The sequence below is a fragment of the Haemaphysalis longicornis genome, unplaced genomic scaffold, assembly GCF_048455015.1.
Source record: "Haemaphysalis longicornis isolate Haplotype H1 unplaced genomic scaffold, Haemaphysalis longicornis Haplotype H1 scaffold_15, whole genome shotgun sequence".
Classification (NCBI taxonomy): Eukaryota; Metazoa; Arthropoda; class Arachnida; order Ixodida; family Ixodidae; genus Haemaphysalis; species Haemaphysalis longicornis.
The window spans coordinates 6900927-6973015 of NW_027526257.1; the positions used below are offsets into that span (position 1 = coordinate 6900927).

The 72089-nt window shown below is 48.2% G+C and overlaps 2 protein-coding genes across 2 annotated transcripts; both read left to right on the forward strand.

Moving 5' to 3' along the window:
- The first annotated feature begins 36093 nt into the window (after window positions 1–36093).
- Window positions 36094–37363, forward strand: LOC144165836 (G-protein coupled receptor moody-like). The gene has a single exon (XM_077695609.1). It carries the CDS (start codon window positions 36094–36096, stop codon window positions 37249–37251), a length of 1158 nt encoding a protein of 385 aa, XP_077551735.1. The 3' UTR covers window positions 37252–37363.
- Window positions 37364–40314: 2951 nt separating this feature from the next.
- Window positions 40315–47431, forward strand: LOC144165787 (uncharacterized). The gene is made up of 4 exons (XM_077695561.1): window positions 40315–43985; window positions 44091–44153; window positions 44237–44347; window positions 44507–47431. The coding sequence occupies exon 4, from the start codon at window positions 46252–46254 to the stop codon at window positions 46768–46770; it is 519 nt and encodes a 172-aa protein (XP_077551687.1). The 5' UTR covers window positions 40315–43985; window positions 44091–44153; window positions 44237–44347; window positions 44507–46251; the 3' UTR covers window positions 46771–47431.
- The last annotated feature ends 24658 nt before the right edge of the window (window positions 47432–72089 follow it).

Sequence of the window (72089 nt, forward strand, 5' to 3'; positions counted from 1 at the left end):
ACCTTTTATGCCGCTGTGGCCAGGTATCCACTGCATTTTAATGTTGTGTCCAGCATACCAGGCAAGATGGTGAAGGTATGATATATCAGTGGCTGCGATGTGGTGGGGGGGAAATCTACTTCTCCTACATAAAATTTGCAGAGCTGCCTTGGAGTCCGCGAAGATACTCCATTGGTGCGGCTCATGGCGCAGGATGTAAACTATTGCCTCCTTCAGAGCGTAAGCTCAGCCGCTGTCGAAGATGTTTGTCGCTTCAAACGAAATGAGAGCATTTCACCAGTTTGTGGGATGTATAGACCTGAAGAAGAGCTTTGCATGGTTGATGAAGCATCGGTGAATATGAATGTTCGTGCTGAATGCTCTCTATACATGTAGTCTAAAACAATGTCTAGGATTTCTGACTGAGGCATAGTCTTCTTGGGGCCAATTCCTAGGATACAACATTCAATTTGTAGGGGAGCAAGGTTCCACGGAGGGAAATGCGGCGGAATTATTGGTGAGGGCTGGGTTGGAACAGACAGTGGTATGCTGTGAATGGTCTGGGCGAATCCGGAGCTGCTGCACTTGGAGGGGACACGACTTATAAAATGAGTTCTTGCGTATAGACGATGCCTCAAGTGCACTCGAAGGGTCTCCTGTTGTTTAATAACTTTAAAAGGCCAACAACGTGCCCCTGCCACGGTTGCAACGGTCGAAGATCCCTTCGGAAGTCAAAGACAGGTGCGTAGGTTGTTGTTTCTGGCTGCCTCAAGGCTTTTCTTGCTTGTCTCAGATATTTTATGCAGGATAGGGAGGCTGTAACGCAGCACTCCATCCACATAGCTCTTGTGCAACATAATCATTGAATGGCAATCAATGCGGACCTGCAAGACGTTTGAAGACCTGAGCGGCCGAAGAAATGCGGCTACGTATCCGTTTGACTTCGGGTGACCAGATCAAGTTGCGGTCTATTAAACCTCCTAGAAATTTTTTAACTCGTGCTTACGAAAGCGTGCACCCACCCAGTATCAACGAATAGCGATCCACATTTTTTCTTGTGAAGGCCATGGCCACACTCTTATCTGGAGAAAGTTGAAGGCCGCGGGCTGCGAGGTAGTTATAAATGTTGTACAGGGCTCTCTGTAATCGCTGCTGTGTACATCGTCGTGAACGAGAAGCACACCGCACATAGATATCATCTGCGTACAGCGTAATCTTCACTCCACGCGGAAGGATTCTTTTGATTGAAATGAGGATCAGGTTGAACAGCAACGGACTTAGTACGGCACCTTGTGGTACACCTTTTTCCACGGCGTAATGCGAAGTTGAGCCTTCCGGAGTGGTCATGAAAAGGTGTCGGCCATCAAGGTAGTCCGCTATCCATGCGTATAACTTGCCCCCAAATCCATGATCTTCAAGAGCCGCAAGAATTGCTTTGTGTAGGAATGAATCAAACGCGGCCTTTATGTCCAGGAAAATTGCGGTTGGTGTGCATCCAGAACTACGTGATTCTTCGAGTGAGGACACTAGAGCAATGATATTGTCTATCGCTGATCTGTTTTGACGAAAACCATTCATTTCCTGGGGATAAGCCTTCCTGCTCTCGATAAACCATGTCATCCTGGTATGTATCATCTTTTCCATTAGCTTTCCGATACAGCTCAGCAAGGCGATAGGTCGGAACGATGCATAACTGGCTGGCGCTTTCCCAGGTTTTAAAAGCGGCACAATTTTTGCAATCTTCCACTCGGCGGGTACTTTACCTTTTTGCCATGTTGAATTGTAGAATTCCAGTAAGCGGAGTTTAAAGGGCCGAGATAAATGGGCTATGGCTTCGTAGCTGACGCCGTCATGGCCTGGTGTGGAGCGCTTGTTCGCTTCAAAGATAGCCGAATAGAGCTATTCTATAGTGAAGGGAAGATCAAGGGCTGGCTCCGACACTTTCGAGGTAATGGAGAAGGAGGCACGTACAAATCGTTGGGGAGGCATTGTTGATGATGAAAGAAACTTACAATACTCTTCGGCCACTTCTTTCAACGATGCGCGCTCGTGCAGGGAGAGGGCAATGAACGGGTGCAGCTGCTGGGTGCATTTTCGCATTCCATTCACAATTCGCCATATGCGTGTCAGAGGCTGTCTGACGTTCGGCGTAGCGCAGAAGCTCCTCCAACGTTGCTGGCGTAGCTTGTTCAGGTGCCGTCTGACATGCCTTTGCGCCCGCCGAGAAGATCGCAGGTCCTCTATGGTTTTGGTACGCAACGCCTTCCTCTCCGCCGGCCTTCATATGGCGCATAACCTGTGGTACTCTGGATCATTTTTTGGTATGTCATGGCGATTGGTTACGCAGCGCGTGGTGTCCCGCAAACAAGATGCAATCGAGTCAACAAGTTCGTCATCCCCAGTCAAAGCTGTCACACGTCTACTCGAAGCACTCGTAAATGCATCCCAGTTCGTACATTTCACTTTCATAGAGCGAGAGGACTCCGAGACGTCGAGGGCGGTTATCAAAATAGGGTAATGGTCACTTCCCCTCGTTTCCACGCCAGTGGTCCATGTAAATCGTCGAGAAAATGGAGCGGAGACGAATGATAGATCGATGCAGCTGGTGAAGGTGGGAGACTTGAGGTAAGTGATGCTGCCATAATTTAGTGGTTCAATGTCGTAACTAATTAGAAAGTCAGCAAGCTTCTGCCCTCTTGCGCTCGTGTGCGTACTCCCCCACATGGCATTGTGTGCATTGAAATCCCCACAAATAATGTAGGTTGAGGACGTAATGTTTATAAGATTTTCCAGCCGCGGCACGTCGAAGGCTGCACCTGGCTCGAGGTAAGCGGACATTAAAGTGAAGCGTTGACGGCCGATTACAATAGCCCTACATACATACTCATTTGTGTCGTGTGGCGTGACGTCAACTTCAACAAAGGGCATGTCATCACGAAAAGAGACAAATAGCCTGCTTGGCCCATTACGTCGCCGCGAGTGCAATAGTTGATAACCGTTCATACGAAATTCATCCCCCACACGAGACTGAGATGACAATGAAAGGGAAGCGGTAGGTGGTAATAAGGTAACGAAAGTCTGCAAGCTTAGACCGCAAGCCACGAGCATTCCACTGAAAAATTGCTGATTTCCTGTAATTGGCTTGAAGTGACTGTCCAGTGACTGTAGCTTGCGTTGTTATGGCGTGCTTCCAGACGAACAGCGCTGCACTGAGAAGGAGGCGTTCACCAACTGCTCCAATGCCAACACAGCTTCGACTTCGGGGAGGCTTCCGGAAGACGGAAGTGAACGGACGATAGCCTTGATAGCAGCGAACAACATTGGTATTAGACCCTGCCCGAGGTCAGTAGTGGGAGGGCTGACTGTCGTCAGGTTTCGATGGTCGTTCCGTGTCTGCAGGGTCCTGGAGGGGCTGGAAAAAGTAATGGGCCTAATACGCTACCTTGAGGGACCCCTGATGTTACTTGAGCGAAAGCGGATGCATGATTGTTGACAAATTTAAACTGAAGTCTAGAAGTGAGGAAATCTTTAATCTAAGCCTGAACGTCACGATGCAGATTACATTTAGATAGCTTGAGGAGTAGTCTATGGTGAGGAGTGCGATCGAAGGCTTTAGAGAAATCAAGGAAGCTTGCATCGACGTCCAACCCGGAGTCTACTGAAGTATATAAATCGTTAGTAAATCCGAACAATTGGGTCTCACACGAGTAAACTTTACGGAAACCGGGGTGGAATTTAAAGATGGTGGTATGATCTTATAGGTACTTAATAACTTGAGAATGTATGATATGCTCAATAATTTTACAAATGGCGCTAGTCAGAGAGATGGGTCGGTAGTTCAGTGGTGAAGAACCATTCCCGGATTTGAAGAAGGGTGCAATTTTTCCAATAGCCAGTCTTGAGGGACTGAACCTTCAGATAAGGACTGAGTGAAAAGTGCTGCTAGTACTGGAGCAATGCTTAAGGAAGTATTTTGTAGAATTGTATTGTTAATGCCCATATGATCACATGTTGATAACATTTTGAGTTTATTGAGTAAAGATAAGATTCCCCCCACCAGTGACGATTTCAGGCATCATGCCCTTTATGAAACCAGTTGTGATCGCTAATGAAGATACGTCTTCGCAAGTAAAAACCGACGCAAATGAGTTGTTAAGTATCGGCGCACGGTCAGATTCCGGAGCAGTTTCGCCGTTATGATCTACAATAGATATGTCAGGGTAGCTTTTAGGGTTGATTACGCGCCAGAATTTCCCAGGGTTGTTAATTATTATGGATTTAAGTCGTGAGTGTAAAAATTTCGACAAGTAGATTTAGGAAGGTATTGGTACTCCTTGTCACACTCTTTATAGCGCAGCCAAGAAACCGAGTCTCTATTTTTATCTGCTTGCCTGTAAAGGCGCTTTTTTTTCTTATTGTTTAAGCAGCGAAGTGCGCGGGTGAACCAAGGCACTGCACAACTGTTTTTAATGGTTAAGACCGGAAAAACGTTTACATCACTGTGATTGATGATTGTAGGGTTTAACGCGCCGACGCAACGCAGGCGATGAGGCCCGCCGTAGTGGAGGGCTCCGGATTAATTTTGACCACCTGGGGATCTTTACCGTGCGCCGAAATCTCGTACACACGGGCGTTTTTGCTTTTCGCCTCCATCAGAAAAGTGGCCGCCGCGGCCGGGAATCGAACCCGCGACCTCGTGCTCAGCAGCGCAACGCCTTAGCCACTCAGCCACCGCGGCGGGTACATCACTGTGAACTAATAGCCACAAGTACATTAATTTCGCTCTTATGATAGAGTCGACTTAGGGGCCAATCGTTATATGGTTTGTTTGTTTCAATGAAAGAGTTACAGCCGTTTCCTGTAACCATACCTCTTGCAGGCTATACCTTCACTGTGAACTAATTAATTGTGTCACGTATAAACAAAACTCGGCGTAAGCATCGATTTATCTTAGCAGCCAATCTTCGTATCCTTTGTATTGGGGCAGTTTGCATAAAACAAGGGTTATAGCCGTTTTCTGTATACCCATACTCCACTTGTAGACGGACAGCAGACGGGAATTCTATAACGTTTCCAACTTCACTGTGAACTCATTGTGACAACTAAATGAAACTGGGCTTTATGATAGAGTTGTCTTAGCGGAAGATTTCAGTATTTCTTTCCAAGATACTCATTCGAGAACGAGCAGCCGAGCAGCTCTCGAACGCGCGCGATTCCTTGCCGATGCGATCCGGCAGACACGCGCCATTTTTCTCGAAACCTATAGCGCGAGGTAGCTTCGGTTTAATAAACGCAAAATAAGGCAATTTTCAGCCGCATTTTCCCACTCAAATACATAAGAAAAATTACTCCCACCTCCCCTCGCCGGAACCCCTGTGTAGATGCGACGCATAGGAGGTTCCGTTGTTGTTTCCGTTAGGTTCATTCTCCCATCGCGTGAAACGTGCCGTGAACCCCCATCCGCGGCTATGACGCAACGTGGCGCGGCTATGACGCAACACAATCCAACACAATTTACTTTAATCAAATCCAATCCAAGCCAAGCCAATCAATCCAATCCAATGCCCCTCGCGAGAGAGTGTTCGCTATCGGAGAGGAGATGGGGTGTGCGGCGGAGAGCGCAGCTCGCGCGGCGAGGAGAATGGGGGAGGGGTGTGGACGGACAACAACGCCGTATGGAGAGACAAGGCGAGTGAATGAGATACAGTCGCATCTAAAACGTAAAACCGGAATACATGGGCACCGGAATACCTTCCCACCCCTGCATTGAGGCATCCAATGCAGCAGCTCGAAATATCACTGCCCGAAAGGCCCATCTGTTACCCCTAACCACAGAGCGCAGTCCATTACGTGCACGCTTCACTCTAATTAATGACACGACCCAGTTAACTCGCCGCTCCACGTCTACCCGTATGCCTCCACGTTCCCCAGACCTGGCTTGGTGGCTTGGCCCATCGGCCGTTACTTGGCGGCGGGAGCCAGACTGCTGGGGTAGCGACCATCATCCCATTTACCTCGACATTTTATCTTCGCCGTCTCGTCGCCTACGTCGTAAATGCCATATTATCAAGTGGGACGAGTTTCGGAAGTCGGTTAGGCAGGCATCATCATTCAAAGACGACCCTTTATCATCCATACAAAGGGCTCTTGAAGATTCTACAGCTTTAAACTGGGTTGACGAGAGCCGCCCTAACCCTGATTTGCGCCTCCTTCAGCTGTGGGCGCAGCACCGCCAGGCAGAAATGTTTGCTTGTCGCAACCCTGCTCTCCGACTTGCCACATCCGCCTTAAACAGCTCACAGCCGCGGTTTGTCGCCATGAACGCCGGCTGTCCCGCCAGCGCTGGCTTGACATGTGCGCTTCGTTATGGCCTCAGTCTGGACTACGCTCCATATGGCGCATTTTTCATTCTTTGGAGCGATCACCACGATCCCCAGATCCTGCTGCGTCAGCGTTCCTAACGTCCAACCAGGCTTCGTTGCAATTTGCAGATACGCTGGCTGATACTTTATACCCCGATTTTGACTTGGACCCAGCCATCATGCCCCCTCCGTTCACTCTTCCTTCCGGTGCTGGTACGCCGCCATCGGAAGCAGCAACCGAGGGTATACTCTCACCATTCACAATTGCGGAACTAACCGTGGCCATTGACACGGCTGCACTCCGCAAAGCTCCAGGCCCTGACGGAGTAACATTTCAATCCTTCAAGAACCTCGACGATTCTTCTCTGGAGAGACTCCTAGAGGTGTTCAACCGGGTTTGGCTCACTTGAACGATTCCCCCGGCCTGGCTTCAAGCGGATGTTATCACTATCCCGAAACCCGGTAAACCAAGTACAGATATCCGCAACCTCCGACCAATAGCACTTATGGCGACCATCTGGAAGCTGTTGGAACGGATGATTGCCACACGCCTTCAGTGGTGGCTCGACGAGCACCATCTATACCACCCATGCCAAATTGGATTTCGTCCCCACCTTGGTGCAGAGGATGGTCTGGGCCACCTCTCCGAGATGATCCTTATTGGCGACCGTTCCCACCGTGTTCGCTCTGTGCTGGGCATGAACGTTCCCAAAGCGTACGATCACCTTGGCCATGCCGACGTCATTGCGGTACTTCCTCTCCTTCACCTGCCATCCCGCCTATGTCATTTCCTACTATCTACGAAACCGCGCCTTCTCCATACGTCTCAACGGATCTCCCATAGGTTCCTTCCAGCCCCGCCGTGGTGTGCCTCAGGGATCCGTCCTGGCACCCTTGCTTTTTAACATGGCTACGATACCTCTTGCCTGGCGACTTGGTGCTGTTCCACACATCAAGAGTATCATCTATGCAGACGATATCACGGTATGGTCTGTTCACCAGGACCTTCACGTCCAAAGTGTCCGCCTACAACAAGCTCTAGATGAAACCAATTCTTGGTGCAGGTATCTTGGCCTCACGCTCGCTCCTAACAAAACATCCCTTCTCACCGTGGCCAACGCATGGGGCCGTCGGCGCTTGGCAACCTCCCCTATCCGTCTTTCGGTCCAAGGCACGCCTATACCAACAGCATCTACCCTACGGGTGTTGGGCTTGGATATTACGGCCACCGGTTCTTCAAAACCTTGGATTCGCTCTGCAAAGCATCAAGCTTCACAATCGCTGCATCTCTTCCGTCGCATGTCTCAAAAGCCGGTGGTGTGGCCTCCAAGATGGCCCGCATGCTTGTCCGAGCCATTCTTCAGCCTCGCATAGTTTATCAAGCGCAATTCCACTTTCATACAAAGTCAGACTGGGCACTACTCGAATCAATAAACAATTCGGCTATGCGAGCTATAACTGGTCTTCCAGCCCTCACCCCCGTCCCTATTCTGCAACAGGAAGCGCAGCTCAACACGTTTGATGAGCTAGTGCATCAGCGTCGACAAGCCCGCCTCCAAAAACAAGCCCTTGACTCAGATTCCGCCGCTCTTGCAGCGTACATGACCGGTTCACCAGCCCCACCACTATCAAACACCAGTATACGGCCCCCATGGAAGTTCCACCAATTAACGGATATGCGACCTGTTGCCCGTATTCTTCCCCGGACAGTTGGCGCTCCGATTCTGCCTTCTATGGACATTGATAGTACTTCCTCTACGCTGATGTTTGTCGACGCCAGTGCTTCCGATACCTTACTTCATACCGCTCTACTTTGCCGGACTATGGCTCCCGACCCAGTGACCTGCATTTACATAACAACGGAAAAGTGGCCATCAACGCAGGCAGAACTCCTTGCAGTGCGGGATGCTCTGCTACACACATCGTTAATCAACCACGCTTCACCTCAGTGTACAATTTACACTGATTCGTCGGCAGCTGTACGAGAGCTTCAAAAAACTCTCACGTCCAACGAACTTCTGCTAGAAATCCAGGACATAGTGGACACTTATCCATGTCGTGTGCGCGTGTCAAGGCGCCAACGGAATAGCCACCCCGCAATGCAGGCTGCAGATTCCGGAACACACCCCGGGCGTGTGCAATATCCAGCTCCTCTTGCACCTTCGTCAAACGCTGTTCGCCTTGCCAGTGAAAAAGAACGTCTACGGCGCACCGCCCGCGCTCTTATACCCCCGCGCGGTACGGATCTCCCTGGCGTCTCGCCAAGATGAGGTCCTGCTCAGACGTCTTCGCCTGGGAGTCGCCCTCACGCCAGCTGTGACGAGGTCCTGGCCACCTCAATACCACGCCCCGTTCAACTCCACGTGCCCCTTTTTACCCCGCTCCAGTTGACCAGGCTACAGCAGAGCACCTGGTGTGGAGTTGCCCTGCTCTGCGAAGCCTACGCGCTGTGCACATCGCCACCTGCGGCCCGCGCGCCCCGGACGTCCGCCAGATTTCATGGCGTGGATACAAGGTCCACATCATGGCCCCCTGCTCCGATTCCTTCGGAAATCCGGAGTGTATCTGTACATTTAATTTCCCCCTATGCTGAATAGCAAACTTTCGCAATAAAAAAAAAGTTAACAGAGCGCACTGCCGCACCCTACGCCAAAAATAACCCCTGCAGCTCACCCCTTACTGGAGGTACACGCGTGTCGGCTCCTTTGAACTAACACCCTTCCATGTCGCGAACACCTTCATCGCATATATCCTGATCAGTACCCATCACCCCTGTGCCCCCTCTGCGTATATGACGACACCATCTGCCGCACTATGTGGGCGTGCCCCCCAAACCCATTACCCTAAGCCCCCATCAATAAGTACCATCCCACCGCTGACAAACCGTTGTTACATTCGGGAAGGCGTCCCCGAGCCGAGCTCCGTCGCCGCCGTCATGCGTGCGGTAGCGTGCGCGTGGAGTGCGGCCAGCAAACGTTGCTGCCTTGGTGACGACGACAAGAAGCGGAAGGCACATTTAACTGGTTTGCTGCTTGGCAACCGATGAGCTGAAGCAAGACCAGAACAATTGCCCTTACGGGCGGGGTTACAGTACAGGACTCGAGCGGAGCGACAGCATTGATTCGCTGGTCTGCGCTTGGGAACCCGTTTATACCCGAAGCGCTAACGGTCAAACAACCTTTCCCCCTGCTCTCTGTACTCGGCGTGAATATAGTACCGAGACATGCAACACTCTGTCCAGAGTTCGTGAGGATTCGGTAGTAGCGGCGACCGCTGAGACTGATAAGAGTTAAGATCTCACCGGCCAGGCGGCCAGGTCTCAAATTGCGGCGTCTGCAGACGCCGAAGTTTGAATCCCGCCGTTGTCGAGTCGCCCGCGATCCGGCCATTCGCAGGCACCTTGAGCCCTGTCGAGCAGCTTTCTTAACTTTTCACATCCTGCGAAGTCTGCAAAATTTTGCAGGACACGCGAGCACGGCTGCGGCGCCCAGAATCGTAACACCCGCTATTCATCAATGGGGCGCGGCGTTGGGTGTCTCTGACCCCAGTCTTTTCCTTGATAGAGTGAGCTGCCGAAGTTCACTGGGCTGCAGGCAGTGGTCGATACCCACCCTAAATTGCATACTGCAAATGAAGTTTATCCCTTCTCCTTCGGCTCCGTCTTTTTTCACCGATGACTGTGTGATTCATAGAACAATATCTACTCCGGCTGACGTGGTCAACTTACTGTCCGATCTAACAAAGTTAACAGACTGGTGTCACACATGGCAAATGGGAATTTATACAGATAAGACTAAATATGTAAACTTTACTAAAAGTATAGTGATCAGTCTTCTAATTGATATATAATTAACCACAAGTTATCTGAACCCGTCCCTTCATTCAAAGTAATCCCTTCATAAAGGGATTACTTTAATTTTAATACAGCCCTCGCTTGCAACTCTGATATCGAACTTATAACTAGCGAAGCACTGAAAAAACTTATACTCCAAAGCACCGTTTACGGCATGCTCACTCTATTGCCAGATTTCATGCTCATGTTTCAATAATTAGGCCTGCATTAGAGTATGCGTCGATAAATGGCGCCCGGGCCATCATCTTAATCTCAAGAACTTACTGGAGCCCGTTCAAAATAAAGCTGCAAGATTGTTTTTGTCATCATGCTCTCGGCTCATCTCGGAGAGGTGGCCCAGACCATCCTCTGCACCAAGGTGGGGACGAAATCTAATTTGGCATTTGTGGTATAGATGGTGCTCGTCGAGCCACCACTGAAGGCGTGTGGCAATCATCCGTTCCAACAGCTTCCAGATGGTCGCCGTAAGTGCTATTGGTCGGAGGTTGCGGATATCTGTACTTGGTTTACCGGGTTTCGGGATAGTGATAACATCCGCTTGAAGCCAGGCCGGGGGAATCGTACAAGTGAGCCAAACCCGGTTGAACACCTCTAGGAGTCCCTCCAGAGAAGGATCGTCGAGGTTCTTGAAGGCTTCAAATGTTACTCCGTCAGGGCCTGGAGCTTTGCGGAGTGCAGCCGTGTCAATGGCCACGGTTAGTTCCGCAATTGTGAATGGTGAGAGTATACCCTCGGTTGCTGCTTCCGATGGCGGCGTTCCAGCACCGGACGGAAGAGTGAACGGAGGGGGCATGATGGCTGGGTCCAAGTCAAAATCGGGGTATAAAGTATGGGCCAGCGTATCTGAAAATTGCAACGAAGTCTGGTTGGACGTTAGGAACGCTGACGCAGCAGGATCTGGGGATCGTGGTGATCGCTCCAAAGAATGAAAAATGCGCCATGTGGAGCGTAGTCCAGACTGAGGCCCTAACGAAGCGCACATGTCAAGCCAGCGCTGGGGGGACAGCCGGCGTTCATGGCGACGAGCCGCGGCTGTGAGCTGTTTAAGGCGGATGTGGCAATTCGGAGAGCAGGGTTGCGACAAGCAAACATTTCTGCCTGGCGGTGCTGCGCCCATAGCTGAAGGAGGTGCAAATCAGGGTTAGGGCGGCTCTCGTCAACCCAGTTTACAGCTGATCTTCAAGAGCCCTTTGTATGGATGATAAAGGGTCCTCTTTGAATGATGATGCCTGCCTAATCGACTTCCGAAACTCGTCCCACTTGATAATATGGCCTTTACGACGTAGGCGACGAGACGGCGAAGATGAAATGTCGAGGTAAATGGGATGATGGTCGCTACCCCAGCAGTCTGGCTCCCGCCGCCAAGTAACGGCCGATGGGCTAAGCCACCAAGCCAGGTCTGGGGAACGTGGAGGCATACGGATAGACGTGGAGCGGCGAGTTGACTGGGTCGTGTCATTAAGTAGAGTGAAGCGTGCACGTAATGGACTGCGCTCTGTGGTTAGGGGTAACAGATGGGCCTTTCGGGCAGTGATATTTCGAGCTGCTGCATCGGATTCCTCAATGCAGGGGTGGGAAGGTGCCCACACGAGCTACCAGGGCTGTGTAGAAAGAGAGCAAATAAAATTATATATATATATATATCTAACATCCAGCTCATTGCGCGCAAAAACTCATGTATTCCGGTTTTACGTTTTAGATGCGACTGCATCTCATTCACTCGCCTTGTCTCTCCATACGGCGTTGTTGTCCGTCCACACCCCTCCCCCATTCTCCTCGCCGTGCGAGCTGCGCTCTCCACCGCTCACCCCCTCTCCTCTCCGATAGCGAACACTCTCTCGCGAGGGGCATTGGATTGGATTGATTGGCTTGGCTTGGCTTGGCTTGGCTTGGATTGGATTTGATTAAAGTGGATTGTGTTGGATTGTGTTGCGTCATAGCCGCGCCACGTTGCGTCATAGCCGCGGCAGGGGGTTCACGGCACGTTTCACGCGATGGGAGAATGAACCTAACGGAAACAACAACGGAACCTCCTATGCGTCGCATCTACACAGGGGTTCCGGCGAGGGGAGGTGGGAGTAATTTTTCTTATGTATTTGAGTGGGAAAATGCGGCTGAAAATTGCCTTATTTTGCGTTTATTAAACCGAAGCTACCTTGCGCTATAGGTTTCGAGAAAAATGGCGTGTGTCTGCCGGATCGCATCGGCAAGGAATCGCACGCGTTCGAGAGCTGCTCGGCTGCTCTTTCTCGAATGAGTATCTTGGAAAGAAATACTGAAATCTTCCGCTAAGACAACTCTATCATAAAGCCCAGTTTCATTTAGTTGTCACAATGAGTTCACAGTGAAGTTGGAAGCGTTATAGAATTCCCGTCTGCTGTCCGTCTACAAGTGGAGTATGGGTATACAGAAAACGGCTATTTATTTTATTTATTTATTTGTAATATACTGCCAGCCACCTGTTGGCAGCCAAGGCGGGAGTGGTTACATATTGATACAGTCAGCACTGTGGTGCAGCGGAGAACTCGCGTTCGATGCTTACGCCGAGTTTTGTTTATACGTGTCTCAATTAATTAGTTCACAGTAAAGTTGCAAACGTTAACAAATTCTAGCCTGCTATCAATACATATAAGAGGTATGGTTACAGGAAACGGCTGTAACTCTCATTGAAACAAACAAATCATATAACAATTGGCCCCTAAGTCGACTCTATCATAAGAGCGAAATTAATGTACTTGTCGCTATTAGTTCACAGTGATGTACCCTCCGCGGTGGCTGAGTGGCTAAGGCGTTGCGCTGCTGAGCACGAGGTCGCGGGTTCGATTCCCGGCCGCGGCGGCCACTTTTCTGATGGAGGCGAAAAGCAAAAACGCCCGTGTGTACGAGATTTCGGCGCACGGTAAAGATCCCCAGGTGGTCAAAATTAATCCGGAGCCCTCCACTACGGCGCGCCTCATCGCCTGCGTTGCGTCGGCGCGTTAAACCCTACAATCATCAATCACAGTGATGTATACGTTTTTCCGGTCTTAACCATTAAAAACAGTTGTTCAGTGCCTTGGTTCACCCGCGCACTTCGCCGCTTAAACAATAAGAAAAAAAGCGCCTTTACAGGCAAGCAGATAAAAATAGAGACTCGGTTTCTTGGCTGCGCTATAAAGAGTGTGACAAGCAGTACCAATCCCTTCTTGAATCTACTTGTCGAAATTTTTACACTCATGACTTAAATCCATGATAAGTAACAACCCTCGGAAATTCTGGCGCGTAATCAACCCTAAAAGCTACCCTGACATATCTATTGTAGATCATAACGGCGAAACTGCTCCGGAATCTGAATGTGCACAGATACTTAACAACTCATTTGCGTCGGTTTTTACTTGCGAAGACGCATCTTCATTACCGATCACAACTGGTTTCATAAAGGGCATGATGCCTGAAATCGTCACTAGTGGGGGGAATCTTATCTTTACTCAATAAACTCAAAATGTTATCAACATGTGATCATATGGGCATTAACAATACAATTCTACAAAATACTTCCTTAAGCATTGCTCCAGTACTAGCAGCACTTTTCACTCAGTCCTTATCTGAGGGTTCAGTCCCGCATGACTGGCTATTGTAAAAATTGCACCCTTCTTCAAATCCGGGAATCGTTCTTCACCACTGAACTACCGACCCATCTCTCTGACTAGCACCATTTGTAAAATTATTGAGCATATCATACATTCTCAAGTTATTAGTACCTATAAGATCATACCACCATCTTTAAATTCCACCCCGGTTTCCGTAAAGTTTACTCGTGTGAGACCCAATTGTTCGGATTTACTAACGATTTATATACTTCAGTGGACTCCGGGTTGCACGTCGATGCAGTCTTCCTTGATTTCTCTAAAGCCTTCGATCGCACTCCTCACCATAGACTACTCCTCAAGCTATCTAAATGTAATCTGCATCGTGACGTTCAGGCTTAGATTAAAGATTCCTCACTTCTAGACTTCAGTTTACATTTGTCAACAATCATGCATCCGCTTTCGCTCAAGTAACATCAGGGGTCCCTCAAGGTAGCGTATTAGGCCCATTACTTTTTCCAGCCCCTCCAGGACCCTGCGGACACGGAACGACCATCGAAACCTGACGACAGTCAGCCCTTCCACTACTGACCTCGGGTAGGGTCTAATACCAATGTTGTTCGCTGCTATCAAGGCTATCGTCCGTTCACTTCCGTCTTCCGGAAGCCTCCCCGAAGTCGAAGCTGTGTTGGCATTGGAGCAGTTGGTGAACGCCTCCTTCTCAGTGCAGCGCTGTTCGTCTGGAAGCACGCCATAACAACGCAAGCTACACGCACTGGACAGTCACTTCAAGCCAATTACAGGAAGTCAACAATTTTTCAGTGGAATGCTCCTGGCTTGCGGTCTAAGCTTGCAGACTTTCGTTACCTTATTACCACCTACCGCTTTCCTTTCATTGTCATCTCAGAGTCTCGTGTGAGGGATGAATTTCGTATGAACGGTTATCAACTATTGCACTCGCGGCGATTTAATGGGCCGAGCAGGCTATTTGTCGCTTTTCGTGATGACATGCCCTTTGTTGAAGTTGACGTCACGCCACACGACACGAATTAGTATGTATGTGGGGCGATTGTAATCGGCCGTCAACGCTTCACTTTAATATCCGCCTACCTCAAGCCAGGTGCAGCCTTCGACGTGCCGCGGCTGGAAAATCTTGTAAACATTACGTCCCCAACCTACATTATTTGTGAGGATTTCAATGCACACAGTGCCATGTGGGGGAGCACGCACACGAGCGCAAGAGGGCAGAAGCTTGCTGACTTTCTAATTAGTTACGACATTGAACCACTAAATTATGGCAGCATCACTTACCTCAAGTCTCCCACCGTCACCAGCTGCATCGATCTATCGTTCGTCTCCGCCCCATTTTCTCGACGATTTACATGGACCACTGACGTGGAAACGAGGGGAAATGACCATTACCCTATTTTGATAACCGCCCTCGACGGCTAGGAGTCCTCTCGCTCTATGAAAGTGAAATGTACAAACTGGGATGCATTTACGAGTGCTTCGAGTAGACGTGTGACAGTTTTGACTGGGGATGACGCACTTGTTGACTCGATTGCATCTTGTTTGCGGGACACCACGCGCTGCGTAACCGATCGCCATGACATACCAAAAAATGATCCAGAGTACCACAGGTTCTGCGCCATGCGAAGGCGGGCGGAGAGGAAGGCGTTGCGTACCAAAACCATAGAGGACCTGCGATCTTCTCGGCGGGCGCAAAGGCATGTCAGACGGCACCTGAACAAGCTACGCCAGCAACGTTGGAGGAGCATCTGCGCTACGCTGAACGTCAGACAGCCTTTGACACGCATATGGCGAAGTGTGAATGGAATGCGAAAATGCACCCAGCAGCTGCACCCGTTCATTGCCCTCTCCCTGCACGAGCGCGCACCGTTGAAAGAAGTGGCCGAAGAGTTTCTTTCATCATCAACAATGCCTCCCCAACGATTTGTACGTGCCTCCTTCTCCATTACCTCTAAAGTGTCGGAGCCAGCCCTTGATCTTCCCTTCACTAGAGAAGAACTCTATTCGTCTATCTTTGAAGCGAACAAGCGCTCCACACCAGGCCATGACGGCGTCAGCTACGAAGCCATAGCCCATCTATCTCGGCCCTTTAAACTCCGTCTACTGGAATTCTACAATTCAACATGGCAAAAAGGTAAAGTACCCGTCGAGTGGAAGCTTGCAAAAAATTGTGCCGCTTTTAAAACCTGGGAAAGCGCCAGCCAGTTATGCATCGTTCCGACCTATCGCCTTGCTGAGCTGTATCGGAAAGCTAATGGAAAAGATGTTACATACCAGGATGACATGGTTTCTCGAGAGCAGGAAGGCTTATCCCCAGGAAATGAATGGTTTTCGTCAAAATAGATCAGCGATAGACAATATTACTGCGCTAGTGTCCTCACTCGAAGAATCACTTAGTTCTGGATGCACACCAACCGCAATTTTCCTGGACATAAAGGCCGTGTTTGATTCAGTCCTACACAAAGCAATTCTTGCCGCTCTTGAAGATCATGGATTTGGGGGCAAGTTATACGCATGGATAGCGGACTACCTTGATGGCCGACACCTTTTCATGACCCCTCCGGAAGGCTCAACTTCGCATTACGCCGTGGAAAAAGGTGTACCACAAGGTGCCGTACTAAGTCCGTTGCTGTTCAACCTGACCCTCATTTCACTCAAAAGAATTTTTCCGCGTGGAGTGAAGATTACGCTGTACGCAGATATCTGTGTGTGGTGTGCTTCTCGTTCACGACGATTTACACAGCAGCGATTACAGATAGCCCTGTACAACATTTATAACTACCTCGCAGCCCGCAGCCTTCAACTTTCTCCAGATAAGAGTGTGGCCATGGCCTTCACAACAAAAAATATGGATCGCTATCCATGGATACTTGGCGGGCGCACGCTTTCGTAAGCACGAGTTAAAAATTTTCTAGGAGTTTTAATAGACCGCAACTTGACCTGGTCACCCGAAGTCAAACGGATACGTAGCCGCATTTCTTCGGCCGTTCAGGTCTTTAAACGTCTTGCAGGTCCGCGGTGGAGCAGTGATTGCCATTCAATGATTATGTTGCACAAGAGCTATGTGGAAGGAGTGCTGCTTTACAGCCTCCCTATCCTGCATAAAATATCTGAGACAAGCAAGAAAAGCCTTGAGGCAGCCAGAAACAACAACCTACGCACCTGTCTTGGACTTCCGAAGGGATCTTCGAGCGTTGGAACCGTGGCAGAGGCACGTTGTTGGCCTTTTGAAGTTATTAAACAACAGGAGACCCTTCGAGTGCACTTGAGGCATCGTCTACACGCAAGAAATCATTTTCTAAGTCGTATCCCCTCCAAGTGCAGCAGCTCCGGATTCACCCAGACCATTCAGAGCATACCACTGTCTGTTCCAACCCAGCCCTCACCAATACTTCCGCCGCATTTCTCTCCGTGGAACTTTGCTCCCCTACAAATTGAATGTGGTATCCCAGGAATTGGCCCCAAGAAGACTATGCCTCAGTCAGAAATCCTAGACATTGTTTTAGACTACATGTATAGAGCGCATTCAGCAAGAACATTCATATTCACCGATGCTTCATCAACCATGCAAAGCTCTTCTTCAGGTCTATACATCCCACAAACTGGTGAAATGCTTTCATTTCGTTTGGAGCGACAAACATCTTCGACAGCGGCTGAGCTTTACGCTCTGAAGGAGGCAATAGTTTACATCCTGCGCCATGAGCCGCACCAATGGAGTATCTTCGCGGACTCCAAGGCAGCTCTGCAAATTTTATGTAGGAGAAGTAGATTCCCCCCACATCGCAGCCACTGATATATCATACCTTCACCATCTTGCCTGGTATGCTGGACACAACATTAAAGGGACACTGAAGTGATATGTAAACATTGCGGGATTACTAGCGCAAATTGTAGTCCGGAGTCCCCAGGCCATGTTTCGACCACTCTAGGCGCGTTTCCGCGATTTTATTTAGTAGAAAAACTAATTCGAAAACGCTGTCCTCCTCTCTTTACGCTCGCCCATTTTCTGTGGCGTTTTCGTGTGACGTCAGGAGGGGATGAGCTGGCAATTGGCTGCGCCACGGCTGAGCTACTGCACGGCTCCCCGGCCGACAGAGTCAGTCGGCCCAGCGTTTCGTCCGCCGGCCGCCGGCGGGTCGTCGCAATCAAGGAGGTTAAAAAAAAATTGCTTGGTCGCAATTCGTTCGCTTATTTGAAACGAAGCCAGGACACGTTTGTGAATGGAAGAATGTGCCTTTCTTTACTTGGTTTGTTTGTACACTGTATCTAGCTCCAAGTCAAGGTCGCTTCACACAAGCGCTGCACATGCGACGCTTCGGTGACTGGTACGCCAGTAGGAAAACATAAGGCCTCTTGAAGGCGGGAGAAGAGTCAGCGAAGTCAATATAGGTACTAAGCAAATAAAATCAACTGATATTTTTACCGTACAGCGTAAAACTAGGGCGCGGGAAGCACTTTTTTGCGCTGGGCGAACAAGCACAGCGGTCAGCAGCACGACTACGCATCTGCGAACGCTTTTCCGTCTACGAAATGCAATTGCTAGACGTGAGCTACTGTGGAAACTCGGGCGACGCTTACTGCACGATCGCAGTACAACAAATAGTCACCTAAGCGGCTTGAAATGCCAAAACTAAATAAAAGTGTAAACCGGTTGTACAATATATACCCTATATTAGCACGGCATTCGCGTCCCGCTCCGTGGCCTAGCAGTCTGGGGCGCTAGGAATTCACCGCAGATGTTTTGCGAGTCACGAGTTCGAATCCCCGCGGGTACGTGCTTTTTTTTTGTAAGTTAACTTTTTTGTTTTCCGCCGATGTTTTCTATATTAAGTTCACCTTTTTTGGGGCCGCAACGTTCATGGCTACACGAACTAGTTCACAAAACGCGCGCAGGCTGGCACTGGCGCGCTAGCGAGTTCTCGTTGGCGTGCTGTTGCCATAAGCACCGACTGCTTGCAGGCAGTGGGCACAGGCCAGAATGAACAGACCCTTGGCTTGGTGCGAACACGCTTTTTACGATACAGGCATGAGGGAGGCAAGCTCCAAATATGGGGGAAAAGCGCATGACATTTGGGCGTCTGCGGGTACGCGGAGGGCGTTCATGCACTGCATGGGTCTCGGCTAGTGAATGCTACGACTACAAGCCGTCCTGGGAGGCTTATCTTGTGCATTTTACAGCCGACAACATGGCAGAAGCGCGGTACGATGATTACTGAGATATTGAGAATGCCCATTCAACAAAGCCATTGGTTATGTTTTACAGAACCGAAACCGAAACTTGTGTGATTGCTAACCTTGGGCATCGTCCAATCACGGCGCCCCTCCTCTCAACGTCACAGCCGTAGTTGGTGCGGCCGCCGCAAACCGCGCATGGTAGTTTTTCTTCTTTCGCGCTTTGTAAAATAATTACCGATTTGTCAACCGGATAAACGATGAAAAGTGTGCTAATTTGAGCCAGTCTACGCAGTGCAAGCAAAAACGGGAGCTTGACAAATTCACTTCAGTGTCCCTTTAAAATGCAGTGGATACCTGGCCACAGCGGCATCAAAGGTAACCAAAAAGCCGGCGAAGCGGCCCGTAAAGGCCTTCTTTACCGAAAATACCGCAAGGTGTATTTCACGAAAACAGAAGCTTCTGCCATGGCTCACTACGTTGCGGTGACTAAAAGAAGCCGTCTATGGAGCAACTCACAAAATACTCGCTGCTTTTTGCACACTATTGATCCAGAATTAAAGTCGAGACTCCCGATACAGCTTCCTCGTAACCTGGAAACGTTGTACCATCGTCTACGGCTAAACTGTGCCTACACAAATAGCTACGTATTTCGCCTTGGAGCGACGCCAAATCCGCACTGCGACAATTGTGCTTGAGTCAAAACAATAGAACACATTTTATTAGAATGTCCGGATTACATGGAACCGAGATCCCACTTCCTTGAAAGCATCGAACATCTGGAACAGGGACCAATTACTCTCAGAATTATTTTAGGACCATGGATCCGTCCGTCAAACCAGCGCCAAGGTCTACAGAGCTTGTTCTCTTATTTGGATGAAATTGGCCTAATTTCAAAATCGTAAATTATGTGGCCCAAGCTCTGAACAAAAATACGCATGCAAGTCCGCTACCGAGCCAGGTCCACGACCGTTTTTTTTTTTTTAAACAAAGCTTTTTACCTGTACCCCCCCCCCCCAAGGGTTCTTTCGCGACCGTTGGTGTCACCAGAAAACTCCAGTGAACAAATAAAAGAATTTACTGGCACCGCCTGGAATCGAACCTGGAACTAAAAGGCGAGAGCCCGTTATCTAACCGATTTAGCTACGAGCCCACGCGAGGACGGTGAGTACAGGTGGTGTACTCACCAAGCACATCTACGGGTTTACCCCCTGCGTTCTCGCTGAATGCCACGTGAAAGCGTCACGTGACCACTCACGCCCATTTAGCGGCCCTATGCGCACCTTGCGCATGTGCTAAGAGTTACAAAAATTAAAGGACGCTCACAAAAATGCATGGCATCTCACTTCTAGTACGCCAACCGGTGGCCTCCAGTGTTCACATAAAAAATTACAGCTCCTTGTCGTCCGCCCTCACGCCAAATCAAGGAATACATTCAAATACTCCTTGATGGCCAGGCCATCGCTCCAAGCCCCAGCATCAAGATCATGGGCCTACATTTTGAGGCTAACACCAAGAGTGACGTCTCCTTGCAGCGCCTCAAAAACAGTAATAATCAAATCATACACATGATCAGGCGAGTTGCCACCAAAAAGCGAGTCCTAAAGGAATCCGGTACGTTTCAATTAATTGAAGCTGTTGTCCTCTCGAGAGTCTCTTACGTCAACCCCCTGTCTTCTTCTCGACAAGGAAGACATAGAGATGCTCTATATAATGATTAGAAAGGCGGTCGAGCAGGCCATTGGTCTTCTCATGAGTGCGTCCACACAGAGGCTGCTTAGCACGGGGCTCCACAACACGATGGAAGAGTTGATAGAAGACCATCTTTCTAACCAGAAGCTCCGACTCAGGACTGCGATGGGTAACAGCATGCTTCACCAGATTGGCTGGGCAGCCCAGAATGTCACTCCGCTTGACGTACTCCCAGACTCTTGGCGACTAAAACTAAAGATCCTCCCTTTGCATAGAAATATGAATGCCTCCCATGACGAGGGTCACCGAAAAGCACGGGCTCAAGCGCTAAACACCACCCTCGGGGGGGATCATGCAGTTAACTACACAGACGCCTCCAAACATCGAGGGCAGCAATACGCCATCATCGTGGCTACCTCCAGAACCAACCTCCTTACGTGTACCTCGCTTAGGACCCAAGAAATGACGGCAGCAGAAGAGGCATCCATCACCTTGGCTCTCACTCAACCATGATTCGGAGGGTGGTCACCGATTCTTAGCAAGCCTACAGGAATTACCAGTCGGGTTGGGTGTCCTTACCTACACTGCGCGTGCTAAAAAACCACTCCCCAAACGGTTCCATTCAGCTCATCTGGACACCCCCCCAACCCTTAAATGGAGGGCAACAAATACGCCCACCCAACAAGCCTGCGCTTTTACCTCCCGTGCTATGGAGCTGCACGAGGACAGTCACCCGCTTGTCACGTTCAGGGAGATAACCCAGCATTATCGCCTTCTGAGACAGACCGTACCTTCGCCTTACCCTGACCTTTGCAGAGAACAACAAACTACCCTAAGGCTCATACAATCCGGGCTCCTTCCCACAGCCTACGCTTCTTCACTTAATGTATCCGAATCGCTACGACGCTGAATGTAAATGTTGCTCAGAAGTAGGAACACTCTGCCCCGTAATCGGGGTGTGCGACTTTAGCCCTGAGCATCCTCCTCTCTTTCCGTCAACTACCCAACTAGAGCAATGGGAGATGCTGCTATCCAGGCCCTCTCTACCTACCCCGCTTCAGCGGGTGGACAGAACACAGGCCGCGCGGACTGCATATGGGCCCCACAGAAGAAGGAATCACTCCCCAGGGCGGCACTCTGGGCCGTTCAGAAATCTGAACAGAAGTATTTCTTCAAATCTCGTCGCCTCTATCAGCGGCGCAGAGACGGAGAAGTTAGATCGCCTAGCACCGGTTTGGAGCTTACTTTAATTTTATAAAAAATGTTTTCACTCTTGTGCTACACCAATACAACTCAACCAAACACCGTTCATGCATCACGCATTGATTTAAAATTACCAAGAATATCTCTTTGAAGTAATAAATGGTGTGGTTAAGTGCATTTCACTTCTCTGGTTTTACTATTTGTAGAGCAATGTGAGTGAATTTAGGTGACGTGGCATGGGTAATCGTTTACAGCTTTGCTTTCCAACCACATTCACGGGGTGGATTGGCGCGATTTTTTTCTTTTCTGCCCAGCTCTTCCTTGGGCCTTTTCTTCCCACATCCCCAACCCACAGCAGAGAAGCATGTAGGCGTCTGTAAATGCCGGCAAACCTCTCTGCGTTTCCAATAAAGAGCCTTCTCTCTCTAGTCTACATTAACGACCTTCTTTCTTGTGTATCATCCCGTGTTCGCCTATTTGCCGATGACCTTGTAATTTACCGTAACATTTCTTTTGATACCGACCGTTCCAGTCTCTAATCTGACCTAGATACTATTACGCTTGGTGCTTAAGATGGTTGATGCCCCTTAATTTATCTAAAACAACGCAAATGTCATTTTCAGGTGGCACCCCCCAATTTACAACTTATACTATAAGTCATAATGCAATAGAGGTAACGAACACGTACAAATATCTTGGTCTTCATTTCAGAAATGATTTAACATGGCACCACCATATTAACGTCATCCTTGCCTCAGCAAACCGCTCTTTAGGACTACTCAGGCGTAATCTGAAACAAGCCCCATCTCATGTAAAAAGACTTGCCTACGTCACCCCTATTCGTCCAAAAATAGAATATGCCTCTGCAATCTGGGATCCTCGTCAAGCATATCTCACAAATAACCTCGAGTCATTGCAGAATCGTGCTGTTCTCTTCATCTTTTCTAATTATTCTACATTTTTAAGCGTCACAGCAATAAAACAGCGTGCTGAACCAGATAAGTTATGTGTTCGTCGCGCACATGCTCGCCTGTCCCTTTTCCATAAAATCTACTTCCACCCAAAACTTCACAGAGATTTCTTTCAGCCTCCATCAGCCATTTTTCCATGCAGGGATCATCCCAACAAAGTTCAGCGCCCACTATGTCACTCGTCCCTGTACGCAAACTCATTCCTACCCCACATCATATCTGACTGGAACGACCTACCCTCACATATAGCAACTAAAACTGACATAACCAAATTTCAACAGTTACTTCGCCAGTTGTGATGATTTTATCTGTGTTGTTCACTGAAATGTATTATTATGCACCCACCACTCTTCTCTTTTTTGCCCTTCAATGTGTACTTCAATGTATTGATCTGGTTCCGTAGACTAATTTCCTTGTCATCTGTAAGTGCCTTCTTGCGCAAGCGCAATCCGTTTATTTGTCGATTATTTTTTCTAAAACACATTGCATTCCTGCCACATTTTGTAGTACTTAAATTTTCTTTTTCGTTATTTCTATCTGTCCTCTTTTTTATTGCACCGAAACGTTCTTGTTTCGTTCTTCACTATATCTTTTCCCCTTTTTTCTATTTTTATAATACATCTTTCAACATGTGTATTTTCATTGCCTGTATGCCCCCCCCCCCTTATGTAATACCCTCCATTGAGGGCCTTTAGGGGTACTGTGAAATAAATAAATAAATAAATAAGTAAATAAATCTAATTCTCGTCTTCTATCACTATGTATAATCGTCTACAGGTGGTATACTTCTACAAAAACGGATGCATCTCTTGCTTTACCGACAATATCTGGAAACGAATCATATGATAATTGGTTGAGAATAATTTCAATGAAAGTATGTGCATTACGTGTCTTTATTCGATCAATATATTAGGTTACCATACATTCTTATCCACCAATCAAGTTTCGTTGGCTTTAAACCAACACAGGGTTCTAAATGTTCTATTGGTTCCGATTTAGCAATTAAAACGGTGAAAAACGCAATTTAAAGCCCATATCTATGACACAGAACAGCAACGAAACTGGACTCATCAACGTAAACTTACAGCCTATCGATGCACCTTACCACTTTTAAACGGCGCCAGCACATTTTGGTGCGCGCTTATAATAATGTTGTGTTGGCGTGGACTCCAGAAAAAAAATTCATTAGGATAAACATTACTCGAGGTTGACGGACTGATCGAGAGGTCACGCCTCCAAATTCCTTGAAAATGGAGGCAGTTAAAGCTGGAGCGTTTTCACGGACGACGCCCTCAAGAGGCAAAATGAAGATACCAGCAATGCACCGAAACTACCGATACAATTTGTTTCGTGTGTGCATAGCCCGGACACAAAAAAAACTCGGGAGCTAGTGTACCCCAAAACCCATTTCAACTCGACTAGTATTTGATTCAATTACTTTCGGTCACACAAGGCAGCCATTTCAATTTTCTTGCTGTTCATTTAAAAGGTCAAGTGTGAGCAAACACCAATAATTTTACGGAAAATGTGCGCGCTTGCGCGACTTCCGTTCCGAAAACTAGCGGGGTCGTGAAATTTCGGGCGCACAGCCACGCTATTTTCCTGTGCTTGATAGGAGTAAACATGACGTGGTAATTTTTTGCGCGCATCTATGCGTTCTCTCCGTGAACGCGTTTCGTTCTTCCCTTGATGCAGTAACCCAACAAAAATTGCAGCGACCATGCGAGCCCCGCCTTTCCCGCTGCACTGACCTACCAACAGATCTGTTGAGGCTTGAGGCTGACTCGATATCTCCTGGGAAGGAAGCTAGGCGAAAGAAACACCCGCACAGAACGGAAAATGGGCTAGGCCGACAGGAGGTGCCGACGTGGGGCTGCCTGTTACTGTTGGTAGCCGGGTAGGCAGCGGGAAACGCGCGCGGAGTTCTATGGTTTTAAGGCTGGAGCAGAGAACGACTCTGGCTGGAGTTTTCACCGGGGGAACACGTAGCCAGCCCTCCCTCGCTAGGAGGTAGAACCCAGCGACGAAGATTCGTGGGGTGGCTGGTTCGTTGACAGCATGTAGAGCGGCAGGTTGAAAACATTTGTAGCGTAAGGTACACTGGCTGAGGTTGAGCAGTTTCCCGTGGGCCGTGAAGGGCCGTTCTGCGCAAGCGCGAAGAGCATTGGATTGGTTCGGATCGGATAGGATCGGATTGGATTGGCTTCGCTTGTACTGGAGCGTGTTGGCTTGGATTGGATAGGATTACATTGGATTGTGTTGGATTGAAATCCAATCCAATTGGAGTCATCACCATCATCATCATCATAACCAGCCTATCTACGCCCACTGCAGGGCAAAGGCCTCTCCCATTATTCTCCAATTACCCCGGTCCTGTACCAACTGTGACCAATTTATCCCCGCAGTTTTCTTGATCGCATCTGCCCATCTAACGTCCTGCCGCCCCCTTCAACGCTTGCCTTCTTTAGGGATCCACTCGGTTACCTTTAATGACCAGCGGTTATCTTGCCTTCGCATTGCATGGCCTGCCCACGTCCATTTCCTCTGCTTCATCTCTACTAATATGTCGTTAACACGCGTTTGTTCCCGGACCCACTCCGCTCTCTTCTTGTCCCTTAATGTTACACCTATCATTTACCGCTCCATTGCCCGCTGAGTCATTCTCAATTTAAGTTGAACCCTCTTAGTGAGCCTCCAAGTTTCTGCCCCGTAGGTGAGTACCGGTAAGATGCAGCTGTCATACACTTTCTTCTTCAGCGACAATGGTAGGTTGCTATTCATTAACTGAGATTGTCTGCCGTATGCACTCCACCCCATTCTGACCCTTCTAATTATCTCTGCGTCATGGTTGGGATCCAGGGTCACAACTTGGCCTAAGTAGACATATTCACTTACCACTTCCACTACCTCGCCCCCTATCCCAACTGCTTTGCTGTCCCGAGGTTATTGATCATTACTTTGGTTTTTTGCATATTCATTTTCAGGCCCACGGTTCTACTCTGTTCGTCCAGTGCGGAAATCATGCTTTGCAATTCGTCCCCCGAGTTACTTAGCAAGGCAACGTCATCAGCAAATCTGAGGTTACTGAGGTGTTCTCCATTAACCCTTTCTCCCACCTGTTCCCAATCCAACGTTCAGAATGCTTCTTGTAGAGATGCTGTGAATAACATTGGAGAGATTGTGTCTCCTTGTCTGACGCCCTTCCTTATAGGTATTTTACGGCTCTCCTTATGGAGGATGATGGTAGCTGTGGACCCATTGTAGATATCCTCTAGTATTCTTACATAATGCTCATCTGCCCCCTGATTCCGTAATGGCTGAATGACTGCTAGGGTTTCGACCGAGTCAAATGCTTTATCATAATCTATGAAGGCTATATATAGGGGTTCAGTATACTCAGCGCCCTTCTCTATCACCTGATTGATCGTGTGAATATGGTTCATTGTTGAATAACCTTTACGGAACCCCGCTTGTTCTTTAGGTTGACTGAAATCTAAGATTGCAGAAATTCGGTTAGCGATTACCTTGGTAAGTAGCTTTTAGACGACGGACAGTAAGCTGATAGGCCTGTAATTTTTCAAGTTCTTCAAGTCACCTTTCTTATGGATTTGGATTATGTTCGCGTTCTTCCAAGATTCCGGTACACTTGCGGTAATTAGGCATTGCGTATACAGGTTTGCCAGTTGTTCAAGTACAATTTCTCCGCCATCCTTCAAGAGATCTGCTGTTATCTGATCCTCACCAGGTGCTTTGCCCCCTTTCATTTCTTTCAAAGCCTTCCTTACTTCTTCGATAGTTACTGGTAGGATGTCTATCTTCTCTGAACTACTTTCTCGTTCGGCATTATCCTGGATGTCCCGGCTACTGTACAGATCCCTATAGAACTCCTCGGGCACTTTGTGATGGCATTGCCTTGCTTATCTTTAACTGCATACAGCTGATTTTTCCCCACGCCAAGACGCCTCCTGCACTACTTCCGTTCTTTTCAACGTATTCGATCCTCTCCATATTGTACTTCCGTATGTCAGCTGTCTTACGCTTATTGATTAACTTCGAAACTCCGCTAGTTATATTCTGTCAGCTGGGGTGGAGATTGTCATGGTTTGCCGTTTCCTAATTAGATATTTCGTCTCCTGTGAAAGTTTACCACTACCCTGCCTAGCCATCGTGCCCCCGACTTCTACTGCACACACCGTGATAATGTGTGTAAGGTTGTCGCTGGCTTCATGTGTCGTAAGCTTGGCTTCCTCGGTAAGAGCTTAATATCGGTTCTGCAGCTCGATCCTTAATTCTTCTACTTTACGTCTTACTGTTAGCTCATTAATCGGCTTCTTTCGTACTTGCTTGTTACGGTCCCTCCTCAACTCAAGACTAATTCTGTCTAATTGGGCACTAATCCCCTAGCGACTCTGAGACTAATTGGAGTACCGGTGTGTAGAGATTTGGGTGTGCACATTGGCCGGTCTGCGCATTCCAGAAGAGTGACGTCATTGCCGCGGCAGATGCACAGGCACCGGCGCCTGCCTAGCTGTGCGCCTCCGTTGCGCAGTAGCTAAGTCTGACGCTACGCAGGAGCCGCTTGATAGATGTTTTGCGTGGCTCCTGGAGAGCCGCGCAGCGCATGCGCGAGGAGCAGTGACTGGACTGGACTGAATTGGATTGACTGGATTGAATTGGATTGGATTGGAAATCGTTTTAGCAGCAGTAAGCATAATCAGCTTCTTCTAGACAACCCAGAAAGCTAGGAATAGCCAGCTGAACCTTAGCTAACGCTACGTATACCCTGGCATAGCCCAGCTAAGCCACTGCTATTTTTTTTCTATACCAAGAACTGGAGTTTTGCTTGTGCACCAGATTATGTAGTAGTGTCAGTTGATCGACGACACAGACGGAAATATCGACGCCGACACATCGCTACTACACACCTCAAAACTGCCACGAAAGCTTTCCAAGCACGGACGTTTCAAGTCGCTTCCCCGCCTTCTGCCAGGCCTTCCGCTCCATTCGTTCGCGCACCCGTTTCCCTCTCCCGCAGACGACGCCGGCGGCAGCTGTGGCGGTCCTTCTCCTCCTCCTTCTCGTCTCGCGCGCGTCCGCACTCGCGGTGGTGGCTAGAAGGAGGAGGCACCTGTGGAGAGAACTGCAAACGTTCGGTGCGCTCGAACCGTCGCTTTCGTCGTTCGGCTTGGCATATCAGGGAGGGCCCGGGACAGCGGCCAATGCGGAATAATCACTGACATTGTGCTCTAACTAAATAAAGTCGCTTCCTCTCTTTGGCTGCACCATGCACGGTCCGCACATCACCGATCGGCTTCAGTTCAAGAACCCACTCGCCCTTCTGCATTGACAATTATGATAATTACCATCATAGTATAATGTGGATCCTTTGGCAACAATCTCTGTTCAAAATATTTCTCATCGGCTGTTGTGATGCTACCCACGAAATGAAAGGGAAATTTGACGCGCGGAGCATGAGTTGGGACTTTTTTGGGTAGACGCTGTTTAATTCATCTACAGCAGTACTCCTCTCCGGAACGAGTAGCAGTAGAAGTAGTGTAGCGAGTTGGGCAGTCAGTACAAGTGCACGTTCGAAAAAAAAAGCAAATGTGAAAGAGACAAAACTGCAGAACAAGCAGAAAAGGTGATCGAGGGGCGAATGGGGCAGGGTGGAGTATCGGCCCGCCTTCTGCAAGTGTCATTTGCTTTATTACTGTTTCTGCTTCCAAGACAAGGTCGACGGCTGCAGTTTCTTGCCAAAGGATTAAGGGTGCACCATCTAGTGACGCTAGTGTGCACCTTAACAGTTTCCCCCGACATATCTGTTGTTATTCGTATCTGTAAAAAAATGAAACTTCTCCACTGTACCGTCCTTAAAAACTGACCACGGAACGCACTTCATTCGTATTGATGACACGTTTGGTTGTGAAAGGCAGGGCAAAGAAAAGTATAGAGCAATATTCCCGTTTTGGTGCTTTTTTACGGATTCCGTTTTACTTACTTTTTGAATAATATTTTAAAACAACGTGATTCACCTTTTCTTTTTGTTGTTTCTCGTGTAAAGACATTAAAAACAAAAACTGGCGCATTTAGAGCCCCGTGCTATATATCTGACCCGAGGCGCAGCTTATATTGCAGGCCGGCAGAATTATTTTAACCAGCTGGTGATATTAAACGTGGACCAAAATCTCGATACACGGACGTTCTCGATTTCCATCTACTTCAGAAGAATGGTCGTGGGGAAGGGAGATCGAGGCCACTTGTGGTCAGGAGCAAGTGACTTAGCCACTGAGCAGCTGCTGCGATCACACTTGTCAAGTATTAACAATTTGCAGGTGTTGGACCTTTTAAACAAATTATGAAATGCCAAAAAGTTTAGAACATTGCGTGCGGGCTTTCTCTGTTGCGCAGTGGAAGACTCCTGCATCCTGATTGCTCCAATAAAGTCGCAGCTAGGGAAGGGAAAACTCGTTTTATATCCCCTGCAAGCTGCCGAGAATGACATATCGCTTGGTCCGCTTGCACTACGCTCGCGCTTCCAGTGGCAATAGACCATTGCTACATTGGTGCTCATTCATTACCCCTGCTGTTACATTGAACATGATAGTGTTCAATTGTCTCGAGGGGAAAGTGCGCGAGCGGGCACGAGGTTGATGGTACGTGAAAGAAAAAAAGGCCTGAATTTTCTTGACTGTGCAATATCAACAACGGAGAGTGGAACCATTTCGGCAGGAACCGGTAACCGTTATTTCCGTTTTCGGTTCAGTTCCGGTTCGGGTTCAGCGTGCTCAAAAAGTAACGGTTCGGGTTTGGGTTCAGTTCCGGCAAAAATACCAGTTAAGTTCCGGTTTTTGGTTCGGTTCCGGTTCGACACCCTGGGAAGAAGTGTCTATGACAATGTGGGCGTGGCGTTGAGGGCGCAAAGCAAGCCGCTATTCCTGGACTACACCTTTGTAGTTTCCCTCTGTGTAGATGTGAATTTTTAAGTGCGAATGCACTTCTTAAGCGAGCCTAAAGCGTCCGCCGCCGTCCGCATTCCGCCGCCGTCCGCATAGCAACAGCTGCGGGTGCGCGCGCTCCTCGTCTTCCTTGGCAACGGGGGGAGATGGGCGCGCGCTGCCTGGCCGCTGACATGGCACATACCCACGTGGGGGATTGGCCAGGAATCTCCTCGTCTTCCTTGGCAACGGGGGGAGATGGGCGCGCGCTGCCTGGCCGCTGACATGGCACATACCCACGTGGGGGATTGGCCAGGAATCGGGCGTGAGAAGGGCTAATGCACCCGCTTAAAGGAGTACTGAGCTAATGCACCCGCTTAAAGGAGTACTGACACGAAATTTCAAAGCTGAGATCCGCTCTAGCAATCAAGTACGACAACACAAATAGGTGTCTGTGAATAAATGCATCTTTCTTTCTTTGTAGTTGTGTGTGTGTGTGTGATCTCTCTTTCGCGAACATTACCGAACCGCGCAAATTCAACTCGTGCATTCGCACTTTCACATTCTTCCCCTCGGGGAAATGCGGGGAATTTTTTGTTTTCTTCTTGTTCTTTTTTTGCCAGGCCGTCGCTGTAGTGCCACCCGCTTCAAAGTGGAAGGCACCACTGCATCATTACCATCATCATCATCATCATCATCATCATCATCATCATCGGTTTTCTGCAGTACATGTAGAATGACATTTGCTATCGAGAAACCAAGCATCCATGAATGTTTTAATAAAGGAACACTGTAAATACCCCTTGTGTACTAATTTCCTGTCTTATGTTTGCGTAATGTCTTGTTCTTGTTCAACAAAGTTGACAAGTATGAACATATAAACCGGGCTTAGACGTTTGCGTTCGGCTCTGAGTATATAAGAGTATTCCGCAATATCTATTTTGCTTTGGCCGGGTGGCTGAATCGAGTCACAGACAGACAGACAGACCAAAATTTCTGGGTTTAAGTAGCACAAGAAAGACTATCGTCTTTAAAAGATGCGAGCTTTCCCAGGAAATGTTGCGCGTGCACTGCGAAGGCGGGAAAATTGAATTTCACTGAACAAGCCTCTGTTCATTTTATCAAAAGAGGAAGACGTGAATGGGTAGTAGCAAATAGCAAAGAACGGTGCCACAGCCCGTATGGCGAATCACTGCCCTGCACTACCCACAGCTTTCACGTCGAGTAGAACTGCTGCAATTTCTTTAACCGCCACCGCCCCCAATTCAGCATCGATTCGTTTTAGGTTGGGCAGCTTAGGGACTTGGCTTGTCGTGGTATAGCTCGTCGGGGTATGTAAGTACAGAAATAATATTAACTAAAAAAGATTTAATTGCGCATTAATTCCTACTTAATGAAAACTCAACCTTTTGAAAGCTCAACCTAGGCCTCTTCAGGGGCTGTGGCGCCCTCTCTCGACCACTTTTGGTGGTAGCTCTAGGCTGATACGGAAACTAGTAAACAGAGGGCGCCACAGCCCCTCAGGCGAATCACTGCTCCGCACTTCGACAGCCTTCACGTTCAGTGGGACTGCTTCATTTTTTGTTCTGCTGGCACCTGGTGTACAAATATTCTGATTCAATTACAGCTTACATTGCAACGCTTAATTACCATCAGATTTTGAAAATGGTTCTGTGTAATCGATTTGACATAGCGGGCTGGGAATTTCGGAGGAACTTCCAGGAAAGGCGGAAATTACGCGTAGAGAAAGTGTAAATTCAGTGCGTGGCTTTGAATTTATTTTCTTGAATCTGTGCAGGCCGATTTCCATACATTTCCACGAGACTACGGATGGAGCATTTATTTCTTGAACCCTTGGCCATCAGTGATCTGATTCATCTTTAGGGAACGAAAATTTTGCGGCGTTTTGTTGGGCCTCTGGCCTCTATATATTTCTTAAACTGTACGCGTGACTAAATCTATAACCGTTCGCGTTGTCATGTGAATGTTCTTTGTTCGTTTGCCGTACTGTACTTCCCCGGAACCGCCTAATCTTTACTTTTCTATTCAGTTTTTCCTTTAGAGTTTCCACTTCTCATTTTGTTTCTAGCAATTTCAGGCGTCTAATCTTGATATTTTATCTTTGTTTATCCTCTCACCGGTACCCCCAATCTCCCACATTTACCCCACATCACTACTACCATCTCCATCTGGCGTAGCGAGCCCTGCCGCCATAGCAGGGCTGATCCCCGTTCCCATTGACGAACTCTGTCTCTCTCTTGCTCTTACATGGAACGCATGCTTACCACATCGTCTTAGACATATGCTCGGCTTTAAAATTAACAGCATGTTCATAGCGTTACGAACAGACAGGGTAACAAGCAACAGCGTGCGTCTCGTGCGTACGCGTCCGCCTTCTTGCTGGATGATGGAGGCGAAAAGCAAGAACGCCCGTGTGTACGAGATTTCGGCGTGCTTTAAGGACCACCAGGTGGTCAAAATTAATCCGGAGCGCTCCACTAGAGCGCTCCTTATCGCCTGCGTTGCGACGGCGCAAAAACCTTACAATCAACCAATCGCCTTCTTGTTAGACTGACCTCCTCTAGCTCCTTGAAACACGTGTCCGGGCCTGGCACGTGCGTTCACACAGAACGTGAGACGCCCTCTTCCCCTATGGAGTCCCAATACCTAAACGTCCCGCCCTCGTGGCACAGAGTTGAAACCCTCGCTTCTTGTCGGAAAACCCATTCCGAAGGAATCTAACGGGACAGCGCGCCGCGTCAACTTCCTGCACACCCCAGACTAAAATAGACTGCACATTCTAGCTGCAAATGAGGATTTCCAGCCACATTTCCAGAGCAATTTGTTTCCCGCGCCAGCTGGGAATTTCAGTTTCCCGCTGGAAACGTGACCTTCGCAGCTGAAAATATTCAATTCCAGCGAGAACACAATTTTTTATCACTCGAAATTTGTGACCCGGTCGGAAAGATTTCCAGCTGGAGGTGGGATTAGTAATTCTGGCTGGAAAAGATATTTCGACCATTTCCAACCACAGCCGGAGGTGTTCCTGGAAATGAACATTGTAGCATTGTGAGCTTTAAAATGCATAGCAACATAAAAGAAGTGTGCTAACCGTTTTACAACGTAAGCAAAGCCCTTCAACAATAACCGACTTCAAGCTAAAAAGCAAAAGCTCATCAAAATTTTGTTAAATGTGCACGGACTACATTTTCATGCGCCTGTGCCCGGCGGGAATTCACACATTTAAATTATGTTCGACCACTCCCGTTGGCGTACGCGCAGGGGCCCGAAGGTGCCTGTCGCGGTTTTTACGTCCTCTTTTGAAGTGAACTTTTGACAGTGTATTCAATTCTTTTCACTATGGCGGTTTTGTGTGCGCTCGTGCTGTTTGTGGAGGACGTCGACAGGATCGCCTTCGCGTTATTCGCGTGGCTTGTCGATAACAAAGTGAAATGCTCGGAAAAAGATGTGGTTGCAACAAAGGCAACGATAGACTGCGTGCCGTTCAAATTTATTAATGCGCTGATACTACCATATATAGGGAAGTGCACATTCATATTGATTTCCTCAAATGTATGAGCTTGTGTATTTCTTCGGTGTTTTGCTTCTGTGGGAAGCGGAATCAAAACTCTTGCACGCCTAGCACTAACGCAGTCTTGATCATTGCAGCAACTTAGCACCGTGTGTAGTGGGCGCTCTCGTAAGAACATAGTGCAGTGGACCTCGCGAAAGTGGGACAGGGTCATTTGTTATTGTATTCCGGTGGCCTGTGCACAGTGAGAGAGTGGCGGTCGAAGGTCTTAGTGCGTTCCAGACCTCGGCGTCTATCTTAAAGGGGTACTGAACTTAATTTTTGGTGCTTATATTCTTACACAGTTCGCTTCCGTTACTCGACAGAATACCCTGGCTGAAATATGAGCGGCCTGCAACGCGTGGAATATTTTCAATTCTCATTTATCGCTCCGACGGAACAGCACGCGGAGCTGCGCGCAGCAAATGGACATCAGCGTGACATCACTCTCTAACAGGGAAAAGAAGTGACGTGGCCGTCTGCCTCCGACGCTCGTCAGAATCTCGTGACGTCTCTTCACGCGTGGGACCCAGCGAGCAGCGATTGGGCGCTGGCGCATTCACGAAGTGATACACGTAGCCAGAGCTACAGGCATAACCGCTGCCCAGAAAGGCACTCTTGCAAAAATAAAGATCCACACGCGGTAAAGGAGCCTATAAAAATCCCATAATCGCAACAGAAGCCGGCACCCAGTCTAAAACCACAACAGGAATACCGCAAAAACCTAACAGGAATTCCTGTCGTACAACAGAAAACTTTGTTGTGACAACAGAAGTCCTGTTGTTATGACATACCCATCTGTTGTTACGACACACATTACTGTCGTAACGACAAAAGTCAATTTTCGCAACGACAAGCATTCCTGTAGTTACAACAGAACTGCCATTTACGCTATTCTTCACAATGGGCAATAACAATCAAAACATGTGCAACTACCTATGGAACATCAGGATCACGACAAGACACGAATTCGGCACGACGGAACATTAAAATCAAGACAGGAATACTCACGACAGAACACCAGAGTCCCGACACGCCAAGACTACGACAACACGACAGTACGACACGCGAAAATACGACAACACTACAGAAATTTTTTCTGTCGTCTTTTTCGACTGGGCATCGGGTCTTTTATTGAAAGCGGTCGTGAAATTTCCGCCGCACTGCAAGGCCTAACTTTTTTAGGCAACTCACCCGCTCGTGCCGGTGGTGGGGCAGTCAAAACAATGCCTCCTGCGGCCTTTGTGGTGTTTTGACATCCGCACAAAACGATGAGGTCATTACGGGATTTCGTCACACGCGCCCTCCGGGATGGAAGCTTGGTAAACGACAACGGACAATTTTCAGATCGTTCAATGTAATTATTTATCGCGCGCTCAAGTATTCAAAGTGTTCTTTCGGGATCGCTGGCCCATTCAGCATTGATAAAACCAATAAAAAAGGAACAGAAATTTCGGTGTCAGTGCCCCTTAATAAACACGCCATAATTAATGCATGAACCATGCGCCGCCGTCAACAATTGAAATGCTGGAGACAGCCCCATGTTATATTATGTTACAAGGTTACCAATCTATAATGAATCCCTTTTCTTCGGATTTTTATTTAGTACCTGTGAGGCAACGACTACATGGCAGAACGTGGTACACGAGGCGTGCAACCCAGAAGTCTGCCGGTGGAAGGGCCAAAAAGTGACATCGAGAAATTTGGTAAGCACATAAAGAGATGGAAATTGTTTGATCGGTAGTTTTTGCAAAGCTCACAAAACCACATGGCATAGCGGTTACTAATGATGCCTTATTTTTCATAGGCTAGATGAATTACTGGGCTAGATGAATTACTGGGAGGACCATTTACACGAAGAAGAAGGAAATTCCCCTGCAGATGTTCTGGGTGTGATAAGGCTGAAAATATGTGATATATCGCACGACGATATAATTTTAAATTTATAATCTGGCCACTGTGGATGCTTTAGGGCACAAAAGCCCACACAGAAGAGTTCTCTTATTCAAAGATGCTGATGGTGTGTTTGTGCCTGCTGTAAATGACTTCAGGTGAGAATGGTGTACATAAAAATTCCATTTGGTAATGTCCGCTACTGCAAAACTTTGCAAAAAAAGTGATTACTGGCTGGCATCGAGAGGAATCCATTATGAAAAAAGAGATTTCTGGCTGGAAAGTAGTACGAAACCCATGAAGAAAAAACCATTTATGGCTGGGAATGGTGCAGAATCCAGCAAGAAACAATCTTTTTCCCGCTAGAAAGTGGTGTAACACCAACAAGAATAAAGCAATTTCCACCTGGTAAGGTACACCATTCTGGCTGGAATAGTAGTGTTTCTAGAAAGAAAAGAGGTATTTCCAGTTGTAAGTGCCCATTGGTCCAGCTGAGAATGGTGCGATTTCCAACCAGAAGACTTGTCGCTCCCGTCAGGAGACAAGACTCAAAATTTCGATTTCTAGCCACTGCTTCCGGTTGACACCTGACTCCAGGCTGAGAATGATTTTAGGCTGCAAAACTGTATCGTAACACAGCAGGAACTGGAAATTATTTCAATATGTGACTTGTAGAGACCGGTAGTAGGCCTTCCGTTATCGTCGCTTTCCGGGCCATCCGGAGTGGCGACAGCCCGGGTATCCCGGGGAGTGGCTCGTCTGGCGCGAAGACGGCGTGCGATTCGGCAGAGGTTTTTACAAAGCGTCATTTGAATCCTGCTCAGTCGCTGCAAAGCAACTAGGGAACGAACCACAGCAGTAGGAAGATGAATGCCACCGTGACGGCCTTTTCGCGTTCTTTCGGCACCACTGTGACGACCCAGTTGCCTTCTTTGGACACCGAAGTTGTTCAGATTACCACAGAAGTTCAGCCTACAGTAGGAATCCACGTCGGCACAGGGAGCGCGAACGATAACACCTCCGCGGTGCTACGCTTCGAGGACTACCCGCGTCCGGTGCTGACCGGCGGCTTCGTTGTCCTCGTCATCATGGCCTTCTTCGGCGTGATCTCTAACGCCGTGTCCATCGCCGCGCTGCTCCGGTCCTCGAAGCTGCTGAGGAACGCCACCACGGCGCTCGTGATCAACCTGTGTTTAACCGACCTGCTCTTCTCCGCGCTGAACACCCCGCTGACCGCTAGTATGTTCTGGCACGCCGGCTGGGTGCACAGCGACGGCCTGTGCGTCGCGCACGGTGTGAGCCGCTACTTCAACACTGGCGCCTCCGTCAGCACCGTCATGGCCATCAGCATCAACAGGTACGTAGCGATTGTCAAGCCGGGTCTGTACGCTCGGGCCTTCACCGAGGGCAACAACCTGCTGGTGGTGACCGGTACGTGGCTTCTGACTCTGTCGCTGCTCTTCTTGCCTACGGCGGGCTTGTGGGGTCAGTTCGGCTGGGACGGCGACATCGGCACGTGCGGCGTGGTGCCCAAGAACGGGCGCAGCAGCAAGGCGTTCCTCTTCATGGTGGCCTACATCCTGCCGGCCACGTCGTTCGTGATCTGCTACAGCCGCATCTACTGGATCGTGCGCAAGACGCAGCGCAACATGCACCAGCACATCTCCAACCACAAGTCCGCCGCCTTCATGGCGCGCTTCTTTGCCCAGCGCCAGGACGGCGGCGCCGTGTCCGGGGAGAAGGTTCAGTGCCTGCAGCGGCGCATCGCCGAGGACTGGCGCCTGCTGAATACGGTGTTCGTCATCTTCGCCGTCTTCACGCTCTGCTACCTGCCGGTGGTCGTGCTCGACTCCTTCCGCCTTCTGGACGGCTACCCGGGTGTCCAGGTGTCCGCGTGCCTCACCTACTACTTATCGGCATGCGTGAACCCGGTCATCTACATCTGCATGAGCCGGGAGTACCGGCAGGCCTACAAGGAGCTCTGGCTCTGTGCCAAGAGCGCCGCGCTGTCCGAGAGCATGTGAACCCAAGAGACGCCGGTGTGATGATCCTTTTTTTCGGTGTTGCTCGGCATTATCGCAACTACTTGCCAAGGACCCCAGGGTGTGTGAGCCATGCAGAACATGTCCATTTCTATTACTCTCTCTCTCTCGCTCGCTCTCTCTCTCTCTCGCTCTCTCCCTATTACTTATCCCGCACATTGAAATTGAAGCTACTCCCCAAGTAGCACCAAAACATCAGAACGTTATTTTTTGTTTGGTGTTAATGTTAGAACAATGTTCTTAAAGCATTTTTTTTAAATTATGGTATAAAAACTGTTACATTAACGTTTTGGAAACCGGTATTTAAACGTCCAGAAAACACTTCCACAATATATTACTAATTTTGTGCTACATTTCACGAACGTTGCTGGGAACAAGCCAATACGAACAAAGCAACATTTAAAAGCAAAGGAAAATGTTACATGACATTCTGTGAAAGATTATACGAACAGTAATAAAGCATTTCTACACCACATCAATAGTGTTGGAATTAGGTTTACATAGCATTGCAGAAACACGCGGACCCCTTGCAAAAAGGCGTCAACCGTGTGCAGCGCTTGCAACACTGTGCGCGGCGGCCATGGTGAAGTTTCGAAAGTCTGAAAGTCTTTTTTCGATAGCTCGCTCTCCATGAGGTAGTATGACAAGTTCACGTGAGATTGTTTTCCAAATAACCGGGTGAGAGAACATTTTATCTCGCCTACCTCCAGGGACGCCGGAACCGGGGGGGCAAGGGGGGCCAGAGCCCCCCCAAGCATTTTTATGTCAGGGCTCGGCCCCCCCTACTTCCTGCCTCATTGACATTTTTTTGCGCAACTTACGGTCTCCAAGTTTCTATAAATTTGGCTCCATCACTGACGTGAGAGTAGCCAATTTTGCGTTGATAATACTCGCAAAACGTGACAGCTGCAGCCACGGATTACCGAACCGACACGCTGACACTGGTCTGCGTGGCTGCAACTTGCGCTGAGGTAAAAAAAAGCGGGAGCTGTTTTCTCGTCTCCCTAGGCCTGCAGTCTCAGACGTTTCTTGTGCGGGGTTACAATAGGTATTGTACTGACTCAGCATCGCGACGTGGAATAATTGCCACCACCACCACTACCAACAACATCATCATCATCATCATCGGCCTATTTAAGTCCACTGCAGGACGAAGGCTTCTCCCATTGACTTCCATCCGCTCCTGTCCTGCGCTGTTCGAGTCCATTCTTTGCTTCCGAACTTTCGTATTTCGTCCCTCCATCGAGTTACCGGCCTTCCCCTCCTTCTGGTCCCGTCTCTCGGTAGCCACTCAGTTACCCTGGTGGTCCACCGGTTGTCATTTCGTCTCATTACATGGCCTGCCCAAGTCCATTTCTTCTTATTTTGAATTATGATATCTTCTACTCGAGCGTGTTCCCTAATCCAGGAGGCTTCGTTTCCTGTCCCTAAGTGTTACTCCTATCATTATTCGTTCCATGGCTCGTTGAGCCGACCTAAGTTTTCTTTCCAATTGTTTAGTAAGGCGCCAAGTTTCCGCCCCATATGTCAACACCGGTAGTACGCATTGGTTGTATACTATTCTTTTTAGTGATAGAGGTAGCTTAATTTTGAATATTTGGGGGTGCTTGCCGAATGCACCCCGTCCCATTCCTATCTGGGCCAGATTTCTTTCTCGTGGTTAGGGTCAGCACTGACAACCTGTCCAAGATGGATATAATCTTCTACTTCTTCTAGTATTTCGGTACCTAGGCGGAAGAGAGTGCTTCCAGCATGTTTATTTATCATTACTTTAGACGTATTCATGTTTATCTTTAATCCGATGGCCCAGCTTTCTGACTAGGTCTTGAAGCATTTTTTACAGGTGTTCTGCAGTCTCACTGAACAAGACTATGTCGTCCGCAAACCTCAAATGGCTCAAGAATTCTCCGTTTGCCCGTAATCCCACCTCTTCCCAGTTAAGCTTCCTAAATATATTTTCCAGACATGCTGTGAACAATTTTGGTGCTCCCTTTCTGATCGTAAACTTTTCGCTTTTCGTGTGGAGGATTTTCCTGCCCGTACACCCCTTATATATGTCGTCTAGGAGTCTTATGTAAGTCTCCTCGATTCCCTGGTCTTTTAATGCTTCCAGCACTGCTGCTGTGTCTAGCGAATCGAACGCTTTTTCATAGTCTATGAATGCCATGTGAAGGGGTTTATTATACTCCGCTGATTTTTCAATTGCTTCATTGATGACATGGATGTGATCTGTCGTCCTTTTCTAAAGCCGGCTTGTTCCCTCGGTTGTTGGAAATCTAGGCTGTCGCTTATGCGGTTAACTATTACCTTGGTAAACAACCAACACACCACCGAGAGGAGGCTGATCTCCCTTCTTGTGGATAAGAACCCCCCCCCCGTAGGTGCGCTGCGCCACTGCTAATGGTGCTTTACATTACCTGCTTGTAGGGAGGCGGCGGCAGCAAAGAGACGAGTGCATTGAACCTTCGGGTCGGGTTATAACTATGCGAACTGACCCCTTCTTCTGGCGGCTTTTCTGTTTTAATCCGGTATTCAAATCCATCCACGCTCTTTCTCCGTATTTTTCCACGAACAAGCGCCCTCCCGTTCCCCAACGGCGTGTCGAGGGAAAACATGAAGTACAATGGCTAATTGTGTCTTACTTTACCTGCCAGTGGCGAGGCTGCGGTAGCGCAGACACAGGCGGCGGCAGCAGAGAGACGAGACGAGCCGTTTGAACCTTTGGGTCGCGAACTGACCCCTTCTTCTGGCGGCTTTTCTGTTTTAATCGGGTATTTAAATCCATCCGGGCTCTTTCTCTGTATTTTTCCACGAAGAAGCACTCACCGTTCCCCATCGGCGTGTTGCGGGAAACGCATGAAATACAATAGCTAATGGTGTCTTACTTTAACTGCCAGTGGCGAGGTTACGGTAGCGCAGACACAGGAGGCGGCAGCAAAGAGACGATAATTGCCTGGTGGGGTCATTCTCCCCGCGCGAGAAAGCGGCAGAGGGGCGCGCAGCTCCAAGTCAGTCTGGTCGGAAAATAGGATTGACTCGTCACGCCGTGGCGGGGGAAGCAAGGCTTGAGAGTGAGTGGAGGAGACAAACTAGAAACGACTGCTATTGATCCTTGAGGAGTGCTACCGAGGCTGAAAGGCGACGCCGAGCTTTTTCTGTCTTATCAGTAATGCTTGTCAGTAAGTGACGGCGGCAAGCGAGGTACACCAGCTTTTGATTGGTGAAACTGAAGAGAAACCGGCGAGCAGGATTTCGTATTTGTGTTGCACCGGAAGGGGCGACGGAGCGGACAATGTTACCATGCACCAGAAGCCGAGGCGGCAGACAGACGACCATTCTTGCGATGGATGACCATAGCTCTCGAAAGTACGGAGAATTCGGCGCGTCATCGTAAAAGCCACGTGGAAGACCTTAGGTTAACGCACCCACCGGCATGTGTGGTGGTTTGGCGGCAAGATAAGCCGCCAAACGATGCCGCGCCGCCGTGCAGAAGCGCCAACAACAGTTGTTCTGTGCCACCCGTTTCTCCCCTCTATTCCACGTCTTTGTCGAAACCGCAGGAGCGTTCTGTGTACATTATAGGTGTGCAGTCCTCACGTTCGTGCACGGCGTGTTAGCTCTCTGAAATGGGGAGGAACGGAGTGTTTCTATGTAAAACGCGTATGGCGGCACTTTAGCTCAACGCATCCAGCGGCATGCGTATTGTGGCGGCGGAAGGGCTCGCACGTGGGCCAGGTCCTTTAGCTTTAAAGAATAGCGCGAAAATAGCGCGAACGATGCCGCGGCGGCGTTGAACATCCTGTAAGGTGCTGCAGTGTGTCCCCCCCTTCCTCACCTATTTCCTGCGTTTTTTTCTAACCGGCAAGGGCATTGAGCGTAAGTTTGTTGTGGGTATGCAGTCTTGCAGTGCGCCCAAGGCGTGTCCCTCTTTTGAGGGTGGTGCAGCAGAGAGGGGACCTGTCACTTTTCCGATGGGACAGCATTGTTTGCGGAGACTTTCTGACGTTGGAAACCATGAAACGATGGGCAGATTAAAAGGCCCTGCGGCGGGTCACAAGGTGTTTAAATAAGCAAGTTCAGCTTGTGCGAAGCTGCACTAGTCCTTCGCACAGGAGGCACGACGGCGACCGGCCCTACTACCGGACCGGCAGACTGCGCTCGCTACGGTATGTACCGTCCTTTACAATTATTATCAGTTCGGTAGGCCTGTTTAGTCTTCCTTTTTTGGACATAGACAATCAGTCACTTATACACGCTACGCTACAAATTCACTAGGCCCGTTGGCGCAGTTTGTGAGCAAAATAGTCGTCATTTTCCATTTAGGCGTTGGAAAGGACGTTCTTATGAATTTATCCACATGTTGCCCTTAATTCTTGAGACGCGACAGCCTGTTCTGATCTTATGTTCTACTTCCTCCAATCAGCATGTAACGGCTTTGGCAGTACTTTTAGACCGAGTTTACTACATAAAGATCGGTGAGATACTGTAGGCTTTTAGAAGCAAGATGCATCCGCGCTAATACCTTGATGGACGTGAACGGAGAACGAAAAGAAGTTATGATATAAAGTTCTCATTAAAGAGCATTGCTGGTACCCGGTAAGAAAGTCGAACGTTATTTAGCTAGGTCATGAATTTTACTTGATGTTTGTTTTTATTTCTTTTGACGATTTGATATTTACGCTTGATGTAGAAAAAGAAGACTGTTTCCTTTTGATCGTAAATCTTGATCGTAATCTTCTTGCACATGAACTGGAATTCTATGCTATTCGAGGTATGGCTTTCAGCCTTATTACATTATAATTTAGTCATCGTTCCCAGTTTGTGACAATAATACAATTGCAAGTCGGATATTCAGGAAACATGTTCTGGTGTTCCCCAGGGCAGTATTCTAGGACTGCTCTTATTTCATATTTATATTAATGACATTGTGCAGATAGACCCGTCAGTGAAGTTCGTAATTTACGCCGACGACACGAGTTTGTTTATCGCAGAAGAGGCTAGCGAGAGATTACTCCAACGAGGTAATGAGGTCGTTGAAAAATTAGCCGTATGGGCTTGTTGCAGTGGGTTCAAGAATAACACTGAAAAATCTAAGGCAGTTATTTTTGGTGCAAAAGGTGAATATGTCAATAAAAACCAATATTTAGTTTTAAATGCGTGTCCTGTAGAGATTGTAGCCAGCTTTAAAAATCTTAGGAGTAGTTTGGGAACACATGCTTTGGGAATTGCACGTTGACCAAGTTGTCAACAAACTGTCGAGAGTAACGAGATTGCTTTACAAAAATAGTGACCTATTGCGGACGAATACAAAGCTACTCATTTATTATTGGCTGTTCCTGTCGTACTTAAACTGTTGTTTTCTTGTTTGGGGCCCAACAACGGTTACAAATATTCCTACAATATCTAGGTGCAAAATAAAGCTGTTCGATTTATACCCAACGTTGCAGCAGACAAGCCAACTAGATCTTTGTTCAAATAGTTTGGTTTAGTCAACACGAACAATTACTATAATTACCGTTTATGGAAGGCGTGGGTTGCTGAAAGAATAAGGGAAACGTTTTCTATTTGTACTATGTCCAACCTAACCGTTAAAGAGCATTCCTACAACACGAGACGACCTGATTATTAGACTCTCCGTCCCACTAGAACAAATTATGACGACCACTTGATGCAAAACATTGTCCCGAAACTTTGGATGAGCAGTGGAAATCGACTTACATTCAAAGATGGGCTTGATTTGTATGTATAGCGTAGTGTTTGAGCGCCATTGTCGCTAATGTAGCGTTTGTTTTTAACTTTACCACCTTTCTTATTTTTTTCCGTTTCCATTGTTTGCGAGTTGTACATCTCCCATGCAAGTGTTGTATAGGTGTTTGTAGCATGCAAATTTTGGTTTTTCTCTGATGTGAATAGCTTTGCTTGAATTATTTATGATTTCACTGTTGTACGCCATTTTCTTTTCTCCGAGTGGGAGAACTTTAACAGTTTGGTTTGTCACCGAAGCATCCCGTGATTTTCTCACATATGTGTTTTTATGTTAATGTTTTTAATACGTTTTCTCATGTGGTATTACAACTATGTAGCTGCTGACCTCGTAATCGGGCGGGGGGAGGGGAGCAATGTCAAGCTACGAATGTTTCTATTTGCAAACATTAAATAACGTTTCTATGTCGACGTCTATGACAGCCACCACTTGGGGGGTCTCGGGGCCTTTGGGCTGTCTTTCAGATTTTTTTAAATAGGCCATAAAATATCCCGAACCCGAATTACCGAATTAAAAATACTTCCTAGCTCTCATATTATAACAGCCACATGCTGCTCGACATTTCCTAATACAAATGCAATTTAAGTTCCCATTATTCAAATTGATATAGCCCTCGGATTACGGATCACCGCTTTTCTATACAATAAAATATTTGGCCTCTATATTTTCTTTCGTACTGGTCACAAACTGTTCAAAACAGAAAAAGAAACAGGACAGAGGTCTATCAACGCTGAGTTTTGTTCAGCTCGATCCATGTTGCACTGTTAGTGCAACAAAACCAAACGAACTGGGGCATTGATCATGCCGACGTGTGTTAGGTGTGGGCAGCGTCAACTAACGGCTCTTTTATTTGATCCCAGCCCTCACGCAATGCCCGGCTCCCAAAGAAAGATCAGTGGTTTCTTTCTACCAGCTCCAAAGCGTGCATGCCTTGGAAGCAGAGATTGTCAAGGTATAATAATGCACAGATTTTTGTATATAATCACGAGTTCTGTTTGTGTGAATGCCTCCGTTCAACAATTCTCTTTGCTTCTACGCTTTTCTCTGTCGCTACCAGATATTTCTTCTGAAAGACCCGGCCTACAGTGTCATCGCGCAGAGCAAGGCACAGGCCATGATGGTAATAATTGATATTTCATTGATACATTTTTGCATTTTAAAAGTGGCATTTTGAGACAGTTAAGGACGGTGCGAATTTTGCAGAAATTGGTCCATCCCGTACCGACAACACGAACGCCGTTGTTGCACAACCATTACCTGACGACAGCGCCCGTCCTCCGGACCTGTCACCACTGTCGACTGATTGCTCAGCGGGTAAGTAGTTTCAGTATATCCAAATTAAGGTCATGCCTATCGGTTATGCCAATAATACTTTTTTGTTAGACATAGGCTAGGGAAAATAGTGTAAACTTGATTTAAAAACCGAATAGGAACAGAAGAAGCAATGAATGCCTTTTATTTCATTTGTACAAGCCCAAACATCGCGACCTGCTAGCCGGACGGAAGAAGCAACCAGCTCGGACGAAATGAGCAATCTGCAATCGCTCGCCTTCAAGAATTCGAGAGAGAGTTCAAGCGAGGACGAGTCAGCGCTGAACGACCATCCGTCACTTCCGGCAAAAAACTACAGGTTCCCAAAAAACCAAGGAGGTAGATCATGTCAACGTGGCTGGTTTGAGCGATTTTCTTGGCTGTCCTACCAAAGCAAGAGCGACTTAGTCTTTTGTCAAGAGTGCCGTCGACATTTCAAGAAAAAAGGGGACAACACTAGAAATGTGGAGCGAGCTTTTGTTAAGACTGGTTTTAACAACTGGAAAAAGGCTATCAAAAGGTTCAAATCGCACGAAAAGAGCCAATTTCACGTTGACTCCGTGAGCCTAAACTTGTCATACCAGAGAGGCATTCCTGTTTTGAGTCTCCTTTCGCAGCAATGCAACAAACATCAGGAGGATGCCAGGGCAGTACTTCGCGTCATAGTTAGCTCTGTGCGCTATCTCTGCCGCACAGGGCAAGCTCTTAGAGGACAAGGTAAACTGGATGGAAATTTTCTCGATTTGCTTCATGAGAGATCAGAGGATGTCCCGGTCCTTAAGACGTGGATGGCTAAGAGGGACAAATGGGTGAGCGGGGACGTGCAGAATGAGCTTATAGAAATTATGGCGCATACCGTACAGCGAGAGATTGTGGAGGACGTGAAATCCAGCCCGTTCTACGGTATCATCGCTGATGGAACAACGGATGTGAATGGTGACGAGCAGTTCACCTTTTGCGTGCGGTGGGTGCAGAGCAAGACCCTTGAGCTTCGGGAAGAGTATATTGGCATGTACAACGCGCCCGACAGCAGAGCTGAAACTCTATACTCTGCCATCAAGGACATGCTTTTGCGCCTGGGCCTAGACTTTCACTGCGTCCGTGGCCACTGATTTGATGGGGCGGCAAATATGTCCGGTCGTTTTTCGGGTGTACAAAAAAGAATTAGCGATTGCGAACCGCGTTCTTTGTATGTCCACTGCAGTAATCACTGTTTAGATCTTGTACTGCAGGAGGCTAGCAGGAGCTGCGACATAATTGGAGACGCTCTTAGCACTGTTAAAGATATTTCCAACGTAATCCTCGACTCCAAAAAGCGCGAAAGTGCTTACGCCAACATAGTAGTTTCTACAGGGGGCGAAGTAGATTTGGAGAACGGTTCCAGGCCAAACAATTTACTGCCGCTTTGCCCTACGCGATGGACCGTTAGAGTTAAGTCCATGCAAAGGTTTCTTGACAACTACGCTAGGGTACAGGAGACGCTCAAGGAGCTTTTGGAGACACCAGGTTCAGTGACAGATGGCAGCAAGGCCATTTTCAGGGGTTACTACACCCTTTTGCAGAAATTTGAAACGTTGTGAGGGATCAACATTTCCATAGCTTTTTTCGGCCCTTGTGAAGAATTGGCAAGGGCTTTCCAGAGCTCAACATGTCGAGCGGCGGGTGCAAAAGAGGCTGCAGAGGCTCTCCGCGAGGCGATCTCTCGGCTGCGCTCTGATGCCGCGTTTGAGGAGCTGTGGCAGCACACGAGCACAACTGCAGCACGCCTATGCCTGAAAGAGCCTCGAGTGTCCAGGCCGGCAAAACCGCCTAGGCGGTACGAGGCGACTGACAGGCCTGTTCAGCCAGTTACACTCGACGTTAAAGCAGCACTGCGCAAGGAGTATTTCGCTGCTGCCGATCGGATTATGAATGAAACGCAACGGCGTTTTGAGCAGCCGGGCATGTTACAGCTCGTAAAACTGGAAGGCATTTTAGCCAGCGCTGCAAGGGGAACTCAGTTCACAGCTGATGGGCTAAAGGCGTCTTTGGGAGTGCATGCAGTAGATTTTGACCTGTGCAGACTCTCGGCGCAGTTTCTGCTTCTACCAACTCTTCTACACGATGCCGATTCCACCACATCCCTGGGCATTTTGAAGATGCTGCAAAGCAAACCGGAAAACATTCGCGAGCTAATGGACCACGTCGTGCGGTATGTTCAGCTTTTGCTGTCCATACCTGCATCGGTCGCTTCTGGGGAGCGCTCTTTTAGTGCTCTGCGCCGAGTAAAAACTTATTTGCGCAACCGAATGACCCAGAAGAGGTTGTCGCATCTTCTGATTTTGAACATTCATAAGGAAAGAACGGCGGCCCTCAGGTTAGAGGACATCATCAAAGAATTTGTGAGCAGAACAGCGGAGCGAGTAGCAACCTTTGGTCCCGTCTAGCTGTCCGAAATGCCTGCTGCTTTTGTGCATTTTTGACATTCATGTACAGTCATGGTCACATGAAGTGCGAACACAAAATTATGAACAAGAACACGCAAAATTGAAAAATGCTGTTCTTGGAGGTCCAAAAATGGCGCACTGTTGGTATATTTTGAAAGCCACATTTTCCATCTTTGTTATTGTTATTAGGCCACACATCAATGTGACTTGCATGGAGAGAAATCGCGCTATTTATGTGTTCTGGTTTATATTATCCTGGTCGCGTTTCATTTGTCCGTGACTATACATACATGTATTATAGCGTGCTTGTTCGTATTGTTGCATTTCCATTATTTTTATGTCATGTTTTTATATGCGTCAATATACAAATAGAAACAGACCTAACTTTACAGGATGGCATCAAAGAACTTTGGAGATAGCAGCAACCTTTGGTTCCACCTAAGCCCCTATAGCAATAACACCACTGACTGATAAGTGTGATGCTTGTGTGCAATATTTCCAATTGTATGTATGTATTATAGCGTGGCTGTTTGTACTGTGGTATTGCAATTTTTGTATTTGTATTACGCTTGTTTTCTGCGCCATTGTATAAACGTACCAAACATTCTGTTGCTTAAATAATATGTCAAATGCGAATAAATATGTGGTCACTGAAAATTCACTCTATTTTCTGCTTAATAGTACGCGGCCTATCTTGACTAAGATGGCCACTCGCAACACATTCTCTTTCTTCCCCCTTCCCCATCCCGTTTATTTTTTATTCAATGAACGTATAATAAGCACAATTTAAAGTTAAGAATAACCAGTGGGTAAAAAAAGATTTTTGCACGTGGTTAATAGAAAAGAAGTCGATTTTTTTTCTTTCTAGCGAAACTCTGATTTTAACCGCGTAAAAATTTCGAAGTACATAAAAAAATAAAAAAATTGCTTCAGCCCCCCACTGAAAATATAGTTCCGGCGTCACTGCCTACCTCCGCTGAGGGAAGAGAAGCTCGTCAAGTTTTACTCGAGCAGGTCGGCAACCGCAAGAAGCTTCGAGAGAAGTTATAACTTCATCTTTGAGTCGTACGTGCTTCCGTCGACGCTGAAGACTAACCGCTCCCAGCGAAGTTAAGGCTTTTTTCTTCGCCGTTGCGACTGTCCTTCAGCCGCTGCAGAATAGCTGCTCGTGAAAGATTGTTGAGCAGCATCGCGAGCTAGAATGGTGACCCGTCCGGCCGCCTTTTTTTTTTTCTCGTCGTGTTCACAGCGCGACAACTGAAGCCTTCCTACGCGTGCCGCAGGAAAATTCGTAGACCGTGAGCAGCCGATCGACGGAGGGAAACACTGCGAGAGTTACTGCGCTTCCGCGCAAGCGGGGAGGTGAATTCCGCGGCGTGTTCTTGCCGCGGAAACCTACGTACGCGACTACACGAGCGGGAGAGTAATGCGGAACTGGAACAGTTGCTTTCCGCTTCTAGCTGATCCGTGAAAAAAACGCTTGTCGAGTCTTCCGTTCCGCGTGCGCCAGCCCTGATATGAGACGAGGAAACGCGGTGTTGCAGTGCGAAAGCACGAGCACTACAGCCGTCATAACTGCGTCCTTTCACCTGCTCCATCAACACTTGGTTAGAGGTGGGGGAACACGCCGGAGAAGCAGAGAAGTGAGAATTCAAAGGCAGAGGGTGGTGAGCAAATTAAGAGGAGGAGGATGCGAACGTTCGAGCGAGAAAAAGCAGAGAGATAGCAGTTTAGGTGGTGCAGCATCAAGACATACCTCCATTAACAAACCATGTATGGTTAGGGGTGCATGTTGCACTGCTGGGTTTGTATCGGTCGTATCATTTGTAGCACATACAAGTAAAGAGAACTCATCGCATTGTGAACGCTTCTTTTCAGCCGTGGGCTCGTGTTTGTCCGATCGCAGTGCCACCGCAGCAATAAAAAGACGGCACCAGCGTACAGCGTGATAGCTGCAGTTGGCCAGCACGGAGAAGTGGCCGATGGGAACTGTGAATGCCCTGCTGGAAATGTTGCTTGCAGCCACCTGATGGGCTCGCTGCGGACAGTTGCCCTTCTGCAGTCCCAGGGCTTCCGAAAAGCACACCAGCACAATCACTGACTTAAAAAAAATAATAGTTTGGTGATGTGGAATGCCTCTTTAATTTGATATGACCATATTCGCGATGATTCGGATACACGGTTAATTCGGACATTCTCTCCGGTACCGTTAAATCCGCATCAACGGGGTTTTACTGTATTTGCAAGGGCAAAATGAGCCTGGACCCATCGACTTATCTTACTCCCATTTCACCGCGACGTGTAAGGCCATACCACCATTTTAAGATTCGCCCCATTGTTCGCCCACACAAATACTCACGAATATATATTTTTCGCTTTAGCAATATCGCCCAGGAATAGTCTGCCGGCCTCCCAACATACTTCTCACAATCGTCATGCAGAAATAAATCATATTTCCCAAATGTAGTAATTTTTCTCTTTGTCGTGTTCCTGCTTGTGTGTGTTTGTTTAAAGACTTAACATTGTGTAGGTATAGGGTCGAGGTCTTTTCGGTGCAGTGCGGTTCGGTACAGGGCATTTCGGTACGGCCTTTTCGGTACACGGGCATTTCGGGACACGGGCGTTTCGGGAATTACCTCAGCTGACACAGCACCCAGCGGAGCGTCGCCTCAACTTGTCGCCAGTGCCACGGCCGGACTCGACTCTCCACCTCCCGCGCGGGAGGAGGGGATAGAGTAAGGCCGTGCCACTGTGGCGAACTTCCGGATGTGACGGGCCAGTCAGCCCGTTTATAGAGCCATAAAGCTACGCTCACTTCATCTCAATCTCAATCTAGTTGTTCTACCGGTTTACGTGCGGGGGCGGCCTCCCGCGAGTGAGCAGTGTAATTCGTGCCTCTTTCATTAATAATTGCTTTCACGCGTGTCCATAATGCGAGAAGCTGAAGAAGCTTGGGTTGCCGATACATAAAGAGCAAATTCAAAAAGTGCCGGGGTCGGTATGCGCGAGGCAATACACCGTAGGTGAGTGAGCACGCATGTAGCAAACGGCCGATTTCGTGGTCGCGGCAGCGGCAGCAGGCTCTCGGTCACTGCTCTCGGTCGACTAGGCGAGCACGCGAAACGCGTGTACGGCCAACGCGAGGCGATACGCGGTTGGCGCGGCTGTTCGGTGCGTCGACACGCGAACGACTACGGCAGCTGTGCGGCGCACTGCAAGCTCTCGGCCGGGCGTCTCTACGAGTGCGCAATACGCAGAACGGCCGGCGCGAGACGATATCTGTTGTCGCGGCCGGTCGGGGCGGTCTGGGCGTGAATGAGTAGGGCAGATAGCTGCTGTGCGGCCCACTGCACGATCGGCCGGTCGACTCTTCGAGAGCTCGAGTACGCCGACGCCATCGAAGAGCACTGCGCCGACGCGAGGTGATACGCTGTTGTCACTGTTATTGCGCCGGTCGGGGAGCGAACGAGTACAGCACACGGCGCACTGCACGGAATCAATTCAGTTCAAACAACTTCGTCAAAAAACAAATAAATACTAGCCGCTGTTGACAATATTTCTCTCGCCACTTAGGAAAAGAAAAACAAGTAAAAAAATTAAAGCCGTTCCACTCAACGTGAAAGCTGTCTTAAATGCAGAGCTGTGATTCGCCATAACGGCCTGTGGCACCGTTATCCGCTTACTGCTACTACCCATCACGCTCTTCGCCTCCCTGTCTCACTTCTCTCTTGATGAATTGAACGGAGGTTTGTCCAAAGCCGTTCAAATTTCCCGCCTTCGCAGTGCTCGCGTGTCCCCTACCTGGAACGAACAGCGCGAGCGGTTTTCGCACGTGCCGCCACCTTACTGCGCAGTCCACAACGCGTTGTTTTTGGCGGTCCCATCTCCCCGCGAGGGGGACTCGAGTAAATGTGTCGCATAGGGGGTGGGTGTATTGCGTTAACGTTTAGTGTTTGGGGAGTTGGTGGTAGTGAATGCGTTGTATCAGCAGCTCCTTGACGTAGTTTGAATGAGTCAAGGATATAAGGCGCGTTCGTAGCCTCCCATTCTGTGTCGGCTTTGTGGCGCAGTGGGTAGAGCACCATGTACATTGCGTTCCGCCCGCAGGGTCGAGGGATCGAAACCAGGCGCCGGATAGTATTTTTTTATATAGTGTAGGGGGAGGGGTGCGGACAACGACGGTGCGGACTACGACGGACGTCAACGCGGGTGACATCGTGAGTTACTGAAATGCTCTGCATTTAAAAGGAGTCATGTTTGAAGCGCGGACAGACTTTCCATTCTACTAAAAAACGAGGACTCATTTCGCAGCAGTGAGCCTCGGGAAAGGACACTGCTTCACCAGGAAAGTGAAACATCCTATACCTTGCATGGGACGCGAAATTCGCTCGCAGCGCCAGACAAACCCCTGGTGTTGGGGGGCGGTACTAAAAACATGGCGGCGCGTTGCAGACATGCACTGGGAGACGCCATCTTAATGAGGACTGAAAAGCCGAGCGGGAGGGGGGATATTTAGCGCCAAATTCAATTGGGACGCACATGCAAGGTAAATTGAGCAAGTGGAAGATATTCAGATGGCCAGCGCACGACCTTGTTCCTGTTGCGCAACCAGCCACATTATCAAAAGGGCAATTTTTATGCTCTGATTGATGAAGTTTTGCGCGTCCACTTCTTTTTGCACCACTTTTTCTAAGTACGACGTTGTTTTGGTTTATTGGTACACAAAATCTAGACAAGAATAAAGAGTAGAGTTATTTTATTTTTTATTGCCTAAATTTACCATTCATACAGTAAAAACACAACTTGGTTATTTTGCGCTTTTAGTGTTAAACAAAAGTGTATGGCACATGGCCTCATGCTAGTAATAGATATCCAGACAGTGCATATGTGTCCTGTGCCTTGTCTGTCCAAAGTCCGCGTAGTCCCTGCTGGTGAAATGGGCAGGACACAGCCGGTAGCTGCTGTAGATCTGTCGAGGTGGTAAATGAGCCAGGTCCTGCCTTCTCGCACACTTCAGCCAAAACTCGAGATCTGGAACATAAACAAGCACATTTGTACATTTGGGTTAGAATGAATACTAGTTTAATAGCTTTAAATGAATACTAGCTTTAAGATGATGATGAATACTAACATTAATGCTGCTTTCAGGCGCACATAGTTTTGAGTGAAATCTGGCATCTGTATCCGAAATAAGCGTTATCTGATATATTGGGAATCTTTATTTCTTAAATTTATTTTGGCTACAAAGACGACTTTTGACAACACCAATCGTAAAGGCAAATTTTAGATTAAAATCACTCTTTATTATTAAGAGACGCGGATACGTTTTTCTATCTCTGCGATCATAATGTTCGGTGGCAACGACCCACCTTTCCTCCTAATCCAAAATACATTTCTGCAAACAAAAGCAGCCATATCACACCAGAATCGCTAAGCAATTATTCATGCATATATACTTTCGCCCACTATGTATTCCTCAGGTATTTCTCGGGCCCTGCAGTAAATTGCTTATAAAAACCTTATTTAAAAACCTCTAATCAATTACTAGCAAAGATTAAGCCTGCATTGTCTAAGTATTTATCGGTAGCTGTAACTGCGTTTTTTTTTAAATATATCATTCTTGTACTTAAAGCTGTAACTCGAAGCACTGGACTGAAGCGTAAATTATAAATTATAAGTGGCGGAACTATAGTTATGATTGTATTATAAACATATACAGTAATTGCTTAGTTTGTATATTTATTGCTACAAATTCATTCTGCTATGTTCCGTTGATTCACGGGAAAGGAAAATGCAGAACACACAATTGAAACGCAATAAAATAATTTATGTAGTCACTACTTAGTTAACCTAGTGCTAACAACACGGTATGAACCTGCGGACCCACCCTTTGAGCCATAAGTGTATGGGAGATGCCTTCCTCCAGCTATAGACCCAAATAGGCTGATAATGAAAACGACAACAATAATACTGATAATAATTATAATATTCGCAATAATATTAATAATATAAAAACAACAACAATTCATGCTACGAAAAGAAACTAAACGCAGGCAATCAAAAGCTAATAAAAAGAGTGCAGATAGGCTCACACTGTTCCATTAGTTATTGTATATGTTGCCTCATATACATTTTGCTGCATACCGTGCATTCACTTGCGCTAAAACGCAAAACACAAAATCGAAACGCATTAAATCATAACCCACGTATAAAGAAACGTGTGTACCTAATGTAGAGATTGGATTAATTACCAGATGCTCTGCCGCGCATTTCATGTGCAATTCAAGAGTCAAAGAAGACAATCAGAATGTAATAAATAAATAGTGCACGTGTATGCTCACTTAAATTATAAAGCAACTGCTGCAACCGCATCCTGCTATCTCGTGCAAGCGTAGAAAAGCAAAACGAGTAGCATGCAGATCGTACCTTTCGTCCGCCGGGATCCAAAACAATTTTATGCGGCCTGGCGTGAAGAATTTTGACACCACTCACCACAGCACAATCTGTGATGACGGCGCGAATCCATTCATGCGTCTGTTTCAATGTAACGAACTTTACGGTGGTAAAAACGGCCCTCGGAACACAGCAGGTCGCAGCATATCTGTGGGCGCGACAAGAAACGCCCCTTTTCAGCGGTGCGAAGCAGAAAGGCGCGGTTCCGGTTTTCCACTCCGGGTGGCGCTCGTATTTTCGCAGTATCGAACTTAACTTTTCAGTTCACTTGTATATTCAAAACTCCGTAATTATTAAGTAACCTGGTAATAAATATAAAATGCAACAACAACGTTCATTTATGCTCATATGTAGTACAGCCCCCAAACGTTACGATCGCTGCAGTCACGGGACAGAAAAACGGCAGAGTTTCATCCCCCTGGCTTCACGGCGAGTGAAGACACTGCAGTGATTTCGTCGCTGCATGGCATCATTATTTAAAGATTTGGCGCGGGCACCCTGCTAACAGGAACAAAACTGGGCAACGGTCTAATTACTGTCGCATAATAGCCGCCATGGCTGCAGTCGTAGTTGGAGTCACCCAATTATCCCAAACGGACCAGCTGCTCCCGCTCACTGAGTAGCCAGAGTCAGTGTTAATTATTTATAGTGACGCTGGCTAGATAGTGAGCGGAAGCGGTTTGGCCGGTTGCGTCGAATCAAGACATACTGCTCCAATGAAGGCAGACTGATCACTTGCAGTTGAGAAACGACACCAGCGAGGATTGCTGCACTGTATTGGAGCAGTATGTCTTGATTCGACGCAACCGGCGAAACTGCTTCCGCTCACTAACTAGCCAGCGTCACTATAAATAATTAACAGTGACTCAGGCTACTCAGTGAGCGGAAGTAGAGTAAGCGGAAGCGGTTGGTCCGCTTGGGTAAATTCAACTAGGACTGCTCCCAGGGCGTCCATTATGCGACAGTAATTAGACCCTTGCTCCAAACGGCCTGTGCAAACAAAAAATATTAAAATTCTGGATTTGAACTTTCATAACATGCGCTGAAACTGAATTCTTACACGCTAGCCGGCATGTTTAGACTCTTTCCTCCCACCGTAGCTTTTTTCTTCTTTTCTCTGACAAACGCAAGATGGTTCGATCGGCACAGGGCATATCAACTGTGCCGGCGCCCATCTAGCGCTCGACACTGCTTTTTGTGCACCTACTTCCTGGCTCCCAGCTGCGCCACGACGTCTCGTGATGCCTGTGTTTTCGTTCTACCGGAAAACTATAGGTGCGTCTCAGCAGCTCACAGCGCAGCAATAATGATTGCACGAACTTACCAACCCCTTTTTGCGCATGTTTGAAATGTTTCAAGAAATACACGAGCCGAAAGACATCGAATGCGCGCAGCCTTCTCAATGGCAGTCGTGGGAAAAAGTGCCGGCTGCGCCCACTCGATTCTTGAGTGTAACGTCACTTCCGGCGAGCCTTAATGGCCGCCATTTTTCAGGTCCGGTTTGAAAAGAGCGTTTTTGATCTTGGTTTACGATCCAGCGAAGCACATTTGGGCCTCCAAATTTTGCAGGTAGCAACTTTTAAGGTATACTACTTGCAAATAGCGCAGTGCCCCCACCGCTTCTTTCAATGCAAACGATGATTTATTCACTGGGAAATGAATCAAATCAAGTTAAAATTTCGATTTTCCCGCTAAATCGTGTGTTTTTGTGTTTTGCAATGACATCACAGAAACCGGCCGCAGAAAAGCCTAGGGTACCTTGAACACGCGTACGCCGTACAGGATGGAGACACGTATACGCTGGCACCGCCATTTTGGGTCACTTGCTCGCTGCCGAAGCAAGGCATTGTATCAAACCCGCGCTAAAATCACCGCAACGCGGTTAGCTGGCGAAATTTGAATCATCTTATCTGTTTCGCGTTGCTGGGTCTCGTGGGAAACGAAAAGAACAACGCGTTGAGCACATTGAACCAATTGGACCGGCACGGGACCGTTTAAAGGGTGTCTCCACCCTGTACGGCAGCGCTGGCATTGAGGTACTCGCGCGTTTGTTTACGTTACTGAACCTAGATGGCGCCACCATACTGTGGCAAGCCGTTTCCTGCCTTTGGTTTGTTTTTGAGCGATTTTAAACCTGCCTTGTTTTTGCTCTGGGAGAAAATCGTTTCGCAAAACACAGTGCTCACTCGACACATATGGTCACGTAAGACACCGTTGCGTCAATCAATCGGCCGGTGTTGTATGAGGCAACCCCAAAGCCCCGCAGTTCTGTGCAGCTAAACAAGCACAGTGCGCAGTACCAACAGCAGTACGCATCGGTTCTTCTATGTTTATATGTGCTTTCGTCACTTACATTGTTTGTCGCCCGGTTCTTACGGCTTTAAAAAGAATGTTCCCTAAATTTAAGCGCAAATAGCTCGTTTGGCAAGCTTATAAGCTCTGCCTAATTTGCGTTTGCTTTTGCCGCCCTCCGCCAATCGCAGAGCTGTCTAGTGTGACATCATAGGTTGTATTGCGGGAAATAAGCTAGTGTTTCGCACGGGTATTCCGTTTTTTCTTAATGATGCAGCTTATTTGAGTGAAGTTTACATTAAAAGTGGTGTCAGTATAACTCTAACGAGACAATCTTTTGAATGAACCAAACTTGTGTTTTCTCTTTTCTCTTCATCGCTCCTTTAGGAGCCGAAAACTTCGTTGCAGTTGGCCGTTACAGGAAACCTGCAACACGTACCATCGACTACTCGGAATTTATTTTGGACAAAGTCTATTGTCCCAGCAATCTCCTCCCTCAAGAATTATGAAAATGCGTTCACTATCACCGAAACTACGCGCGATGAGAAATGCGCATAATGGTGCCCCTCAACTCGACCGCGGACAACGCGACGAATGACGAAAGCAGCGCGCTCGCTCCCGGAGAGGGTGGCGGCTGGCGGCGTTCCCTTTGTCGGCCATCGATATATCACATGCCCGGCACTTTTCCCCTTTTCTCCGCAACGTGGAGGGGTTTATTTCCGGTTTGGTGCCATAAAAAAGCAGGCATTACTACCTGCTCGCCAGCGCTCTCTCGGGCTGGTAGGGCGTTTTTCAAGCAATAAACGTTTGTTGTCGAGTGGTATCATTGAAAGGGGAGTATTGAGTCCGTCACTCAGACTCTGCGCACACTCAAAACACAAAAGAAAAATCAAAACTGTGCGTACAGGTGCAGGCATAGAAGTGGTTGGTACACAGCGCCGACGACGGCGGATCGTCATAGAATATGTCAGAAATAAGCCGCGAAGTTGACCAGTGACAGCCATGGCCCAAATTACGTCGTTTAGGCCATGCCAGAGGTGCATAATGAGGAGAATTGAAGAGAGCGCGGGTGGTTTTTCCACGTCCTTCACAGCGATTTGCGCGCTCCCCGCTTCACGTGCGCGTATAGTATTTGGCTTAGGTATTCCTGGCAGTGTAATCTAAACGTCGCGCAGGTTTACTTGCACTGCAAAAAGAGTGTTCATGGTCCCTTTAAGCCATCACCGACATTTTTTTTATATAGAGAGGAATCTGGAGCTGCGATCAACCGCCGCAATGGGCGTGATGGTATGCGGCTAAAAGGAGGAAAATATTCCATGTTTTGATTGACTCCTAAAACCACTGTCACTTGGGTACAAAAGTGGGGGACATTTAGGAAATTTCTTGTTGCACAGAGCAGGTTTGTTGTGGCCGCGCGCGTCGCCTCCTAGGGAATTCCCTGTAAGTAGTAAAACTTTTTTGGGGGGAAGGGAGGGCAAAAGCCACTTGGTGGGGAAAATATGCTATGGAGGGGATTACTCGGGTTGCTTCAGCTCCAGGCAATTTTTTTCTTTTCACTGACTGTTCACAGGCTTCGCCGGGGTCGTCCTTCGTCAGACTACTCGCGACAGGCCACTTCCGTCTGCAAATTTGCCTATTTTGTGTAATAAAGGCTTATATAATGCGGAATGTCATTCTTGGCTTATGGCCTTTAGATCAATGTGTCGAATGGCATCTGAACGATGTGCATTGAAGCATGGGCATACACAAATTAAGTGGTGAAGATATGCTTTTGTGTTCGTGTTATAGTAGGGACAATGGGGGGGGGGGTGAGGGTGTTGTGTGGCCCTTTGTTCACTTCTGAATGATATGTGGGGTGTAAGCTGTACTGACGCAAAGCTTGTCGGTGAGTACTTCTTCGGCTCTTGTTGATGAGGGCATGTTAGCGAGATAACCAGGTGGTATCACTTGTTCGTACCCCCATTTCTTGCGCTTCTTGAGTCGCTGGATGAATAGGGCAGGGGAAGTAGCCGAGGTATAACCAGCAGAGGTGTGACTGTAAAAAGCTCAGTGCCAGCGTCTTGCAGCACACGGCGGCGTTGAGCAGACGACGCAAGGAACGGCTGGAACTGACGCTTCCTTTTGAAATTATTTCAGTTTTTACGGGTGTCTTGTTTGTCGGTATTTTTATTATGAGTGCGCAGCGTGCCTGCCTGACCCGTCCGTGGTATCACCCCGAGGTTGTCCTGCGCTGGTTTTTTTTTTTTTTCCTATAAACTCAAGATTTTTTCCCCTCCCTGCGGCCCTAATAATATGGCTGCTACAACAACCAATCACCAGACTTGGAGGACGTCTTCTTCATCATTTCTCCGACACTGAATTGCCCGTGCATTTAAGTTTCTTGCTTCTTTCAAGAACGATGTGAAAATCAAAGAAAAATTCCGTGCAGAGCTGCGAGATTTCCTAGAAGCGCGCGTGTACCGGGGAGAACATTAAACATAATAGCAGCTAGTTTTACTAGTGCAGCGTGCCACTTTTAAAATAAGAAACAAGCGTAGGATGAGATGTTCCCCTTCAAGACAGTTTTCAGATCTGGTCATTCCAAAATGCACATTTATTGGCGATAGATGGTAGCGTAGCTTATTCAATGGCTCTAGTCTAAAGAAGTTTTTGCTGTTGCAAGACTCTTGATTGCTATGACACTAGCCCTTTGTAGTAACCGATGTACAGCAAGCATTAGACTGCTTTCAACCTACAGGCTTCAACATGAGATGTGAAGGCCAGTATTAAAATATGCAAACTTTTTAGAACATGCTGTCGCAAAAGAACCAGCAGTGTTGCATCTCGGTCTTTATCATGTCCTCTTGTGAAGTCCTTAAAAATGCCCCTCGGGCAAATGAATTATAAGTTTTCAGCTTGAGAGGTACAATTTGAAATGCTTGTGAATGTTCGCTCCCTGGCAGTTCGTTGTTTACACTGCAGCACAAATACCAGATAAGTGACCAGGGGATGATGACGTGCAAGTGCTCGTGTATTGTCCTCCATATTATTTCCAGATTCCTGCCATATGTAAAAGGAATATACCAAAGGAAGGAGAGAGTTCTTAGTTTTATCTATTCCCAGCTTCACAGCCATACAAGATGACAGGTATCAGAAGTTCTCAGCAGAAACGTTGTAGGTGCATCCAGATGCTCGTTGAGACCTCTGTCACTGAAGAGTAAAAAAAAAAAAACAATTTGAAAACTGGTCAAGCACTGCATATATTTCCTTAGGAGCCCCTCAATAAAAAAAAATGATCAAATAGCTTTACCACAGTACACAATTATTGTGTTCCTTGCGTGTTCGTTTGTAGTATGTGTATGGACATTGATGTTTCTGCTATAGCTTTTTCCTTTATTTTTTCTTGTACGTGCGTGGCAGAACTCGCTTATGGTATTATTCTTTGTTTAATCTGCTCAGGTACCACACCCCTCATTAATGCCCGAGGGGTCATAAGGGATCATAAGAACACCAAACACAGAAAACCTGCATCTACAAATTAACGTTCCTGTAGAGTTAAAAAAAATACAAAATCAATAATAAAAAGGCGCATTTTCACAAAAAAACCCAATAAAAATAAAAACACGGCCAACTCCAGCTTTCCTCAAAATTTTGTATATCAGTCACTTTGAACTAGGCTAAAAAACTGTAAGCATCTTGCATACAATTTTGTTTGCACGTAATTGCAGGCAGCTTAATTAATTGGGTGTCGCAGAAGCTGTCGTGCAACGATGACATACATGCTCGTCTCGATGTTTCTTATTTTGCCCCTCTACAAACAAGTCACATCCTACTGTGGCCATGAGGCTGGTCGACATGTTAACACGTTCCAGAAAATAAGCTATTGTATAGTGCTTTTTTTTCACACTATTTTTAAGTTCTTACTCTCACTCCTGTGACACCTAAGGCTGATTCGGCTGGAGAGCACCCCTACGTGGGCAGCAAGTTCTATGGTGGTACCAAGTGGCAAAGACTCAGCCAAACAAAACCCTTTCGTATGTAAGGATGATCCTCTGCCAGGCGAGTGCAAGGGTAGAGATTGCTTGACCTTTGCACGATGATGCTTTAATCACGACGACGTTCAGAGTGCAGAGGAAAAAATGTTTTGAAGAACGACTTAGAAATACTGATGGCCGGAAATGGGCGGCCAGAATGTTACAGCCTCTCTTAACCCCAAACTCAAAACGTCAGCTTAAAACAACTAAAAAATACCTTAAGGAGTAGCACCACTATTAAACGTTCATAACACGATTAGGCTCTACTTAAAGTAGTTCTGAAACGAAATATCAAAGCGATAACTACGCAAAACGTTTTCTTTGCGTATGAAAATTTGAATAGCAACCGTTCAGTATAACATTTTAAATCAATTTTAATCTTTGCATGCATCAGAAAGCTCAGAATGAATACCCTTTTGACACTGGCGTAAGTAAGACGTATGGAGTGCCTCGCCACGCAGTTCGCCCCTAACTGCCGACATCAGGGCTCCAGTGACTTAACCAATACATCGGCTGCTGATGGCGCATGCTTCACTGCCTTGTGTATCCGGTCACAGGTTGGGACTGATAGCGCGCGGCCCAGGGTCGCGCGACAACGGACATCCTGGGCGTGTTCGCTCACTCTAGCGTGCACGTCCAGTCTGACCATGCTGCAACGAGAACAGTGACATCAAGACTGCCATTATCCCGTGGCTGCCGCCTTGGTGTTCGTTTTGACGAAGCCGAAACTGCCACGAATAAACAAGGCTCAAAATAATTACTTACCCTACGGTCGACCATACAATCTTCCCCTCTATGATTCCTGGGCTGGTAGGCATCCATAGCAATGGGAAGCGTAACACAAAAATTTCATACCAGTAATTTTTAAAATATTTATATAGACACATGAACTGCATGCTAATGGCCCTTACGGCCAGTTGTTACCCCCATCTGTCCACCATTCCTTAGCTGAGCATGAAAGACTGGCATAAGAAAGTGTGAAGTTTAGATTTAACAAGTTTACAAGCTGAGTGATTCGCATTGAACTTGTGGGAATCGCGGAAAACCACGGCCCGTGATCCCGAGCCGGCGCGCGCTTCGGGAGAGACGCTTGTGCGCTGAAACCGGTCCGGCGCTCCGCTGGTTCGTCGGCGTCCCCCGAGAGATGGCACCACTGATATGCGGGCATAGGCGCGCGGGCGCGGGAGACGGGAGAGTCTCGTCGGAGACCCGATCCCTGTTCTGTGACCCGGTCGGGGCGACATCGGCGGAACGCGGCGGTGGTGGATACATGCATCTCAGGTGGGAGCTTTGTTTGTCGCGCGCCGTGAGTGCCTGCCTCCCGTTCGCGGTCACCTGGACGGCGTGATTCGCGAACGACGTCGAGCCTTGTGCTCGCATGCTTTGGGATTCCCCAAATAAACGGCTGTGCTTCGGCAATACTGTCTACTGTGTTCTCGTATCGGCGAACCTCGCTGGGCTGCCGTAGGCATGGGAGCCCGCGTGGTTGACATGCCGGGAGCTAGGGTAGGGGCCTACTCTAGAGTGCTGGCAAGGTCCCCGAGGAACCCTACACATATCCCACATGGCGCCCGAACGTGGGTCTCGTTTTCAGATGAATTCGAGGTTGCTAGCTCCCCGAGAAATGCGTTGCTGCAGTCGTAGCCCGCTACCCTTTGTCCGGAAGACTTCGGACGAAACGCCTCGCGCCAGTCGGTTGCAGGCAGACAGTTATGATGCCCGATACAGCCGTGACGGCAAATGTGTTAACCTTCCTACACGCACCAGGCGGTGAGTCAGTAGGATACCTCCGAGCCCCGCAGTCGCGGCCCGCTTGCGAAACGGGAGGTGCGTAGGCCTTGTTCCAACATGGCGGCGGGTCGCCTTCCTCGTAGCGCCGTCCCCGCGCAGTCGCGCCGGCTGCGCCGGTTGAAGTTTCCCGCAGGCGCGGCGGACACTACCGATCGAGGGTGCGGTGTTTGGGAGTTCACAAGCCGCACGATGAGCCCGCCGCTACTGCGCTTCGAGTCCGAGGCGAAGTGTTTGCCGATTTGACGTCTGACAAAGAGCGAGGGGGATCGCTGAAGAATCAGTCTCCTCTCGCTGCAGGGGGAAGCGGGAGCAATGGGTCCGTTGTCTCCGCGCTTCTGGAGTGCGTACGTCTCGATGCCGTGAAGTCTCCGCTCGAGATTGCGTTTAGGCAGCCTGAGCTTCGCGCGGCTCGGCGGCGGGCTCGTTGGTCGCCAGAGATCGCCAGTCTTAGGAAGAGACGGACTCTCAGGCGACCTATACCAGTGATGTGCGCCCGTAAGCCGCTGGTATTGCGGTTGGCGCTGGCTCTACGGCAGCTTGTATTGCTGCGAGTGAGTTGCAGGAGCCCGCCTGCTTGATGCGGACGCTGCTTTGCCGACCAACGCACCAGGCCGAAATAGCTCGGACGGGTTTTTCGATGCCGACCCCCTGTAGTAGTCAGGCGAGCTGCCTCCAGGCGGGGGTGGCTGCTGGAGCACAGTTGCCGAACTCGTGATTACGCGAGCAAGCGAACGTGCAAGGGGGAGTACCCTCGGGCATCTTTGCTACCCTATTTGGGCGAGGTCGTCGATAAGGGGTCCGGCCAGTCACAGGAGATTGCGGAGTCCCGCAGCTCCCAACTTCAAGTTTGGGAATCGTTTGCACCAGTCGTTGAGAGCGAAACCTGCAGCAAACGAATGCCACCGGGAGAGCAAAAATTACCAATAGACAAAACCAATAGCCTATTGGGTTGACACCAATAGCTATTGGTGTATCAGTCTATAGGTGTATTGGTACCTATTGATGTATTGGTCTAGTCCTATAGGTGTATTGGTACCTATAGGTGTATTGGTATCATCCCAAGCAGCATTGGCCGATAGCCAATCATTGGACGCCCCTTGGCTTCCCTTTGGCTTCCGATAGCTTGGCCACACGCCGGCCTGTACGCAAAAGCCATTCGTGGACAACGCGCGCTATACGACCGGCCTTGAGGACACGCATTGGCCGGTGCGCGAAAAATCGCACTGGACAGCGCGCTCATTCAGACGTAATTTTTGATCATAAAATTTTATGAAGACTAGTAGCCTATATGCGACGCAGGTATTTATGAGTGCCTTTACACACGTCTTGGCATGTTCTTGTTAGTTGAATGACCACTCAAGTTCACTCAAAATATTACTGAAGTTGCCGTGTTTTTGAATTTGTTTTCACGCGCAGCGCACAACAAAGAGTAGTTTCAAATCATTTTCAAGCTTGTGTCAAGTATCACGTTTAAATAAAAAGTATTGGCAGGTGTAAATGCCCACAGCCTTACGTGTTGTTGCATACCGCTGCATGAAGTCTCACTGTAGAGCACTCGTGTGCGTTATTTTGCGTGTATACATGCGCACCCGGCGCGCAAGCAGCACCACTCGAGGGCAGCACTGCGGTCGTTGCCCGCGGCGGTTCCCCAACATGACGGATTACGACGGTTAGAGTAGAGTGAACTCTAGTTAGAGGTTAGAGCGCGGTGAACAGGCCAAAACGCAGCAAAAAGTAGTTACCTAAAGAGCTACACCACCGTGCCACGAAACAAAGCGTACTTAAACTAAAGTGCAGCTTATTCAAAACAGCGTGAAAGAGAGTGTTAAACGTTCAGTAGGAATTGGTCATTTGTGTGCCCTAACGCAACGGTGAACGTCGGACTACTTCAGCGTTGTGCCTTTGCGCGTTCTTTGAACCCGCGGCGGGGCCTGTGGACGGACGCGTTGCACCGACGGCTCCTGTGGCATTGAAACTGCGGTAGTACTCCTGAACGTGTCTGTGAGGTGCGTTTTGGTGTCGGTGGCTGTGTGAAGTATACCTGACTGGTGTAATAACATCGTTTGCCTGCTACGGCCGCCGCTGAAAACGTAAGTCACCATTTCATTTTTTCGCGGTGCGGGAGTGCTCGCGCTCGTTCCCGCCAAAACTTCAGCTGTCGTTCGCGAGTGCTGGCGCTCGCGAACGACAGCACTTGCGAAGAAAAAAGTGGTCACATACATGTGCTTCCAATTGTGTGACGCCAGTTCTAGCTATCCTTTTTCCGGCTTTGTGTTTTCCGAACAAGCAGCCGTGGTCCCACTGCAGGTTCACGACGTTCAGCATGCGTTGAAGCAAGACTCGTGTGCAGTATAAGAGTTGCGGATGTATTAAGCTGGCTTAATTAAACTCTAGCTATTAATGAAGCTTTCGCTTCATTATTTTCTTGAGCAACGTAAAGGTATTGTCGAGTGACAAAGTAATTACACTACCGCTGGGCTTCTCCGTCGGTTCCGTTCGCGTCTTGCGCGTCTGACGGGGCAAAAGTGAGCGAAGGCTTAACAAAATTTCACGGAACCGCTGGCGTGTTTCTTTGCCTATTGGACTTTTTATATTACCTTGCGCGACTGCAATACGAGTGAAGCCCATTTTCGGTGAAATTCCGGACTGTTTTCTCAAGAACGAGCCAAGTAACTGCTAGCGTAAAACGCAGTATTGAAAAATGAATAGTGCAGTACGTTTTATGTTTCATAGCGAGTGTTAACAAGCTAGAACTTTAGGCTGAATATTTTCACACGGACATGTGGTAAGGCTTGTATAGGTGCTGTATTTAGTAATCAGCGTGAATTTAGCATTATAGTGCACTATTTTTTTTTACTTATTACAGGCGCTACGACGCACAGGTGTTTCCCGTGGACAAGTGGCGGGTGCAGCAGTGACAAGCTTTCCAAGCTGGGCTATTCTACAATAGTGCTATTCAACAACATATTGTGATCTTGGCACGTCGGCGAATTACCGGGAATGAGGGTCCTGTTTTCATTTACCTGAATGCTTCTGTTTTGTAGGCATCTCAAGCAGTTAAACGAATGATAATCGGTTCGCGCTTCATGAGCAGCGCTTTTTAAAATTTTTTCTCGACTGTTGTGTTTGTGTTTGCTTTCATGTTTGTGTTCGTATTCTTGCCTCTGTTAAGCCAGGTTTCTCGTATATTTGATGTGCATAATAAAAAAGCTACACAGAGAGACCCGCTGTGTTGTGTTGCTCAATTGTTTTTGGCAAGTCACTTATCTATAATTGCTTCGCAAAGTTGATGCAGTTTGCTTATTGTGTTTCGCGGTCCCATTTGTTTTACACATGCCATTGTACAGGAAATTATTTAACGAGTGCGCATTAAATAAATAATGCGCACTCGTTTAATAATTTCCTGTATACTGGCATGTATAAAGCAGAAATCGGGCCGCGAGGCAACTCATAAAATAAGCATTGGTCATAAGGACTGGCCACAAAGCCAAAAATGTGCATGAAAATAGCGTGGGGTCCACCCATTGGCATTATCATGGCAAGATACTTTGCCGAGCCTTGTCCAATATTGGCCTTCCAGGGCTTGGCCATTTGTTGGCTTGTCACCTTTCCCAAACACCAGCCAATATTGGCGGCCGAGGTATTGCCAAGCTCGGACACATTGGCCACTGATGATTTGCCATGCTTGGGCTTGGCAATTTCTGCTGCTTGGGATGGGTCCACTGGAGCACCAATTGAAATATGGCCAAATGTATGCCAAGGTCTTTAGTTCATGCATTCATTTGGCCATGCTACAATCTCTGCAGCAAGTTTCTAAACACAACGTGGTCCCACTACCCTTCAAATACCACAAAGCCGTAAGTGGGTTGACTGCAGCTTTATTGCCCAACAGCCTGTCGAATTTCCGCTGCATATATTACTCGAGTCAGAGCTGCAAGACCTGCAAAAACAAAAACAGCATGGCAATAATTAGGAACTTCCGCAATAACTGCACATTTTTATGAGTGTGTCTAGGATTTTGTCCAGGCGACACATACCACTCTACGGCAGCACGCCACTCGACCCCAACGAACTACGGTGCGTGAGTACGCCGATGTGGTCGGAACGCTAAAGCTAGACATTCCGTTTCGATTCCATCGGGATGAAACATTACACGCGGCACTTCATTTCATCTGTACAAAACGCTATATGCACAGTCGTTAATCGGAACACAAAGTCCTGCATGCATTTGTGCTCAGTTCACACGTGGTTGCATCGATAGTGGATTTTCCAAAAAATGAAAGCGCCGCTTGTCGACCTGCTCTGCTATATTTAATAAAAAAATTATAAGGAAATAAAAAGCTGTCAGCTCCACGCTAAAAAGAAATGTATACATACCTTCAAATGCAAAAATCCGAGCTGCGTAATGCACGCACGTTCGTCACGTCGCCGTGCGTGAAGACAATAATCCTTGAATACGAGCGACGTCGACGGTGTCTTTACGTTCTAGTGCACCACAGATGATGTCCTCGTAACATTAAAACTAACAAATACAATGTGTGGCACTAAAATTCACAAACACGGTGGCTGGCCGCTGAGATGAACGCCCGCGGCGGGGATCGTGCCGAAACGCCGGTCATGGAAGAAGCCATTTTGCTTTGTCTTGCATACGAAACCTGCGCCAGGTTTATATTGTCAGAGAAGCATTATTGAGCAGTTTTAATTAATGTATTTCACCTTAAAATTATGGTGCAATTTTATAATGCGGGGTTAATTATTTTGGTGTTATTTTAATTTTGCAGGCTTTACTATCTGCAAACATATATGAAGTACGACACCTATTGGCGGTGAGATCTTTGAAGGCGCCCCCTGGCTCTGACGTCGGCCTAGGGATTCGCGCCGCTGTCGTCTGCTACACTCCGCTTGTGAGGGGCAACAGTGCCTGGGCTAGAAATCGCCCGCTTCGTTGCTGTAGTGAGTTAAAAAGCGTATTTCTAGCGACTCAGTTATTTTTCCAGCTTCTGACGCATCTGAATAATTTGAAGCTGTATCCCCCACAAGTTTGCAACACACGAAGAGATAGAGAACAACTTTCTTCTGAGTATCGGTCAGACGATCGTGTGTAACTCGTCCTTTCTTACGTATTCGCGAGGATCAGCGATCAGAGCTTCTCTATAAGTATTCCAAATGCGTAGGCTTCCCTGCAGTATTTTTGACATGCTCCTATGAAGACTAAACAGTTTAATGCTACGTACCAAGCAGCGGCCTCTACACGCTCATCGCACAGCAGGAAATAAAGCGGCTTTCTTCTGTTTCTTTCGTTGTTGTCTTGTATCGGAATAATGTTTCTTGCTTTTTTTTCCCTGCCCAACGCTATAATTTTTCTGCGCCGTCACCAACTTCTTATTAGGAGGTTTCGGGATGTTTGGGTAGCCTCACAAAGGTCGTGCGGATATTTCCTTCATTTTGTATGGCATACATTCCCTTCTTCACAAATTCGCTTTCATTACGGCTGCGTGCAAGAAGGTGCATATTCGGAGCGTGCTTTGTTTATTCACATGCAAATACAATGAGAAGGTTTGTGCTACGCCACCGCGATCGCGCCCTAAACAACGTGGTCCACAGTACTCGAAGGCGGCTTTTGTGCTCCGAATTTCTATCTTAATTATATCGTTATCATAACGAACTGACTCTCAACTCGAACAATGATGACATGATTACGGTGTTGAAGGCATGATATACTCGCTAACTAACGTAATAAATAGTATACCTGCATATATTACAAGACTCGAAACCGAAGAAGAATTCCAAGTAGCTCTTTATTGCTTTTCAACCCTTCCAGGCGCGAAGAACCAATCCTATTCTAGTCGGGATGGCGTTCTATGATTTGAAGAAAATTACTTTTACTCTCTTGTCCTGGACTGAGGACCCGGCCCACTAACCAGATCTATTTAATTGTTAAGCAAAGTATTCCCCCCCTCCTCTTCCTCCTCCTCCTCCTCTTGAGTGCAGTTTTCCTATAACGCATATCCGAACATCGGGAAGATATGGCTGTGCAAAATGTTCCGAAATATCCCTCCAGGTCTTAACAAACATATATGTGTTACTATAAATTTAACGAAGACGTGATTCGTTTTGCTCAATAAACCTCCATACGGGTTAGATGCCTGGTATAGAATCAGCACGCGCGTATATACACACTGGTTTATTTGGAACTCAACCTACAGTTTTTGCAGTCTATAGTGCATGTCGGCAAACTTTCATGCCTTGACAACGCAAAGTGATGTGACAAAACGCGTTCGAGCGTTCGGCAAGGTTGCAAAAACTGTTTTACCTTACATATGATTACCGGGAATCGTGATGCCTTCTGCCAAAGCCGACAGCCCTGAAGGCTTAAAATTGGTTTTGGTCTTCCATTTTCGCTGTGGTCGGTTATTAGCAGCTGACTGTTCCTTTTGTTCGAATGCTTACATGAGAAGCTGACGCCTAGCTCCGACTCTTCGCGATCCGCACAGGACCGGCTTCGCAAGGAATGGGGTGGCGCCGGCAATGTTTCTCCCGTAGCGGTATCCAAAACTATACTTTAATTGACACCATGAGCTCGTGTATGCGATTTTAAGCCTATTATAATGATAGAAAGTTACCCGCACGCCAATTCTGGTGCGGACAAGCATCAGACGTTGACCGGGCGCAAAGAAACAGCAGGGAGAGCGATGCTGAGTGAAGCAGACGACAAATGCGAGAATCCCTAAGCTGACGTCACGGAGGCGCGCTTCGCAGCGCCGCCTGTGTTCGCGCTCACCGCCAATCCTAAGAATCGGCCGTTGAATCGGCACCCAAAACAAATATGGCCGCTCCGCGACACAGCGAGATTAGAAAAATTAGAGGCGGTGTTTATGAAGGCGAGCGCTGATTCTCGCGAAAAAATCTATAACTACTGTATAGGCACAGAATCACAGTCGCGGTGTTTTTTGCTTGTCGCAAGCATTGCGGGCAACCACCATGCGCCGGCGGCTGCAACTCGTTGCTACCAGGAAATTTTTGAGCGCTACAGGGACATTATTTTTGAGGCTTGCTAAATGCAAAATGCTTGCAGCTAACGTAAATCGAATGTCTTCGGGCAGAAACATTGCTTGCAGGGCTGCAGATTAATTTTGACCACCGGTGGTGTACGTGTACCGAGCGCCGCAGCGCGAGATCGACACAAGGGTGGTTTTACCTTTCGCATCGATTTGGAAAACAACCGCTGCGGCAGGGATCGCACCCCCGTCCTCGGGCTTAGCAGCACACCGCCTAAAAAAAGCTAACAGCTCTACTTTTTATTAGTGTCGGTAAACCAATAGCACCGGGCAATGTATTTGACCAATAGATATCCCCTATTGGTCTATTAGGCTGATACAACCAATAGCTATTGGTCCCATTGGGACCAATAGAACCAATACGAATTGGTCTATTTGACCAATACATGTAACTCTATCGGACCAATAGATTTTGTATTCGTCCTATAGATACTCAAATAGAACCAATAGCCTGACCTATAGGACCAATACATTATTTCTATTGGACAAATACAAATTTCTATTGGAATTTTTGCTAGGGGTACGCCAGTCACCACAGCCACGGGCAGCAAGGATGGCCTGCTGAACCACCTGCAGGGCCAAGCGCGGCCCGCGGAGCAACCTCCAGTTGCTGCTCCGGCCTCCCGGGCGTCAGCCAACCGTTCGGGAGGACCTGCGGCCGAAGTGGCCACGGAACCCAGGAGGCGGCGGTATCTGGCGCCTACGAGAGCGGCGCGAGGCTTCGGGCAGCCGCAGTGGGCGCGGCCGTTCCTGTTGCCGCCTCGAGCTGGGAGTGGGAGTCGCATCATGGCGCGACCCCGGCGTTCGTCGGCTGCGGCTGCAGGCTACCCCCGGGCCTGCCAACCTGCTGTGCTGCCCAACCGCGAGAGACTTGGAACCATTGCAATGTGTTGGCGGGTTTGTGAAGCGAGCATCGCGACGACGGCATCGTGTGGCGAACCTTGGTGTGGACTGGCATGGGAGTGGCGTTCGGTGGCTGTTTTGCTGACTTGAGACGTCGTGACGAGTGTGGTGCAACGTGGCGTCACTCGAGCTCAAGTGGCGCCCAGTTTTAGGGGGGAGGAGTGTGGGAATCCCGGAAAACCACGGCCCGCGATCCCGAGCCGGCGCGCGCTTCGGGAGAGACGCTTGTGCGCTGAAACCGGTCCGGCACTCCGCTGGTTCGTCGGCGTCCCCCGAGAGATGGCACCACTGATATGCGGGCATAGGCGCGCGGGCGCGGGCGGCGCGGGAGACGGGAGAGTCTCGTCGGAGACCCGGTCGGCGCGACATCGGCGGAACGCGGCGGTGGTGGATACATGCATCTCAGGTGGGAGCTTTGTTTGTCGCGCTCCGTGAGTGCCTGCCTCCCGTTCGCGGTCACGACCCGGACGGCGTGATTCGCGAACGCCGTCGAGCCTTGTGCTCGCATGCTTTGGGATTCCCCAAATAAACGGCTGTGCTTCGGCACTACTGTCTACTGTGTTCTCGTATCGGCGAACCTCGCTGGGCTGCCGTAGGCATGGGAGCCCGCGTGGTTGACACGCCGGGAGCTAGCTTTGGGGCCTACTCCAGAGTGCTGGCAAGGTCCCCGAGGAACCCCTCACATATCCCACAAACTTTTAACACAAACGTGTTTAATGCCGGGGTTCACCAAAATCTCACGACGTCATATCCGTCACGGAAATGATATCGCCAGAAAAACTTTGATTGACGCAGCTGCTCCGGGATTTGAGTCACGAACTCTTTCGCCGCAACGGGACGTACGAAATGCGCTATCGACTGCGCTATGAACAGACGCGTCAATAGGACGACAAGTGGGCCTTAAATCCTTTCCTTAGGATGGTGCTGCCGTCTAGGAGAGGCGAAGCAAAGTATTGCATGACGACGCTAATGAGCGCCGACAGTTGGTACCTCGACGCCAGGGCCTACGTGTATGGAGGATGCGCAGCATAAGGGCGTAAGCTGCAGTTAAGCCTGTAAAGCAAAGACGCTGATTTGCTGATGTCACGCTCGGGACACGGCCTGCTGACCCTTTCGCTGCACCGGGTCGTTTGTTCACCAAGCAATTCGCTGACAACTCGTTTGGTTTCGTTCGCACAGACGGTTTGCGAGCACCTGTGGTTTCAGGCGGATCTACGCAATGCTCTGGTGCATGCAACCCAGTGTCTAACGTTGATGCGTATGATGGTGCCATACCGATGAAATATGAATTGCGATGTACAAGTTCATTTCGATGCACAATAACAATTCAACTGCTCCCCCAGGCAAAAATTTGAAGTTGGACCACTTTAGAGTGGGATATCGAACAGGGACCACTTGGCAAGTGGGACCACATGGGCAAGTGGTCCCACTTTCCAAGTGGTCCCTGTTCGATATCCCACTTTAAAGTGGTCCCACTTGGTAAGTGGGACCACTTGGGAAGTGGGACCACTTGGGAAGTGGGACCACTTGATAGTGGCACGCTGGAGGCCTTCGGTGCGAAGAAAATCACGGTTTTGCTTACACGTTTGCACGATTTATTTTAGGCACCCAATCAGAAATTACAACTTGTACTTCTTGCCTTCTCGCAGGTCCTGAATTTTCTGTTACACAAGATCAAAGCAATCTAAAGGGTTATTTGGTCTCGCATGATTAGGAGGAATGCACTAACAACAGGACAAACAGAAAGAAATGGCACACCAGACATTGCAGTTCGTCCCGCTGTTAATGCATTTCCTAAGCGAATGCACACGCTCGAGCTCTTACTTCCCGGGCCGCTGTTTCTCGTACACCTATACACGGGCCTCCCGAGACCGAGACCTCCGAGTCTCTCCTCAGTTTCAGGGAAATTACCCTTCATTACCGCCTCCTCCGCCGTACTCTCCCACCCCCCCATCCACACCTATCCCCCGAGGCTGCCCACATGTGGCGGATACTCCAAACGCACACGTTCCCTCATCGTACTCAACTAATACATACACATCCACATCAATTCCACACACCCCACTGCCCCAAGTGCGGTCAGCTGGATACTCTGTATCACTCTCTCTGCGAGTGTCCTGCTGACCCATATTCCCCACTCCCCTCCTCATTCCACTGGGAGCAGGCCCTGGGCAGCTCCGAGGAGTCCAGCCAAGTGCTGGTCACCTGCCGAGCTCTGGCGGTCGCGGCGGACCTCTGGTCCTCCGCCACGCCCCCTCGCTAACCCGGTTTTCTTTTCTTTTTAATAAAGTTTTGTTCTCTCTCTCTCTCTCTCCCTAATCATCGTAAAAATTGTATCATAATGTCCCATGAATGATCTGGTTCTTGCTGCTCAGTGGGTCACTGTTCCTAAAAAAAAAGAAAAAGGAAAGCATAATCAGGCACATGTTTGCATGCAAAAAAATGCTGCTGCTTACCAATGCTTGTAGCCACTCTTTCAGGGCTAAGCTGCTTTTTAGTTTTGTAAAAGGAAACAAGTTTAAAGCAAGTGCATTTAATGCCTCACAGGTATAAATAGTACACCAATGTGTCTGTACACAGATGAAAATTATCCTATTTCTAGCTTGATTATAGAACCAGAAAGTTCATTTGTCTAGAAGTATCTCAACTAGAATTTTTTTAGCTGAAGTAGTAGCTGCATCCTAGATAGAACAATTTGCAACACAAGCTGGATTGCTGGAATTTCGAGCTGCACATGTAGCTACAAAATTGGTCTTTTCTTGCAGGACAAACATGATCACAAGCAGGAATTATATAATTTCGAACTGAC

Coding starts and splice junctions, on each gene's coding strand:
- LOC144165836 (XM_077695609.1), top strand. CDS start 36,094: ATGAATGCCACCGTGACGGCCTTTTCGCGTTCTTTCGGCACCACTGTG.
- LOC144165787 (XM_077695561.1), top strand. CDS start 46,252: ATGAATGAAACGCAACGGCGTTTTGAGCAGCCGGGCATGTTACAGCTC.